Below are 72,089 nucleotides of genomic sequence, written 5' to 3'. Positions count from 1 at the left end.
AAATTGTTCTATTGCATTTTAAATATGGGTTGACACAGGGAGAAAGTTAGTTAAAGAGCAGATTTACCATGTGTGAATGGACAATTTTTAAAACAAGTTTCATAGCTTGTATTGTAATAAAAAAGATAAAGAATAATAATGTCTTCTCATTTAGATTCTAAAGTAACTGAACCAGCCTCTCTGAACTTTTGGCATAAGATAATTATTTAAAACTCTGGATACAAATGTGGTAACCCACTTGGTAATGTAAGTTAATTTATCACACTTTGTATTGCAATAACAGAGTAGAGAAGAATAACATGTTTTGTCAAAGGGTGTTGTAAAGTAGGTTAACCTGCCTGTGTGGACATTGATGAAAAAGAGATTGTTATTTGAAGCTCTTGATATAACAGTGATAATTTATAGTGTGACACCTACTGTAAAGAATCTGGCCCTAACATTCTAACATTTCTAAGAACAGATTTTGATAGCTGAAGCAGTTTTCTTGATAAACAGATTGAGTTATTTCTATGAAAGTTAAGAAATGGTGTGTTTTGGAATCAATGCAATCATTTTTGGAGTATCTTCTCATAAGAAGTTCAATAACAAATACATATTAAACCTTACTACAGATACTTTTAATAAATTCATGTTTATACAAACTAAAATGTTCTGATCTATATGTATGGCAAGTTATATGATAATGCTTTGTGACTAATTTGTTTCAGATGCTCAGAATGATAATTCTTCACATAAACCACATATTTTCTCTTTAAAGTTCATATCTTTTACAATTATTTTATTTCATAGCTGAGAAATGTCTTTGCAGAACATAGGAACTTTTGAAGCACCTTTCAAACATACAGGAAGTTGGGATATTTTTGCAAACTAATCAGAGCTTTATTTTTGATATATATAATTCTCTTTCCTTGAAAGCACTTTTTCTAATGAAAAAAAAATTAGCATGCCTTTCTACAAAAGATCAAGAATTCATGTATTCTCACCACAAATAATATATCATGTAAAACTATCACAACAGTAACAATCTAATACACAATACAATAAACAGATAATTTTTTGTCACATATAACCATGTAGTTGGGTTAAATTAACATTTCATAATGTGTTGTAAAACACTGACTACAATTAGATGTGTGTGCCCTTGTCTCCAAGTTAAAAGCAAGGCTTTGCACAAGTTCATGTATGTACATTTTATATGTATTAATCATGCATGTACCCTTTCTTACAAATTGTTTTCTTATGTGTCTTTATTGACTAACATTCAATGAATATTATTCAAATTTAGTACTTTTGTTATAAAGTAAAATAATCATTATAATGTGTTGTTCTCAATTCAAATTATAATTACTACAAACAGTTTTGAAAACTTGATGGTATCCACACAAATATTTTTTTATTTCATATGCTCTAATAAATTATTGCATTATTTATAATAGACCAAAAGTACATGAAAATTATACTCTGCCCATAAACTCATATATACATATTCATTTAGATGTATAAAAGGTTCATACCTTCAGTATTTCAAACTTGGGATCAGCCATCCAAATTCTAGAACATAAAAGCTTCTGCTCTGCTTGACTAAGAATCTTAAGGAAGACATAAAAAAAATTACCAAATAAATTTATACATTCCATGATTAAAGGAACATTATACTATTCAACTGGAAAGTACTACTAACTGCCCAGCTCTATTTCTGACTCAGATTTTGAATAAAATATGGAGAACATTTCAAATACTGTCATAAAATAATCATTAGTTCATTCTAACATTTATACATTAAAATAAATATTAATTTAAAACACTAAATGATATCAGTTACACTATAATTAACATTTCAATTTGTTAATAAGAATGTGGAAGCTTGTAAAGAATATATACAGTACAAATGTATGTAGGTACTGTAACAGTTGTAACATGATAAGACTGAGCTTATCTATTTGCCAAAAATTCTATATATTACTTTAACTCAAGAACAATTCAATGTGCTATTAAACTGATACATTATGTAGATCTATTTGGCAATTATTGTAACAAAAAAAAATACCTCCATCACTCCAGTTAAGTGGGAACCAGCCTCATTGACATTCATAAGCTTCTTTATTTCATCATAGTCCTGACTACAATTCTGGCTGCAAAACAAACTGTCTTTCAGTTTGTTAATTACATATAGATTTCAAATCAATATATAATTTGCAGGAACACTTTTTCACTTTAGAACAATGTATTATTTTATTGTACTGCCCTCAAGGAACTTCCTTTTTAAAACAAATTTACTTTTAGAAACATGTTTAAAGTTGTTTTGAGAATTTAATGGCAAATAACAGTGAAGATAAATTAGTTACAAGCATAGTGTTAAATTGATAAAGCAAATTATAGTTCATCACTATGTAGATATAAGCAAATATTTTAATATTTGTAACTGCCTGATTGTTAAATCAGTTTATATATAAAATCTCTTTGTGGGCACTAGAGGAACAGGGGTGGTGTGCATATAAAAAAAAACAGGGAACTTAAAATTAATTAATGGTTTTTATACTAAGAGTTAGTTTTTATTGATAGGATACTTTTTCTTGTAATTAATTTTTTTCTCTAGATTGGAAAGTTGTTTATGCAACTCCTGTTTCTAAAGGAGGTGACAAAGAGTTGCCCTGATATGATTCCCATTGTACCTTTCCTTCATGGTCTGTTAGATTCTTAACTGGGCAATACTGTTGAAATAACCTGCTAAATTCTGCAACTTGACAAGGTACTGATACAGCTGGAGTGAGTCCAAGAAGGTTTGTAGTCACAGATGGCACACCAGTAGTGGTTAAAGATGTAGAACAAATTCATTTGCACATCTCCAACAGCTTCTTTAATCTTGTCTTCAACCACATTAAAAATTGTTTCTGCATTCTCCTTTGAATCTTACATTTCTAGCCTTTAACTTGTTTCTTAAATTTCTATACCTTTCTTTATGTTCTTTTAAATTTCCACAGATTTCTTCTTGATCTTGGAATTTGTTGTCTTGTTCTTCTACTTTTGTCTTTTTCTTTCTTGTCTTCTTTTTATTCCTTTAACCATTGTTTTGTCTTTTCTAACAAATATATTTTAACTCACTTCAAGCACTTCTTGTCATCTTGAAGCTTAGTCTACATTCTATTTTATTTTCACCAAAATAATCTCACTATTAACACTAACATTGTAACAATTTCAATGTTGTAACGGTTTCTGCAGTGAGAACATTTTTCTACTGTATGGTAAAAATAATGCAAAGGCCACTTTACTTATCAAGAATTAGACCTAGCTAGATTTACTCTGTGGATCCAGATGTATTTCTGTCAGTGTATCATTTAAATATTATGCTATGCTTAAAATATCTTCCACACACCTAATACAATAAATTTATATCCTTAAAGTTCTGAAGCAGATATTTTTAACTGTTGATAATACTCTTCATCTGTTATATCTATTATAAGCAGCTTCAACAAGAACTACAAAAAGAACATCTTTCCTAATCCATGCTATTATGCAATGAATTGATCATCTCTACAATATTACAAACTTTAGCTTCCAGTATATGAATGTTAATTCACAATTTCATGTCTAATCCACAATCCAAATAATTTTTGTTGTACTTAGAGAATCTCCTCCTATAAAAAACCTTACGTTTCCTTTCTTCTTAAATCCCAATAACTTCCTTGGATTCAAATATGCTTGAAACAGCGTATTCTATTTTGAAACAGCATTTCTAATTTGCCTCACACTTTTTTTCTAATTTAGAAATTTTCTTCAAAGCTAACTTGTTTTTCCTCCAAAAAGCAAGCTTTTTGAATAAATAATATGAAGTTATTTTGAGTATCTACAAAACTAAAGCTTAACTCCCTCTATTCAAGGTTGTCAATCTAGTTTTATATCATATTTTAATATATACATCAATGATACAAATGTATCTAGCATGGTTTGAGGAAGCAATTTTGGATTGGTTAGGTGCTCTGAAAGTAAATTTTGTGGTAATTTTACTATCATTTATTGAAAGTATTAATAATTTACAAGAATTTCTTTATGATACACAAAAATAGGTAATCATTGGTACTTATATTCACCGTAGCTATAAGTAAGCACAAGCATGTATGCATGTAATTTATTATGCATTGTTATACTGAGTCATATACATTACTGTAAGTCTAACTACTTACCTAGAAAAAATTTTGAAGTGCAAGTTAAAGTTTAAAAAGACCTACATTTACTGTGGGAAAATGTTTGTCTGGCACACACATATATACAACCTGAAGCTTGACTTAGCCCCAACCAATAAAGACAGGGCTGATTAATGTTGTCTAATACCACCCTAGTGAAATAATCTCACTAACTTCAGAGGAGAAAATAAGACAATTGGGCCATTTTCAATGGTATAACCCCTTGGTACAAACAATTAAAAAAAATTGTCTTAACCAAAATTAAATATGGCTTTTTAAGTCCATATACCTATTCAACACAATTTTAAAATGGTTCATACAACACACTGCTTATCATCGATAAAACTAATCTATAAGTTTCTACGTCAGAGTGAATCTACATCTAGTCTTTCAAAGCTTAAAACTACTAAATCCATTACAAATCTTTACCCTCCTTCAAAGCCCCTGGGAAAATATATCATCCAGCCCAGGAGCATTATTGTTCTTTAAACTTCTTAAATTTGTCTTAAACAGCTCACAATTAATGCAATCAACTTTTTTGAACTGGTTTGCATCTATCAACTGTTCATGATGTGGAATACTGCTCAAATCTTCATTAGTAAAAACAAAATAAGAAGTCAAATGCATTAAACCAGCCATTTCATAATCATAAGATAAGTGCTTTCTTTCCTTTATCATCCCATGATGGTCCTTCCCCTATCTTAGTATTTTGTTTACCCTTAATACATTTAAAGAAATCCTTACTATTTCTTCTTACATTTTTAGCCAACCTTTTCTTATACACCTTTTTAATGTCTTAACTTCCTGTTTCACCAACTTTCTTGATCTTCTAAATTTCCTGTCATACCAGTGAATTTAAATTTCTTAAATTTGTGATGCTTTTCTTCAATTTTATCTCAAACTCTTTTTCTCTCCACAAGCAATATGTTTACCTTGAATATTTAAAAACATTATCTTTAAAAATTTTCCATATGTGATCAGTCTCTAAATGACTCAGCTATCAAATTTACAATAGATAATTTTTGTCACATCCCTTCAAAACTTGCCTTTTTGAAAATTGTAATAATATTATTCATTTTCTTCATATGCACCAAAACACTGAATGTAACAGAGCAATGACTACTTGCACTGAGATGTTTTCCAATTTCCACCCTCTCAATCATCTCTATATAAAAGTTAATAAATATAAAATAACATTGCCTCTAGATGGTTCCTTGGCTACCTGGTGAAGAAATCTATCTTAAACAGTTTCAAATAACATTTCTTCCTTTTGTTTTGACTCTAGTATTTCGCAATTTATATGCCCGAAATTAAAATCATCCGTAAGTATGACCTCATTGACAGATGAAATCTTAACTCCATTGTAAAGTTTCTCACTGATTTCATCAATGTCATTTGGCTGTCTGTATCAAATTTCCACTAAAAGCCTTTTCCCTTTACATCCACTAATAGAAACCCAAATTGATTAAATTTCCTTGGTATTATTTTTGATATCCTCAACTTCAATAGGATGTAACTCACATTTTACATGTAAAGGCACTACTACTACTTCTTTACTATTCTGTCTCTGTAAAAAGTCTATATTTCAAAGAAATTTCTGTTATCAAAATCATCTTTGTTTAATTACATTTCAGTTATTCCCATTATATCAAAATCATTCATTTCTACCAGTGCTCTAAAGTCATCCATTTTATTTCTTGTACTTCTAACAATACAATAGTAACAATTTAAACTACCTTATTAATAGTTACTACTTCTTCTATACTTATTTCCTATGCTGAACTTTTCTCTGCCTCTTTTTTTTTTTTTATTTAGTTTATGATGGCCCTCACCACTGTCTAGTCCTAGTTTCTCACTTTCCTCACAGCAGAATTTATGGTAGTAGCAAACAAGCCAGCCACCATCCATTCTGTTAAGTTTAAGAAAAGGCAATTTTAAGTAACTTATTCTCATTATGCAATTTGTAAAAATCTGCAGAAAAGTCATGTGGTGAACAATAAAAATGTACACAGTCATTTCATTAAAGCAAAATTAAACTTAACTTAGTTATTAATAAGTAGTTTTTATCTTTAGAGTCTACATTCATCACAGTTTTTAACCATTATGTTAGAGTAAATAATTGACATCAAATTTAATCTACATATGTAAATGTAGTTTACTTAAGTTCAGACTCTCGAGTTTAATTAAGTAGTTAAACTTACAAACAAGTAAATGAATGCAACCACTCAGTGAAATAGTTGACGACAGATTAAGTTCACTGATTTTATACTGCATTACTGTCTTCTTAACTTCAAAATTCTACTGTACTTGTATAAACTTTTATGTTTAACTTACTATTATATTAATAATAAAACTAAATTAATAGTAATACCATATCTTTGTACAAATTATTAAAATTAGATGAGTGTTAGGTTCAACCTTAAGATACTAGTTACAATTAGATACATCAATACAACTTGCATGGCACAAACAGACTTATGAAGTTTATTTGTAGTTACTTCAAGTAATATTAGTAATAGGTTAACGTTAACATGATTATTTCCACAAATTCTAATTACTCTTCATAATACTAACAGTACTACTAATATTAACGGGTCCCACTGTACTAATTATTACAGTTTGTTTTATGGCAAAATAACAAAAATAACTACATAAGACACAACACAAATATATTAATGGTGCAAATAATTTAAATACACTTTATTGCTTTGTTGTAAAGTGCTTTACAAATTACAATAAGAAAACTTTTCAAATGAAAATACGAAAATGCACTTTGGGCTTTAATAGTAATACACACACACACAACACAGGTAATGGTAATAAACATAATCATAAACTTATTGAATACCAAAATATTAGCAAAAGATATTGTGACAAGACAGCTTAATTTTTGTTGTCAATGTATTTTAACGGTGTAAGCAAGTAAAACTACAATATATTTGTGGCTAAGAATATTTGACCTTACTCAAATTACTGCACATGTAATTAGCATGGCCACTATACGTTATTAGTATTACTGGTGCACTGTTTATGCTTAATTAATATGTTGTGCTTTTAACAAATAATAATCATACATATCAGAGTGCAATTGATTCAACCTGAGGTACCACTCATACCAAACTTCGTTTTGGTCCATAACAAAGTCTAGCAACTTAAATAAATACGGTTTTTAAAAATAACCAAAACATCCACGTACTCTTTACTATTTAGCGTGCAAAATAATTATTATTGTACAAAGCTAAATATTGGTCGTAACTACAAGATAAAAGTCACATTCGTCCTCAGAACGTTCGTTAATCTAGTGGCTATATATAAAGTTCATTTTCCATTGCATGCGCTGGCTAAATAGATGAATTGATGATAATAAAAAAAATAATAATATAATTTTCGATAACAGAACCCAAGATAGATTTTTAACAAATTCAGAAAATTATAAAAATCACATGAAAAACAATTTATCATGACTTATTTTCATTTACCATAGTAAACAGAATATGAACTTAATTCTATTTTTGTTGCTTGTTATTAAGCACTAAGCTACCCAAAGGACTTTCTGTTCTCCTCTCACCTTTTTTGTCGAAACTCTATTTTTAACAGTAAAAATCTTCGTACATATTTCTGTGAGGCAACCTAATTATATCTCTCTCTCGGTGTTTGGGTATATGTTCATACCCTGGAGGATCAGGTTCTCCTTGACCTCTTCCTCCTCCCCGTACTTATGTGGTCTTGCTTGTTTTGTTTGTTTGTTTTTGAATTTCGCACAAAGCTACTCGAGGGATATCTGTGCTAGCCGTCCCTAATTTAGCAGTGTAAGACTAGAGGGAAGGCAGCTAGTCATCACCACCCATCGCCAACTCTTGGGCTACTCTTTTACCAACGAATAGTGGGATTGATCGTCACATTATACGCCCCCACGGCTGGGAGGGCGAGCATGTTTAGAGCGACGCGGGCGCGAACCCGCGATCCTCGGATTACGAGTCGCACGCCTTACGCGCTTGGCCATGCCAGGCCGTGGTGTTGCAGTATTGAAATTTGTAATTATTTCATTTTTAGGTCAAAGTGAACTGAATATTATTCTGATCCTTTTCAGGACAATGTCCATGTATTGTGGTACATATATGGTTGTTATTTTGCTCTATCACCAGAATGTCAAGTTTGTTGGTGGTACTTTTTTTTCAATTTAATTTTTATTATTTTTATTTATTTATTTATTTATTGTTTAAAATATAAATTGACTGTGGAGAGATGTTTAGGACTAACTTCATCATGTATGAGGTACCTATATAGTTCGCATAGTAATTCATTTTTCATCTAATTTTTATCGAAGTACATTATTGTACTATGTAGGACTCTATCTGGTATGGTTGGCATGTTCGAATATTTGTGTATGAATTGAGATGATGTACGGTCATGTGAAAAAGTTAGGACACCCTATGAAAACCTGTGTAATTTGTAACATTTTTGGATATATAGATATTTAATCTCAATTTTAACAATACTAAACCTCTCGGTGTGGATTCCTGTACGTGGTGAGGGGACCTCCCAGGTAAGGTTCTGTTCTATCTGGTTACCTTCTCTGGGATCTAAACATCCACCCACGTGTTTGCCGTGCGTGGCGACCCGTGAAGGGGAGGAGAGGATCCTGGTGATTGAGGGGTCCAACCCTAACACACCACTTTGGCCTCGAATTCCTGTAGACGGGCGGCCTTTGGGTGGCCCCCCTTGGTTCAATCGGCTGGTCCACTTGGGCTAGAGTCAACCAAGTACCAGTGTTGGAAGTTCTCAACGGGTGTCGTAGACATTGTGTCTGATGCTGGTGTTTGGGTATAGTGCTCACGAAACACTGGCGTTGCTGCATTGTCCTTGCGTGACTTTGTAGTGCGTCCCCTTGTAGGGCTCCATGGTGGGTGGGGTCAGTGGGTACCGAAATTTTTTCTTTTTCCTATGGATCCTCTAAAAGATTTAAATAAAATTGTAAAAAAACGGTCAATGGGTAAGCGACCACGTCTTGAATACTCAGAACGGCAATCTTCAACATCAGTAACACACGTACCTCATTTTCTTATATTACATTCTCTTTCGGAAAAACCTTTAGGGCAAATGTCCCCTTTTTTATTCAAAAGGGACTACAGGGACTTGCTGGCTCTCCAAAGTCAGTAAAGAAACTTCGATCTGGTGACATATTGATTGAAACATCCACATCCCAACACAGTGAACTCCTCTTGAATTCAAAGGCAATTGGGGATATACCTATTAAGGTTACACCCCATGCTATCTTGAATTCTTCACGAGGAGTTATTGTTGAAAGGGATTTGAAGAACGTTCCTGAGTCAGAGATTCTCGCTGGTCTCTCCACTCAAGGAGTTTCTGCAGTGAGGCACATCTCCACTCGCAAAGATGGAGTTACACTGCCAACAAATACCCTCGTTTTAACATTTACTTCACCACATGCACCTGCCACCATCAAGGCAGGTTATCTCATTTGCAGGGTTCGGCCATACATACCAAACCCTCTTCGATGTTTCCAATGTCAGAGATTCGGCCACTCAAAGACATCTTGTCGTGGTTCCCTGACATGTGCTCGTTGTGGAGGCAAGGACCACGATGCCTATCACTGTGACATGAACCCACATTGCGTAAACTGCAATGGTTCTCACCCCTCTTACTTTAATTCTTGCCCAAAATGGTTGGAGGAAAAAGAGGTGCAGCGTTTGAAAACGACACATAACATTAGTTATCCTGAGGCTCGGAAATTGCTGTCCACAACTCCATCTCGGACATATGCTGCTGCACTTTATTCCACAACTACAGTGGGAGTGCAAACAGATCTCTCTGTGCCTCCAAGAGAATCGTTTTCAAAACAAATGAAAAGCCTTTTCACCTCCGTGGTTAAAAAGGTTGATGAATCCACTTCCACACCCATCTCTGTTCCTCCCATACCTTCTAACAAACCTCAAGATCCACGTCCTTCAGTTTCAAATACAGGCATTTCTTCTGATACATCTTTTTTCTCCCACCACAAGAGACAAAATAAATATTCGTTTGCGTCCTCAGTCACTGGATTTCCCTTCCAATAACAAAAACCTGCCCACCCGACCCAGAGCAGGATCCATGGAGGTTGATAGACCTCCTCCGACTAAAGACAGTAAAGAAAAAAGACGTGGTCGTAAACCGAAGGGTTCTCCAGCCACTTCACCTACCCGTTCTTAAAAATGGCCACCTTGATACAATGGAACTGTCGAGGTTTACGTTCTAATCTGGATGATATCAAAACGCTGATTGCTTCCTACCATCCTGTTTGTCTTTCTTTACAAGAAACATTTCTCAAAACTGCTGATACTGTCTCCATTCGGCAGTTTTCTCTGTAGAGAAATGACAGGTTGTGTGATGGTCGAATACGTGGAGGGGTGGCACTGTTGGTTGATCAACTCGTGCCCACCCTGTCATTGTCACTCAACACACCCTTGGAGGCTGTAGCCATCCGTGTTTCCTTGGGTCATACCATCACTGTTTGTTCTCTGTACCTGTCCCCTGGAGAGACATATGATCAATCAGATCTTGATGCTCTCGTTGAACAATTGCCATCTCCATTTCTAATCCTAGGGGATTTTAATGGACATCATCCCCTCTGGGGAAGTGCTATTATTGATGGGAGGGGCCGATCTGTAGAGCGGATGCTCTCTGATCACAATCTTTCTCTTTTCAATACTGGTTCTTCCACTTACTTTCATGCACCTAGTCAGTCCTTTACCGCTATTGATCTCTCAGTTTGCTCTTCTTCATCATTCATCCATTTTTCATGGAGGGTTGACAGTAATCCACTAGGCAGTGATCATTTTCCGTTCCTTTTGAGAGAGACTGGCCGTGGTCGATGTCACCCTACCCGCATGCCCCGGTGGAAGCTGGATCAGGCAGACTGGTCCACTTTCACTGCTCTCGCAGAACTTGATCCTGCCATCGTAAATCAGCCATCAATAGACGACTGTGTAGCAGCGGTAACTGACTGTATTACACATGCAACTGCTTAGTGTATTCCTAAATCCTCGACACGTTTTCCACGATATCCTCGTCCGTGGTGGAATCCTGCTTGCCACTTAGCACGGAAGGCTCAAAACCGGGCCTGGGATACTTTTCGTAAATATCCCACACTTTCAAACCGGGTTGCTTTCCAACGGGGCCGTGCACATGCTAGGTGGGTAAGACGTCAAAGCCAGAAGGAATCTTGGATTAAGTTCACAACCAGCATATCTTCTACCACCAGTTTCAAAATCATATGGGACAGGATTCGAAAGGTTAATGGGAACTACAATTCTGTCCCCCTCTCGATCTTACTCTCTGATGGTCAGGAGGTGACTGATGTTCGGAACATCGCTAACACTCTAGGTGAAAGCTTTTGCCGGGTATCTAGCACATCTGCTTGTTCCTCCACCTTCCTGGCCATCAAGACTCGGGCAGAGCGATCACCTCTTTCCTTTCGAACTGACTGTTTCTTTGACTATAATTGTCCCTTTACCCTGGTGGAACTAAAAATGGCCCTTCATCGGTCTGCCAGTACGTCTGTTGGACCTGATGATATTCATTATGACATGCTGCACCATCTATCTTCTGCTTCTCTTGATGTCCTTCTGATTGTTTTCAACCGGATCTGGCAGGAGAATGTTTTTCTTGATGCCTGGCGCCAGGCTATTATTTTACCTTTCTCTAAGCCAGGGAAAGATCCCAAGATTCCTTCAAACTACCGTCCAATTGCTTTGACGAGCTGTCTCTGTAAGACATTAGAAAGGATGGTTAATGCTCGTCTTGTTTGGTTCCTTGAATCAAACAACCTCCTCTCGCCCACCCAGTGTGGGTTCCGTCGACAGCACTCCACCACAGACCACCTAATTCGTCTTGAAACATCTATCAGAGAAGCCTTTCTCAACCGCCAACATCTTGTATCAATATTCTTTGACATAGAGAAGGCTTACGACACAACATAGAGGTATGGCGTTTTGCGAGACCTTCATACATATGGGTTACGTGGCCATCTACCCATGTTTAATAAACATTTTTTAATGGACAGGAGATTCCAAGTTCGTGTGGGTTCGACACTTTCCCGTTCTTTTGTATAGGAACTTGGAGTCCATCAAGGCTGTGTATTGAGTGTTACACTCTTCAGTATAAAGATAAATGCCATCACTGAACAACTCCCTCTCACTGTTGCGAATGGGCTGTATGCCGACGACTTTCACATCTCTCGCCAGTCGTCAAACATGAGATATATTGAGCGGCAACTACAAACCGCCCTCAATTGTGTACGGAAGTGGACTCTGGCGAACGGCTTTAATTTCTCTCTCTCCAAAACTGTATGCATGCACTTTTGTCGTCGACGGGGTATTCACCCTGATCCTGAACTTCATATCGGTAAAGTTTTGCTGCCAGTGGTTCCGCAGACCAAGTTCTTGGGGCTTATCTTTGATCGTAAACTGACCTTTATACCACACTTAAAGCAGCTTCGGGTCAAATGCACAAGAGCACTGAACATCCTCTGTGTTCTCTCTTCTACCAGTTGGGGGGCAGATCGCTGTTCAATGTTAAAGGTATATCGTGCTCTTATTAGATCGAAACTCGATTATGGATCAATGGTCTATGGCTCTGCCAGACTCTCGGCCTTAAAGATGCTGGACCCCATTCATCACCAAGGACTTCGACTCTGCACTGGGGCTTTCCGTACCTCTCCAGTTCAAAGTATATACATTGAATCTCATGAACCTTCTCTACACCTTCGCCGTTTGCAACTATCTTTACAATATACTTCGAAACTTCATTCCTTACCAAAGCATCCCACCTAGAAATGTGTTTTCCTTCCTCGGTGGGCAGTACTTTTCAGGATAGACGATCTGTCATTGCTCCGTTTGGCCTTCGCATCCGGGCGCAATTGGATGAATTGGGTCTGTCCTTGGATAACATTACAGATTCCACAGGTCGGCCCATCCCACCATGGCTTATTACAGCCCCCAAATGTGACCTTTCTTTCAGTCACCTAAAAAAGGCAGATACTCCAGATTGGAAGTACCGTCTTTTATTCAATGAATATCTTTCAAACAATCATTCAGTTCCCATTTATACAGATGGTTCCAAATCAGGTAATTCAGTGGGCTCTGCTATGGTTTGCTATGGGTTAGTAGTTGCGCGCAGAATCCCTTCTACAGCTTCTGTGTTCACTGCTGAACTGTATGCCATATCTCTTGCCCTGGATCATATTGCAGCTGAGCAGTACTCCAACTGCACTATTTATACTGATTCACTTAGTTCTGTACTTGCCTTGGAATCGCTACACGTTAGCTCACATCCTATTCTCGCTGATATTCGAAACCGACTGGCCCATTTCTCATTAGCAGCTACTTCAATCCAGTTTTCTGGATACCAGGCCATGTTGGTATTCGCGGGAACGAGCTTGCAGACATGGCAGCTAAATATGTCTGCTTCAGCACCATCACTCCTATGCCTATTCCGTACATGGACTATGGTGTTGTCTTCAAGGCTCGGCTCCGTGCCAGCTGGCAGTCCACTTGGAGTGAGCAACGTGACAATAAACATTTTCAAATCAAACCCAAAATTGGACTTTGGCCATCTAGCTTCCGTAAAGTTCGGAAGGAGGAAGTTGTTCTCACTAGGCTACGCATTGGTCACAGTTTTTTAACTCATCATTTTCTTTTATCTGGAACTGATGCACCAATGTGTAGTTTGTGTAACACTCAAATCGCTATCAGCCACGTTTTACTTTCTTGCCATCGTTACAATTCTCAACGACGGCAATATTTTAAACATATTTTTTTCCCAGGGTCAGTCTGTAACATTGGACAGAGTTATTGGTGATGGTGACTCTGTCCACCTTGATAATGTTTTTAATTTTTTAATGGTCATTAATCTTTTTAATCTCATTTAAGTGTTGGATATTTATTCATTACACCTTTTTAATTGTGGTTCCTTTTTTACAGTTTTAATCTCTCTCCTTCAATTTGACATTGGACAATGGCCAGAACATTAAATAACTCGACACCAGGACTGGAAAGGCCAACTTCAGGTGACTAACGCTACTGTTTGAACTATCCGTTTGAACTACTCGTTAGTCGTCCTGGCGAGTTGTTATTATACTTTTGCTGCATATCATTTCACACTTTTACTACTTAATGTTTTAGTACCGGCCATATTGACTCATAACCCGGAACCAGGACTGGAAAGGCCAACTTCAGGTGATTGACGGTGGTTCTTGAACTTACCTGTTAGTCTTCCTGGCGGGTTATGATCATTACCATTTTGCTAGAGTAAATATTTTACAACTTTGAAGACTGGATGTCACCATTGGTTTTTACACCATTTTTTGTTTTAATTGCTGTTTTGTTTTTACCTTCATTTACTTTTACAAATTTTACTCCATTTACTTGACTTTATCTTGTTACTGGACATTTGGCGACTCATTGTTACAATTTTGCTATGCATCTTTTAAAACTTCTATTCTTTTACATTTTGATACTGGTTGCTATGACACAACCCGGAACCAGGACTGGAAAGACCAACTTCAGGTGACTGACGGTGGTTCTTGAACTTACCTATTAGTCTTCCTGGCGGGTTATGATCATTACCTTTTTGCTAGAGTAAATTCCTTACAACTTCTTATACTCTGCCTTCTATCTTAACATTGTAGACTAGGTGTCAACATTGGTTTTATACTTTTTTGTTTTACCTTCATTTTCATTTATGTCTGTTACTACATTTATTTATTTATTTTTTTACATTTTTACCGAATGTCTGGCGCAGATAGCCTCGCTGCTTTGTGCCATAAAACACTAAATCAATAAATCAATCAACAATACTAAGAGATTATAGGAATATAACTAAACAATTAAAACTGAAGAAAAGACTTTTCAAGATCTTCTGTAAATGTAATTCTACAAAAATGCATATTCTAACTGAGGAAAAAGTTAGGACACCCTATCCTCTAATAGCTATTATTACACCTTTTGGCTGAAATAACTGCAGTGAGACGCTTCTTGTAGCCATCTACCAGTCTCTGACATTGGTCTGAAAAAAGTTTGCTCCACTCCTCAATGCACAATTCTTTCAGCTGTGAGATGTTTGAGGGGTTTCTTGCATGTACAGCCCATTTCAAGTCACTCCGCTGCATCTCAATGGGATTAAGATCTGGGCTATGACTCGGCCATTCCAGGACTCTTCATTTCTTAGTTTTCAGCCAGTCCTTGGTGGATTTGCTTGTATGTTTTGAGTCATTGTTGGGTTGCAGGGTCCAGTTCCGCTTCAGCTTTAATTTTCATATGGATGATCTCACATGATCCTCAAGCACCCTCTGATACACAGTAGAATTCATGATGGATTCTATGATTGTGAGCTGTCCAGATCCTGCTGCAGCAAAGCAGCCCCAAACCATGACACTTCCACCTCCATGCTTCACAGTTGGTATGAGGTTCTTTTCCTGGAATGCTGTATTTGGTTTATGCCAAACATGTCCTCTGTTTTGTGTCCAAATAATTCAATTTTGGACTCGTCTGTCCAAATAACATTATTCCAGATGTCCTGGTCTTTGTCTACATTCTCTCTGGCAAACTTCAGTCTGGCATTGATGTTTCTCTTAGAGAGCAAAGGTTTCCTCCTTGCACACTTCCCATGCAAGTTACACTTCTGCAGTCTCTTTCTGATTGTAGAGGCATGCACTTTCACATCAACAGTAGCCAGAGCCTGCTGTAGGTCCCGTGATGACATTTTAGGGTCTTTGGAGACCTCTTTTAGCATCTTGCGGTCTGCTCTCGGGGTGAACTTGCTTGGACGACCAGATCTGGACATGTTAGCAGTTGTTTTGAAAGCCCTCCACTTGTTGACTATTTTCCGGACAGTGGAATGGCTGATTTCAAAATCTTTTGGGCATTTTTAAATCCCTTACCAGACTCATAAGCTACTACAATTTTCTTTCTGAAGGCCTCAGACAGCTCTTTTGCTCTCACCATGGTGTTCACTCTCACTTCAACAGTCAGGAGCACATCAAACTAAATGTCTGAGGATTAAATAGGACAAGCCTCATTCAAAACGCTGAGAAACGACCTTCTAATCATGTGCACCTGGTGTGATACACCTATGTCTGAGTTGAGCCATTTAAAGTGGGAATAAATGTAGGGGTGTCCTAACTTTTTCCTCAGTTAGAATGTGCATTTTTGTAGATTTACATTTACAGAAGATCTTGAAAAAGTCTTTTCTTCAGTTTTAATTGTTTAGTTACATTACTATAATCTCTCAGTATTTGTTAAAATTGAGATTAAATATCTATATATCCAAAAATATTACAAAAATACACAGCCTTTCATAGGGTGTCCTAACTTTTCACATGACTGTATATGTATATATTATTTTAGCTTACACACCCAACACTGTTTAGTTGGGAATAATCTTGCACTGGCTTTGAATATAACTAAATTGTTTACGAACACAGGATGGCCAAGTGGTTAGGGCGTTCTACTCGTAATCTGAAGGTCGTGAGTTCGACTCCCTGTCACTCCAAACATGTTCGTCCTTTCACCCACGTGGGCGTTATAAAGTAACGATCTATCCCACTATTCGATGGAAAAAGAGTAGCCAAAAAGTATGATGACTAGCTGCCTTTTCTCTAGTCATACACTGCTAAATTAGGGAAGGCTAGCGCAGATAGCTCTCATGTAACTTTGCTCAAAATTTTGAAAAACTACAACAACAAAGAACAAATTCTTTTTCATGTTTATTAATTCCTAAATGATAATTGGGTAAAGTTCTTGTAAAATATTAAGCTATCTGCATTATCCATGCTAAATCTTCATCCACGTTTAATAAACTTTTGCTTTTTTACTTTACCTTCTTGTTTCTATAGCTTTTGTTGTCCGCTTTAAGTTTAGGGAACAGATCTGATTTTAATAGGTGTACCAAGAAGAAAAGTTCCGAGAAAACGTACACTTGTTTTCTGGCAATGTTTCATAGCTAACTACTTTTGCTCATTTAAGCCTTGGATGACATGGCATGGAATTTATAAGATATTATTTGTTTGTTTGTTTGAAGTTAAGCGCAAAGCTACACAGTGAGCCATCGATGCTCTGTTCACTACGGGTATCAAAAGCCAGTTTCTAGCATTGTAGGTCTGCAGACATACTGCTGTGCCACTAGGGGGCTATAAGAGATTAAACAGGAAAATTCTTTATTATTTTGTCCATGAATATCGCACTAGATTCTTTCCATAAATTTAATTTTCGGTGATTATTTAAGCATCCATTGATGCTTCTTTTCACAATCCATTGCCAATTCTTAAATCAAACATAATTTAAATAAATTTGTTTGTTCGTAATTAAGCACAAAGCTTCACAATAGGTTATCTGTGCTCTGTCCACCACTAGTATTGAAACCCGGATCTGAGCGTTGTAAGTCGCAGACATACCACCGTGCCACTGAGAGGCTTTAACAAATTAAATAAAGTAACGAAACTGTTGTGATTAGAGACGTGCGTTTTCTTTTATTATCATAAAAGCGGACGCATCATGTGGTTGATTAATGACAGCGCACTTGAAAGTTAGGCCAGTTGGAGATAAACTTGTCAGTGGTACTGTTTTTTTTTTAAATTTCGCGCAAAGCTACTCGAAGGCTATCTGTGCTAGCTGTCCCTAATTTAGCAGTGTAAGACTAGAGGGAAGGCAGCTAGTCATCACCACCCACCGCCAACTCTTGAGCTACTCTTTTACCAACGAATAGTGGGATTGACCGTAACATTATAACGTCCCCACGCCTGAAAGGGCGAGCATGTTTGGCGCGACGGGGATGCGAACCCGCGACCCTCAGATTACAAGTCGCACGCCTTAACACGCTTGGCCATGCCGGGCCCTTAGGTATAAGTTATAAGCTGTTTGGAATGTAAGATCTCAATAGTCACCTCTGTTTATAAGTGTCATTTTTGTGGTGTATGTGTATATGAATAGTAGGAAAACACTATCTTAATGTACCTAATTTAGAATTTTGATATTTTAGATATTTCAATACAGTAATATTGTTATTAGTACCAGAATTGATTATAGATTTACAAAATGGTTTAAGATTGACTATTAAACGTCACATCATAAGGTATACCAATTCATATTTAAGATTATTAATACCGTGTTTACAAGAGAATTTGTACCCAATCCTTATAAAATTATTAATCCAACGTTTCCTACAACGCTGTATTCGAAGATTTTCAAATCATAGTAACAAAATATACAAATTTGGAATCCTGGACTCTTTGGTCTACAGCCCAACATAAATAATCAATAGGTCACACCTGACAACTGCTTTTCACGAACCCTTTTTTTATCGTTCTTGTCAGTTTTGTTTGCCATCTCCCCGCCTCCCAAAAAAGCAAAACAACCTCAAGACGAAGTACATCTTCACAAAAGTAGGAGAATCAAAATATTTAAATACAAACATTCGTATTACAGATAAACATTTCTAAAATAATGGTACTTCTATGTTCCAGTGAATCAACGGCTTTCTTTTATTAATTAAAAACAATAATAATATCAAAATGCTACTGCTTTAAGCTTAAAATTGCAGTAGACCTCAAAAGAAAACTAGATAATTTTTATAGTAATTTTCACACATCTGATGTTTGTTTTATTGTAAGATACATTGAGCCATTTGGTGTTTTCACCACGGGGAATCGACTTCAAGATTTTAGCATCGTAAGTTTGTAAACTTACCGCTGTCCCATCGGGGAACATCTCATAAAGATTATATTTCTGTAAAACCACGTAGCAAAAATATCGATTTAAGTGTTTGTATCTGCCACATTTATACTTTTTATTTATTGTCAGCTTTCATTTTGTAGAGCAGAGCTTTCAAAAGGGCAAATGTACATTAAACCAATTCAGACTGAAATTAGGGGAAAACGCCCCCCAGTGGCTCAGCGGTATGTCTGCGGACTTACAACGCTAAAAACCGGTTTTCGAAACCCAAGGTGGCCAGAGCACAGATAACCCATTGTATAACCTTGTGCTTCATTCAAAACAACAACGAGGGGAAAATTTATGGGGCTGCAATATGGTTTCAGGAGCCATAATTCACAAAACAATACTTGATCTCAAATTGTTATGACATCTTCCTTAGTGTATTTTCTTTCATTATTAGAAAACTTGTTTTAAATGAGCACTAATTGTTTCATTTCTTTGGATAAACTAAATGAGACTCTTCAGTTCAAAATGTCAAACGTCATCGAGGAGAAGCTTCGGTAACAAAAACTTAGGAACTTCTGCACTAGACAAACTTAGTTGGCCATTTATAATTAGTGTAAAGCGGTTGTGATGTATACAATTTATATACGATTCATGAAAATATTAAATTTCTATATTTTAGAACATTTTCTAAAGAAATATCTGTATTCTAGGTTCTCAGATGTATTGTTTTGTTTTATGTATTAATAAATGGAAACGTCGAAAACACTTTTTTTCTTGGCATAATTTCTGAACAGATTGGTTTCCACTATTTCACGGTAATATTATAAAAATGTTAAAACTCAAGTCTGAGTGTTTATCAGTTGTTAGTATAGTTGCCTGCGTATCGGAAAATCCAAAGTTCGAGCTACAGTAGGTCACTGAATATATGTTTTTGTTTAAATGTGACATTTAACATCGTTATTCAGTTTAAAGTAACTCTGTAGTAGGATTGGGTGGGCTATGTTTAAACCTCATGAGGTATTTCACCTGGCCGCTTAGTCCATCTGTAGCTCAATATGTCGTTAAAGTTGAAATTACCAAGTGTTCTACGGCCCGACATGGCACAAAACAAAGATTTAGGCAAGTCCATGATTACTACTAACTTTTCTTTTTTTAGGAGTTGACTAGATATAGCACACTTGCATGAAAATGTAGAAAAAATAACTGAATAAAGATATAGTTTATTGGAATTGTGGAATATTAAGATTGAACAGTGAACTGTCACGCTCTTCTAAAACGGTTTGCAGACAATAGTGTTCGAGTAATTAAGTTTTGTTTGTTTGTTTTTGAATTTCGCACAAAGCTACTCGAGGGCTATCTGTGCTAACCGTCCCTAATTTAGCAGTGTAAGACTAGAGGAAAGGCAGCTAGTCATCACCACCCACCGCCAACTCACACAAAAGGTTTAGGTGGAATGTACCAATTTGTTTTTGTTGCATTTTCTTGAAAGTATAACGTGGCTGCTACTTTGTACATTTTTATATGTGTACAACCTCAGCAGTCAATAATATTGAGGGTTTTAAAATGTTGTTTAAACTTAATCTTTACTGTTTAAGGTGCTTTTTGCTCGAACATTCTCTTTGGGGTTTTGTGCAATTCTTTGCAAACCCTCTTATGAACTACTATTTTGGTTCATGATATTTCTTCTTGCAAGTTGATATGGTGAATCATTCTGAAAAATAATAGCATAGTTTAACTTGAGTACACGTCGGATTAGGTGATTTATATTAAAATGTAATGTTTAAGTTTAACATGAACTTTTAGAATTTTTTCTTGTGTCAAGACTTAACACATCAATTTGATGATGTATCAGATCATTTAAGATAATTTTACCTTTACCATTAAAACGTATTCTCCTCGACTAATCATTCTTATTTAAAATCAAGTAACTTACGGTTAGTAAAAGTAAGGTTACGTTTCGATTCATTTTTTTAATTACTAAGCATTAAGTGTCGTCTTAGTAAAAATTCCCAATCATTCTCACAATTATATCAGGAGCTGCTCTCATCACCGTCGCATAAATAATGTAAAAATTTTCTTGTATAATCTTAGACTAATTATAAAAGTCTTAAATTGTTTTAATTGTAAATACTTGTAATATGATTGACTTATGATAATTACAACGAAATTGCAATTTTAATTTTGACTTTAGATAAAAGTGGTTCAGCGTGTTCACCTTACTAAAATGTACAGTACCACACCTTTAATAAAAAACATTTATTTCAAACTATAATTTACATAATAAATATACGAGAGTCAAATGTAATCCGAGAAGTTTGTTTCATGTTTATGTTTTTAAGCTTAAGTTTGCTCATCACCAAAAAGATACACTAGTTTTATACAGTAAAATTCCTCAGTTTTATAGAATATATACAGTGCGATATTAAAACTGTTTTTTAGCCTTCAATAATAGCACCCTACTAGCAACAATATCTAAAGAATATAATTTTGGTAAACAACAGCAGCAGTCCGAATTGCTCTGGATAAATATACAACTCTTTATGTACATGTAAATACAAACTAATAAGATAATTAGGACTTTTTAAAGTGTGTATGGTGCTTGTCAATATTAAAACTTGTGCTCATGCAACTCATTTCAAAAACCATATCACATATAAATTTAGTTTCGTTTCACAAACATGCTGTGGATATCTTTCACGATAAGGAATATAGCATGCAAAAATTAATATATCCATATCCATATATATGTACACGGGTAATTACATTTGTAACATACAGGGTTCACTTGCTAATTTAGATACGCAAGTTCTTATGGAATACGCTTCAATTTTTGAACAATAATTTACAATTCCTTGAGCTGTTATTAAATTATTCCACCTTTTTTAGAAGAAGATTGGACAATGTCTTTGGAGAATTCGTGTCATTTTGCGCTCTTCGTTCATCTCCTTCTAACAAATACAAACTGAGCAACTTTTTCTTTCTTGTCTTTTCTCTTGACCTGTACTTTTACATTCTCAGTAAAGCAGTTTTGATAGCTTTTCTAAACAGTGCTTTCAATGTTGCACTTCTGTAAAATACCAGTTTTCTCTTCAGTTGCATCTGAAGGTTGAAATGACAAATTTACACTCTCTCTCTACTTGGCCTAGTCATCTGATTTCCATCAAGCTGGATACTACTTGACGAGTTAAGCGGTAGTTAAATTACTTTTAAAGAACCAAACCAGGTTTTAATACTTTTTACCGATGATCTTCGTGTAAATCCAAACGTTGGGTCATCGTTCTTAGCCAAACTATATTGCTTGTCAATACGCGTAGTGCTGTTTAAATCTTTCTCGATTGACTGACCCAGATGCGCTAAACTTGTGAAGTTGTAGTCCACCTAGTTATCATTTAAATTTATACAGGACTTTGGTTGATCCTGAACATCCGAAATTCGTTTTCCATCCATCTTCCTCATGAGTACCTTTGTAATTTTTGGCCAGAAAATACTTTCATTCGACTGACACGTTGTACTTACAAGCTGAAAATTTGTAGTGACTTGGGATACACGTTGAATGCTCGAACATTTTTCGTTGAAGAAATATCTTGAAATCTTTGTTGAATGATGTGGTATGTTCTAACGTTTTCATCTGAAGAGATGACAGTTTATGGGATTTTATGGTTTCTATACTGTCTGCTTGTGGTATTCGATTGGTACAACTAATTGTGATATCTGTAATTGGGACTGTAATAGAAGATTCAAATATACTGTCTACTTGACTGGTAATTAGAGAAATTTGTTTTTCCGTTTCTGCCTTGGGTGTTCCAAGAGTCTCAACTGGTGAAGTATGAGCAAAATTATCATTTTTTTGTGTTTTCATTTTTGCCATCTATTGTATCCAAGGTTGTTAGCTAGCGAAGTCTTACATTTAGAGCGGAAGTGTCGCGAGTTAGATATTGTAAACGTACCATAGTTTATGGACCACGTTTATGAACTTAACTGAAGTCACAAGGCATTGCTGTAGGTAATTCATCTGAATAATCTTTCGAATTTGGTAGTTCTTTCTTAAAACCTTTAAAACTTCGTAGGAGTCTATCCAATGATTGAGATAAGTGAACTCTGCATTGTAAATTCCAAGAAAATTCTCATGCACCATCTGGTCTTTAAAAGTAGAATCTTGCCATGCAACAATTGCTGACCAAAACCATCAGGGAATGATATAGACGACTATTGCATGGCAAGATTTTTCTTTTAAAGACCACTGTTCATGAGTGTTCTTGAAATTTACACACTTGTTTGTTTAAAGATTCCTGCTCTTCCATTTTAGTAATGTTATAGGGACCTACAATTTCTGTTAAACTACCCTTAGTAATTATTCAACCATCTGACCACTGTCTTGCAATTTATCCTACCATCAGGATCAAAAGCAAAAGCAGTTGCTTCTGACACATCATATGGAAACTCCAAATGAAAAAAAAAGCCACATCATTAATAGATTATAGGTAATCATCTTGTGGCTTAAAATATAACACGTTTTGAAGTAGAATCGTACATTAAATCGGAGATTTTCACTGCTTGTACCTGTAGTTTGTCAAAATCTTCGGAGACAACTGTTACAGTATCATTGAATTTTAACCTATGATTTTGGTTTTTTATCATCAAGCAAAAATCTTTCTTTAAAACAGATTTAAGTTATGTCTTTGCATACTGAATCTGATATTTATGGAGTTCTCTGCATCTAATAGTCCTAGTATATTACTGTTTCCACTCATTCACAAAATCTCTTTCATTTCCACAGTAAGAGTAACTTTCATAGCAACTTCTTGTTGCTCCCAATTATCCTCCATCAGTTGAAGAAACAAAGCCTGCTATTCTAAATCAGTACCGACAACATCACCAACTCCACTTCGAGCGAATGGATAGCTGTAAAACACAAATCCATTACCATTGCTATTCAAACACAAGTCTTCACCACTCTGAAGATGAGCACTTATAAAATTCAAAGAAAGATCTTCAAGTGGTAATTTCTGAGCTTATCATTAGCAGCACACATGATTATGATCATTATATAAATGCGGTCACAACTCTCTTTATTCATGATCAAAGAGTTATGTTTAGAACAGGTGTCTTGAGCGTGGGAGTTGGGATGATCATGATAAATTGGGTTAACTCTGGGACACAGAATTGCAATTTGTGACATCTTCCTATACGTAGACATTATTAAACAAAGTATAATATGGAAAAGAAATAATAATGAAGGCTTCTGTTTTTTCCGGAATACTATGTTTATAAACAATGTCGGCCTTGGTCTTTTTTGCTTATCATTACAGTTTCACCTTGATAGCTGGCCATTGATGAATTCACCTGTCTGGTTGCTCAAGCTTTTAGCAGGCTTATGCATGAACATTAATCTCAAAGCAATGCGATCCGTATGGTGTAATATGAGAAAATACAGGCTAAGCTCTTTCAACTATTCACAGTCGTTGCGCTACCAGGCTTCAAGCAATAATTATTATTAGTAGTGAAATTACAGAGTCAGATCTTCACTTTTCTTCCGAGATATGTTTAAATTTTGTTTCAAGCTCTACTGTAATACTTTTAATCTTGAAGTATTCTGCAACATAAAAACAGTGATATGCTTATGCATATATATCACAAGAACTTGTGTCACAGCGAACTGAAACTATACGATTTCTTACTTCTTCGGCCCAGCATGGCCAGGAGGTTAAAGCACTTGACTAGTAATCGAGGGTCGCGGGTTCGAATCCCCATCACACCAACCATGCTCAGTCTTTCAACCATGGGGCCATTATAATGTTACGGTCAATCTCACTATTCGTTGGTAAAAATGTAGCCCAAGATTTGGCAGAGGGTCGTGATGACTAGCTGTCTTCCCTCTAGTCTTACACTGTTAAATTAGAGATAGCTATCAGAGACAGCCGTCTTGTAGCTTTGCGCGAAATTCCAAACAAACCAAACCTTACTTCTTCCTCTCCATTATACAGTTTTTCAATTACGCACATTTTCTTCTCGTATGCTTTCTCGCACCTTGTCACATGCATTGAAAACTTTTGTCACAGAAACAAACTAGTAGTGACGCTTGCAGCTCAAGCTAGCTTCATCTTTTGTTCACACGCATCACAAAGGATAATTCTCATGAGTAGCTATACACAGTGGTTGTCATTGCAACATTGGGATATAAGCCAGAATATGACAAGCAGTCCTTACAGTAAACTGTAGTTAAAGGAACGATCAATTGCAACCTCTCTGAGGAAAATTAACAGTAATTAAAAATACATGCTCACTTTCACCACTGGTATAGCTTCTATTTTTAGTAAAAGAAAAACTTGTAAGTGGTGCAAAAGCTAATGTGTTTACATGAATATTTGTGGTACATGTGGGTTACCAAAATGTCTCGGCAATGTCTTTACGTTTTATCTTTCCAATAAGCAACAGACGTTAAAATCTTAACTTTCACACAAAAGTATTCCTTCCCGCAATGTATAAACATTGACGTTGAGAGGAGTTCGCCTATAAATTATTCTATTTTCTTCCACTGGAAAATATATCATATACACACCTACAAGCTTATCTGCACTACAAAATACTAACACATGAAACTTGTTTTTAAAACACAAACAACCTGGATATTTTGCATTAAGTTGCAAATGATTACTTGAATTGAGGGAATGAGTAGTCCAGATTTCTGTTCAACTGAAATGACCAACAATAAATTTTTTAAACATCGGCAAAATGGTGTAATTCCTAAATTTTGGTTTGGTTTAAAAGTTTGTGAAAATAATTTTAAAATTGGTTTAATATGGGAATTGACAATTCAGAAGTTTAACATAGCATGTCCCCATTCTCTTACAGCTAGGGGCTGACTAGCTCATTCCAACTTATCCTATGAAAGTTGGAAGTTTTGTATGTTTCTTATAAGTAAAGTTACCCATTTGGCTCAAACAATTCTGTCAGTTTCTTAACCTGGTCAACCAACCTTGTATCATTTAAAGGTGCTTATTTCATGCTGGCTTCCAGTTTACTTTCTCTAAACATTATATCAACTTATAAATTATTCAGTTTAATTTTCCTGAAGGTCTCACTTCCCACAGGTGTGTTCATATCTAAATGTCTTTATGTGCTCTAAGAGGAGTGTTTAAATCTGCATTTCCTTTTGTGACGTTTCTCACAGACGTGTTTATACCCATACGTGGTTTTTCTCACAGATCTGCATACATTTGAAAACTTGTACATGGACATTCTCAAAGAAATATTTACAGATTAATTTCTTTGTACGACCTTTTTTACAAATATGCTAATACTTGAATTCCTGTATATAACCTGTCTCAGATGTGCTTACATTTGAATTCTTGTACATGGCCTTTTTCACAGATGAGTTGATATCTGAAGTTATGATATTTTGGAAGATACGTTTATTAACTACAAAAAACTTAACAATCATAACTACAAGTGGTAAATCAGTTAAGTCACAGCCATAAATTCTACCTAATTTCAAGATTTCTAGCAACTACAAAACTTTTTTAAGCCAAGGGCTAGTGTTTGTTTTTTCCCAAAATAAGCTATAATATATATTACTTTTTATTATTACTTTCATGAACAGTATTAGTTAAAATGTTGAATAAGTAGTTTTATTAATTTTTATTAAAATATTTTATATACATTGTCAGCTTAACATATATCTACATATGAATAACCTAATTTCCTAAGCTGGCTTAATCTCATGAGATATTACTGAGTTTACAGCCAAACACAGTAACAGTAAGAATACCTAACTGATATATACATTTTTAATCTTTATAAATACATTACTTTGGGAACATATAAACTTTTAAAAAACATACATAGATACAAGATATTCAACACTGACAAGATACAACTATTTTCTTGAAGAATTTGAACAAAAAATCTTTTTCAAATGACTGTAATATTAACAATACTTGTGAGAAGCTGGTTCACATTCAAACTACAGCATCTAATGATTTTTGTTTCTTTTTTTGTGCTGTCTTCCTTACAATAAATTTTAAAGGTATACCTGATTTATAAAATAATGTTCTGAGCTGTTCTAAAAAGTTGCTGTAATCTGCTATCAGTTTTCACTTTTCTAAATAACTAGATAATCAAACATCCAGACACCCCTCTCTACATTCCTACACTTAATTGCACAACCCCCTTCAAACATGTGGTCAGCTATCAGTCAGTTACCTCTTTCTTTCTTTGTGAACCTGACGATGACTGAAGAAGGTCGAAACATTGTTCGCTCCTCTACATAAAAAATTTCTCAACCCATACCAGCCGTTTTTACACATAAGTGAAAATTATTCAAATGCTTAAGATAATTCAGTAAAAAAACTTGTAAGTAACAAAATAATGTAATAATAAAAACTATAATATAATGCAAACAAACAACAGCCTTAACCTATTCAATATAAAATTTGTATTGTAAACCATTTTTATATCATTACATAAACAGTAATATGAAGAAAATAAACATATCTTGTGTATACTTTTTAATAGTAAAGCTGCACAATAAGTTATCTGTACTGTGTCCTTCAAGCTCACTGTCAAGGCACTGGAGGGTTACAATATGTCTTTAATATAGTGAGATTCATTAGCATTCATAGTTGTCAATCAACTTATTGGACTAACATAAACACTACAAAAATTAAGCTTTTATAATTTATAAAACATAACAGATTACAGAAAATAAAGAAAAGGAACTAAAAATGCCAATACAAAAACTCACTCTATTTTAATATGAGGGATTTTGAATATAAAGTTTAAATGAAATTACTAACACAGCATTTCACCATATGTCTCCACATACACTCCATAACTATTCATACAGCATTTCTCATGTTCAATTCACCTGGTACCTAGTTGTGAACATAATTTTTAATTTTGACAAAGAAACTTTTGTATTGAATACAATATAAAAACCTACTGGAGTGTAGTATTGATCTACAGTGACACTAGTTTATAGCTGGTTAGAATAAAGCAAACAGTACTGAAAACAATCAATCAATTTAACAAGTGTCAACATATTTTATAATTCTTCCATGTGGAAATTAATCATTTTCTACTCATAGTAACTAGAGTAAATAAATGAAATTTGAGATAGAAAGCTTGTGGTAAGAAGCTCCATGTGGCTGTTTAAACTACACAAAAAAAACATCCTTATTTCAACTCAGTCTGCCACATATATATACTACTTGTTCAGACTAGTTTTGATACTGAATATTGTGGATTTCTCAAAATATTACATGATAAAGCAGAGTTATAAAACAAAGAACTGTATGCAATAACTACAGCTTAAGATTAACACTCCTATGAAAAGACGTTTCTAGTCCTGATTTCTCCAAGCCCTTTCCCCTGGCTGTGGTTTCGCTAGATAGTAGATAGGAACAGTGAGAATCTCGTTAATCCATTCATTAATGGATTTAAATGGCAATTTCATTTAAATACAAAATTATTAGCCTAATATTAATAACCTTTCAAGTTGCTCTGGGGTCTATTAGGCCCCACTTTTCGTAGGAGTGTTAAATAAGTGATCTAAATAGACTTTTTAGATTTTGATGGTTAGTTTGATGCATACTTTGACTTTTTCAAAGATTTTCAGTAACAACCTATTTAAGTTTATAAACTGCAAACTTTCTTTTCACTTTTTAGATATAAGCTATTACTATCTCTATAATTTCCATAAGAACATACTATAATATTGTAAATACAATTCAAATTGAAAGCCTTACATGTTCTTTCAAAATTTCATGACAGAAAAAACATGGATATATAAAAAGTCAATTTTTTACATTTTTTATAATTTCATAATGACTATGTACTTAAATTTTCAACTGTATTCTGCAATGGTCTTTAGGTTTTCTTCTTTCTAGTGAATTTGGTTCAACACTAGCATCTTACAATAATTTAAATATTATTCACTTACTTTATAATGCAGGGCTACCTTTTCTAGATAAATACACATTGTACCAAATATAAAAAGATATCTGCAGATGAAGACAAGTTTAAGTTAATCATGTCATGTGGCAAAATGGGTTTATAAAAGTATGAGAATATTGTATTACTGGGTATAATATATTCAAAATATTAATTATCAGGAACTTCTTAAACTCTGTTTATATTTTAAACCTTTTTATTTGTAACTCTCTTTTGATGACAGATGTAGTAAATAAACATACCACAAATACCAGGACATTTTTCCAAACCCTTTTTGAAGCTACACATCTAAACAAAATATATATAAACTAAGAACTTTGTGAAAACATGTAAATGCTGAAGACAAAAAATGTAATAGCATCCTGAAAGTTTAAGTTGTACTTTACGATAAAAATTATTATTTAGAGAGAAGATCTGATGTTTATAATATTAATTTACTGTATCTGCCATCAAATGGGAATTATAGATAAAAAGTTTTGAAAAAAAATAAGAAAAGTATTTTGGTGAATTGAAATTTGCAAAATCCTTTAATAAAGCAAGATAAAACAAATATTTCTCAGAATGTCAAGCTTGTGTTTTGTAATTCAACTTTAATATATTATATTTATGGCATTAAAACCATATGCTGTCTTTGAAATACCTATAGATATGGATGTCTTCATGGTTCACCTCAATTTCTACAGAAAATGCTAAATCTAGAATAAAATATTAAATGCTCACACACAGTATCAAACATTGGCAAAGTTACATTAATCATTCAAAACTGCAAACAACAAATATATTACACAAATTAAAACACAAAATTTTACATGAGATTTCTAATGTAGTTAAGTATTTTATATTGTGATGTTTACCTTAGGCTGAATTTTGTTAAACAAAACCTGCCCATTAGAGTAGGATGGAGGCAAAAGCACACTTCCTATAGAGTGTACAACTCCATTACTCACTGCTGCATCAGACAAACCAATCGTGGCATCATTGACCTTGACCCCTTGAGCTACCAAAAAAATAATCCAAGTATTACATTAAGATAACAATTAAAGAACTAACACTCGTACTTTCATATTCATTTAATGTCTATTACTTAGCAAAATAAGAAATCTTATACATAACTGATAAAATTATATATTTTAAGATAGAAAAAGGGTACCCATTTGTATTCATAACACAATAACTAATTTTACCAGATTTTGCTGTTAAGTTAAATCAATAATAGAAAAACCATTATTTCCTTCCAATAACAGTTCAAAAATATGTACATTACAATGATGTAAATGACAGTTTTCAAATTTTGGAATGGTAAGTACATAGTGCTAAAAAAAAAAAAAGGAAACATTAATATTTGAGAAGAAGATAAGAAACATTCCAATTGATTCACGACCAAATTTAAATCTAATAATTAAAAGACTTTCATGAATTTGTAATTGTATTTCATCTTCTTGTACTTTTAATACAAAACTGTCAGTTTCTACAAAAAAAAGTTTTAAAAAATATTCTCAAAAATATTTTCACAACAAATAGTAGCATTTATTGTAAAGTTGGGCAACTAGTGGTATTAGCCAATTTGTTTAATGACAGCTACATTCAAGTAATTAATTAAACCATAGCCCTATAGCATTTCACTTGTATGAGCACAGGACGAAAAGTGTGTAACCTGCATTCCTAGCTTTTCACCCACTGCATCATATTAATATTCCTATTTTCAGTAAGTTTGTTTTTGTTTCTTTAAAGTGATTTTTCAAATTATACTTGATTTCATATTGTAGATCTGTTCCTAGATTTGCCATTTGTGTATTTTGCATAAATCTAATTTTTTGTCTAAAATAATGTTTCACTGGAGTTTTTAAAAAATAATTTTGATGTTTTCTATTTAGTAAATTAATTAACAATGCTGACTAAATACCAGCTCATAGTTGTCATTATGTTTGCTTTTTAAATGTGTAGTAATCCCATACTGATTTTGCATAAATCTAATATATAAATAAGTAATGAAAGCATATTTTACTTTCACTCATGTTTTTATTCACAAAATATATAATGATTGAAGTTAGAAATAACTAAGCAGCCTGTTAACCAACTTGTTTATGTATGTTATTTGAATAGGATGAATGTAAGAATAATATTCTGTAAAACTCTTACGCGATCAGAAGATTGTGTAGTTGCCTACCAACTTTATATGGTTTGATGACATTTTACAAGATGAACATAAAAATATACATGAAAGTTACAAACACTACAGCAAAATAGAGAACCAAATATCAATGATATGGATATATTAAACCTTAAGCAATCTTCAGTCATGTGACTTTTGTCTGACATAGGTATTAAAAATACAATAAAATGACTTTTTCAAGAACATTTATTTAAAAATTCAATTTTCACAACATTTTAAATTTTAGCTGAAACTTTGATTTTCAAATCAAAAAATTACACAACCTAAATTAAAGCTTTTTGATGTACTAAATTGGGTGTTGTTCTTTCTTCTGACAATATGAGTAGGTTTTGATAAGATTCAAACCTTGAACATCCTATGTGGATTTGACTTTGTGAAAAACAAGGCTACTTTAGGAAGAATCCAGCAACCTTTAATCTTTGATTAGTTTGGTTTGTTTTGAATTTTGCACAAAGCTTCACAAGGGCTATATGGGCTAGCCATCTTTAATTTAGCAGTGTAAGACTAGAGAGAAGGCAGCTAGTCATCATTACCCACTGCCAACTCTTGGGCTACTCTTTTTACTGACGAATACTAGGATTGACCATAACATTATAATGCCCTCATGGTTGAAAGAGTGAGCATGTTTGGTGTGACTGGGATTCAAACCCATGACCCTTGGATTACGAGTTGAGCCCCTTAACCACTTGGCCATGCCGGGCCTTTAATCTTTGACCTTGTGCCTTATTGATTAACATTACAAAATAAATTGTAAATTCAAAAGGATAGTCATATGGAAGCAAAGGGACTATTGGAATGATGATATCTTCACTTTTAGCATGACCAGTTGCTTCAATAACATGTAGCAGTAAGATCTTAACAATCTTGACAACTAAACTTTCAACTTTGTACAATTTTGGAGGATCAAGATTTATCAATATCATTGGCAAAACAACCTTTAATTCCATAATGTGACCTGGCATCCCTGATGATTCAACAGAACTTAGGAATTCAGTTGGGTAGTTTACAACATTAACACTAACTGGAACTCTGACAAATAAGCTACAGATTAATTCCTATCCAGGAACCTTTTACAATAATTGATCATTTATGCTACGAACATTATAATTTCGAGGTGCAAGAACTGCTCTTTTATACAACCAATAATTCTGACAAATATTAGGAAACACCTTTTCTTTTAATCTTCTGAATTTTTAAGAAAGTTACCACATTTGTCTGATATAACACACGACATGAATACAAACTGTGATACAAGCTACATATTAGTTTTTGTGGGAATTTTGTCCACTCATGTTGCTCATAGAGATCACAGCATTCACCATGCAAAGTCTGGTGATTGATCAAATAGTGTGGAAGGACTTAATGGACAGAAACATACAATTTTGCTAAAATATGATATTAAGAATAATTAATTAATAGTAGCATTTGGTGTTTGTTTTCAGAATTTCTTAAGTTACTACACAGCCATACTTCTTTCATTTTCACTTATTTTAGAAATGAACAAGAAAAGCATATTTTACAAGAATTATAACTTCTACATACTGAAAAATAAATTCTGTAACAAGTGTACATAAGAGCTGCTGCTTTCCTAAACAATGCTAACTTCATATATATAATTACTCAGATGAAAACAAACCTCTAGACATAAGACACACTAGCAGAGTTTCAGGAAAAACAGACAAGTGTTAACCATGGCAGCATTTAATTGATGTCAATACTACTATATTAACCTAGAAATAAACTGTTACTGGTTGAGGTCTTATCTGGATTACTGTAGATTAATTGCACTAATTTCAGAAAACTTCAAAAGCTTTCATAGTTATTGATACCCCAATAAAAAAAACTCAAATTTAAGGTTTCTTTCTGATACTACTTGTTAGTATATGAATATCTGGCCATTTTGTGAAAACTAATTAAAATAATTTCTGAAAGATAAGAGTAATTCAGGTGTACCTATTTACTCAAAATTAAATAATTCAATTAATTCCTGAAAAGTGGATGGAGTTTGGCCCTCCTGAAATTCTCCTCTAGACCCATGGCTGCTTATAAAATACTAAACAATCATCACCTGTGGCAAAAATGAGTTCCAAACCACATTACCCTTTCAAGCAATCTATACCTGCTTATACAACATTAAATAACACAGTTATTAATTTCAGAAAAAACAAGATGGTTGAAAGGAAATTGATACCTTAAATCTGCATCTTTTTTAAACACGAAACAATACACTTATTTCCTGAAGAAATGTTGGGGAGTGGTTCATACCCCTATATCTGTTCAACAACAAAGAATACAGTTTTTAATTTGTGGAAAACATTTATGAGGGGGGGGGATCCAGACTCCTTAGACTCCTCTCACAGATCTACTCCTGCTCATACAACATTAAAAAATACAGTTCCCACTAGATAATTAGATACATAACACAATGTAAAGGCACAGTAAATGTACACTTTATTTTACACTTAAACAGAAAGTTAGTGTTGGGTGCTGCCAATGAGTTGCCTTCCCTTTAGTCTGTAGTTCAAAATTAATGATAGGAGATAGTCTAGACAGACAAAGCAAGGAAGTTTAGTGGCAATAGGAATTAAACCTGTGATCCTCACATCATGAGACACACACTTCCTCTCAAATTATATAGCTTTGTGCTGAACAACAAATAAATATAATGGCAATATTTTGATCATGTAAATAGTATAAATAATCAAAAACAGTATGTAATCAGAAACCCTAATTTTGGTTAGTTTATTATTAACATGCTTTATTTATTTGTTTTTAAGTACAAACAACATAATGGACTATTTGTGCTCTGTCCATCAAGGGTATCAAAACCTGGTTTCTCGCAGTATAAGTTCACAGACATGCTGCTGTCTCACCGGAAAGTATTAACCTGTTCAGTGCCGTGAACGAGATAACTCGTCCAAGCCGATCGGTAACACAGTGCCACTGACGAGTTCACTCGTTCTCAATAATAAATAACTTCAACGCTAGATGTCAGCATCATACATGCATTTGACCTACTTCCAAATTGTTTCACTTTCAATCCAAAATGGTGTCACAAAAAAGTTACAAAATGAAGAAACATGAGAGTTTTGTTGCAGCAGCTGAAATACTTGGCAGTCAACAGGTTAATATAACAATCAATTTAATTTAAATTAATTAACTGTTGGTATAATCAAAAACACTAATTCCAGTCAGCTGATTATTTTCATGACATTAATCAAGTAATCATAATTTTGATTAATCAATTAATTTACAATACAATAACCAATGCAATCATTTCTCACATTCACTTGATTATAGATTGATTAATCTACCCACCTGTAACTTATTGCTTTTCTTAGTTACTTTATCTTTAGCTATCTTATGATGAATCCTGCAATGCATTAATAACAAATTTATAACCAAAAATGAGTACTTGTTAATAACAAAATTGCTTATATTTATGGTCTAGTAAACTTAATAACAAATCAAGTTATACTCATGGACAACTGAAACTGTTAATGATTAGTTACATATAAGGACAAGTAAACTTGATAATAACTGATAAACTCATACTGTAGAATGAGTAAACTAGCTGATAACACTAACATGTACACAAGGACAAATGAACTTAATATATTAACTTATACCCAAGAATAGCAGAACTTACTAATATCTCAATTTTACACAAAGATGGGCAGGCTTGTTGATACAATATCAACTTACATTAAGATATGGGCAAATCTGTTAATAACAATTTAACTTACACCAAATGGCAAGAGAACTAATTCATAAAATATCAATTTATACCCATGGATAAGTGAACTTGTGAACAACAAAAGATCATGTCTGAAGACAGATAAACTTGCTAGTAGCAAATCAACACATTCTAGGACACACACACACACACACACACACACACACACACACAACATTATTGGCAGAACAACTTTTCATTCATACACACCCTGATACAACTTGTACTCATGGACAACTGAACCTGTTACTGACACGACAAATAAGGACAAGTGAACTTAATTAATGAACGTAAACCATTAATAATTAAAGTGATTTGTAGAAGATTGTCAAGTGTAAGAATTAACAATACATGTTTTACATTGTTGCCAACTAAAATTTCTAGAACCTCACCTTAATTTTTATAAACTGACATGTGGAAAGAGAGTTGTATATTGTTGGTTTGCTACAGTTAGTATGCTATAAACTTTGGTAATTATAAATGCTTATTAATCTGAAAACTACAGATATCTGACCAGGAACATTTATAGATTTTGAACATTACAAACTGTTTAACTCTATACATTAGCATTTCTGTGAACATTAGATATTTTCATCTGAAAAAGCTAGCTGGCTTGTCTATCAAGTGAAGTGTTTCTGCATATTAACACACAATTAGTTTGCTCATCATGAGCCATCAATAAAATATTCAGTACCAGACCAGGTAGAAGAATCAATATTGATTGTAAGTTTGTTAAACTTTTGAAATAAAAATCATTGTTTGTAATAACTTTGTGAAAACATCATTATAAATTGTATTGTTGTTTGTATATTAAAGCATATTTGTGTTAAGAAAGAAAATTGTGTGCATAAATCTAGTTAGCAAATATCATAACTTTGATACGTATTGACATTCAAATAAGTTCTAAATTATAATTAAAAGTTCAGGCTATTTGAAATAACATGTAACATAATAAATCAGACTTGTCCAAGATGGATTATAATATGTAACATAGGTAAAAAGCCTTCAAAAACAAGCAATGCTACATGATAATATCTAAAAGACAATTTTGAATAATACTAATTTTCTGTTTATTTAATATCTGGATATTTACTATCTAAATACTGTATAATTTAAATGTTTCTGTGACTGAATAAATAAATGTCACTTATGTGATGATTCGCTATATTTAATCTATTTCACTATACAGGTTGTACCAGGCCTCAACAAATCCTGGGTGCCAGGTTGGCATGGTAATTAACATTTTTACTGTAGAAATTAGTATTTTCTTACAATTCAATAAAACTTGAATCTAGAACAGTTATGGTTTCTTGAAAGTCCAGAGCTATTTTTTTGTTCTTTTAACCCTAAATCGAACTTTGTTTCTAAAATTTTATGGTGAATTCAGCACTTCATGTTTTTTCAGGAATGAAGTGCTTTAGTTGCACAGCACATTACTAATTTCATGCCATTTTGCCTTTCTTTTTTCTCTCAATTCAACTATTCAGTATGTGTGTTTGGACTTGTACAGGACCAAAATCAGTTAGTTCAGGCAACACCATCAAGTGGTTGTTGATATCATATGATCGTTAGCATACAGTCACTGCTATGAAAGTAAATAAATATATGTAGCCACCACCATTTTGCAGTACAAACAGTATTAAAGTAAGGTAGGCACATCTGGCTACTGACTTTTGGAGCTGGCTCCTACATCTGAAAATATTTGTCAAGGCTTGTTTTATACTGATGATACAGGTACAATATAATAACAAATGTACAAATATTTATGTTTTAAATATATAGTCATTTTCAAAAACTTTTATACAATTACCTGATACAGCAATTTTAAGTTTAGTTCCCTGAGAAGTCTTTAGTAGTTGTCCACCTTCTAGTCCAGCTACATACCAAACCTCAGGAACAACATGATACAGCAAGACATCTGATACAAGAGCAAGAACATTTAAATTCAACAGAACATTAATTAACACAAGAAAAGTATTTTAAATTTAAGGTTTTTTCAGATACATTTTAATTTTAACACCTTAGATAACTTAAAAGTATATGATATACAGTGATACAAACAAGTAACAAGCTATTTAAAAGTACAAATACTTTTTACGTTTATTTTGTAATGTTTCAGTCGGATTTCTTGGAGATAGGATACATTAAGAAGAGTTATTAAAAGTAAACTATATATACTTAAAAAGTAACATTAATGAAACTACATCAAAAAAAGATTATCTAGCACAACTGTTACTGTTAATATTGTACATAAATACACACAAAAAATAAAATCTATAATGAATCATCATGAATCAAGTGTGTTCTCTTGTAGCAAAACCACATCAGGCTATCTGCTGAGCACATTGAGGGGAATGGCACTCCTGATTTTAGCATGGTAAATCTGTAGACTTACCTCTGTACTAGCAGGGAGTCATTATGAATCATCAGTTGGGTGACTTAAATGTTAATAATGTTCCTAGCCATGATCCCAGTAATAACTCTCAAAGTTTCACCACTTTAGCAAAAATACTGTTACCATCATATTACTAATAAGTAGTTATATACTTGCAATTGTGCATATTAACGTCAAATATCAAACAAAATTACAAACCAGACTAAAAGTGATAAACAAAAGAGCAACAGCTGATTAAATGGAGAATAATGCCAATGTTCTGCCATTGATTTTCTAGTGGCAGAATCTTACAAAACAATAATGAACAACCAAAGGAAAACTGATTATGTGACCAAAACTGTAACTTTAATTAGTTTAAGATAAAAAAAAAAATAACTTACAAGTTATTATTTAAGTAGTCAGTAACAAAACAATTGATAACAAAGCAAAAAAAATGTTTAAGTATATTTATACAATAACACAAAACTAATTAAAAAATGATTTTTGACATCCAGAGTAGTGGAAAAAACACAAGTTTACAATGAACAGCACATATGAACAAGTTACTAGATGCCATACTTCCCACAGACAAGTGAAGGGGCTGGAAGTTAAACCATAAGAACTAAAATATTGAAGTGAAGCTGTGCTATATAATGAGATTTTATATTAATCACAATATACTAAAACTGTTTACTGTTCCATATGAAATTAAAAATTGAAAGTGTAGTCACAATAATTTTATAAATGTCACAGTATTCTGTAAAATATTTAATCCAACAAGAAACATTGAATTGATGAATTTCAATAACAATAATATCTGGTAGAATAGAGTAATTAGAAAAAACAAACAGTCTTCTTGTAAAACATTTACCTAATTCATAGAAGTTGGATACAAAATTATTTAATCCTGCAAACTTCACATTCCCCTTTTAAGTATTACTAACATGTTACAAATACCTATTGTGCTGTTCTCTAGGATTTGAAGCATAAAAAAGACAAGATCAGCTGTAATTCATGGTTTTTTACTGCAAAAACAAGGTTATTACAAGGAAATGAAAAAAAAAAAATTACTACAATATTAATTTAATAGTTCTGTTGTCTTCCTACATAGTTTTCCACAAGTCATGTCTATAATGTAATATTACTTTTAATAATCTTTTATTATATATTTCCTTTAATGGTTTCAAAGAACAAAAAGACAGGAAGTTATTAAACCAAAGACAGTTGTATCAAACCATGATTAATTTTTGTATTATGTTTCAGAAAAACAAATAGAGAGAGTTCCATAAATTTCTTCAAAGAACTACTTTCCTCATGCTTTTTCTATTTCACATTAGATTCAATTATTTCAGAATTTCATTATTCTTGAATTATTACCTTCAAGCTGTATTATTAACCCTTTTAATTTTTCCTTGCAATCTTGTTACTTATTGTTTGTTTGAAACTTATTCTGAGAGAATCTAACCTGAGTATTTTTAACCCCATCCTTATGTGTTCTACATCCTAACTTGCTGGCTAATAAACAAATGATTTATAAAAAAAACATTTCAGCCTGGAGATGAAAGGCAGGAGACTTTTGAAATGTTGTCTTCTACACTTGTCTCCACAACAGGCAATTACTGTCCATTCTACAACATTTCAACTAGACTTTTGTATGTTGCAACCCAGGTAGATTGATAAGTTCAGGTATTAACTGAAGGGCCTTTTTGGCAGTTATGTAGATCAGCTAAGATAAATTTGAAACCCTCTTATATACTGTATACTTTTTTACTGCAAACCATTACAAGATCAGTGAAGGGTGATGAGATTTAAATTACATATCAGTAATATTTCAGGTAATGTTTTTGTTAACACCAACCCTAATGAAATTGGAGTATATTCAAACTTAAAAAATTACAAAAGTAACAACACTTAGATTTTTGTTGTTCAAATTATCCATTAAATCTTTTTAATGTATATGCATCAAACATTTTCTGAAGTTGGATATAAATTATTTCACTTTTATCAAATCATTTCCATAATATAGTATCTACTAGCAGAGACCCATAAAATATTCTTGGTCAAGCTAGTATTTTAATTGCAATAGTACTTTAAATGCAGGATATCTAGAATAATAGAAATAAATTCTGATCAGAGGCACCAAAATCTACAAGTATTCATCTGAGACCTTATAGATATTAAGTTATTAACTACATCCTACATTCAATAAAAGGATAGACTAATACTGTGACTTGTGTACATTTTTCATTTAAGTTTAGTTAGAACTAAACTTCACTGCACTTATTACTATCAATAAATAAACTTACAATGTTATTCTTTGACCAAACATTAGACCCTTTTAAAAATTTTGAAAAGTTTTAACATGTTCACTCTCAAGTTTATTCTGCAGATATTTTCCAGGATCCCACTAGTCATTTTACAATTACTTCTTTTAAGAAAATTAAAATATTTATATCATGCTGGTGCGAGTCAAGGACATTGTAAAGTAATTTTTGACCCACAAACCATGGGCGAGTTACGTGGAACCTAAGAATGCATTAGTCTTACCATCTTACAGGACCAACCAGCAAGTCATGCTAGAATTTCAGAAACAAGATATTTGGCATACAAATCTATGTATAATAATTTTTTTTTTCTCTTATTCAGATACTTTTTTTGTATTGTTTCTGTAAAATATGTTGAAATATGACTTCCAACCAATCTGATGTGCCAGAAACTATTTTTTATGCTTCTAAAAAAAGAAAAATGAAGATCAAATTCTTCAGAAATTGAAGAAAATTCAGATACTGAAAATAGAAATTATGTAGGTACAGATTATGAACCTTCTAGTTCTCAGAAGATGAGAAGCCCTCACACCTGAAGATTTGGAAAATACAGTCTGAAACTGAAACTAATGGTAAGGCCCACCAGCACACTCCATTCATAAGCTCAAATGATGCAATTTATTATCTTATAGTCAACAAATTAATCTCAATTATGATCAAACTAAGGCAGATGGTAACACAAAGGTAAGCATGTGGGAAGACACTAACTGTGATGAAATAAAGAAGCTTTTTTGGAATTATTATGTACGTGGGACTTATGAGATACCCAAAGATCGCCTACTACTGGCAGAAAAATCTCTTCTACAGGAATTCTTACACATCACAAATGTCAAGAAATAGGTTTCAAACACTCCTATGTTTTGGTAATTTTGTAGATACTCAAACAAAATGGAGAGATCATTTAGAAAATAATTAGAAGGTTACTAGAGATTCTCTAAAAATTTTTTTTTACAAGAGTTAATATTCCAGGTGAATGCATTGCAGTAGATCAAACAATGGTGCAATAACAACATTGTCTAGTGTTTCATCAAAATAATTCTAAAAAGGCACATAAATATAGTTTGAAAGCATATAAAACTATGCGATCCCCAAGGTTGCACCTATACCAACATTGTTTTTGCTGGAAAAGGTGATACACAGCAACAGGAGGATGTCTCTTAGATGGATTCACCCATGCAACTCAAATAGTCCTTGATCTTGCTAAAGACTATCTAGATGCATGGAGAACAAACACTACGGATAATTTCTATACATCAATCGATTTAGCAAAGGAGTTGCTGAAGCATCAAACTCACCTTGTGGGAACATTGCAAGTAAACAGAAAGGGTAGCCCCAATGATGTTACAACTACAAAACTGAAGAAGGTAGAACTTATAGGTTGCCAGCAAATATGATGGAATTGTGATTGCAAAATGCAAGGACAAATTTGAAGTTCTTATGTTGTCAATGAAACATGCTGAGCTTCAAGGAAACTGGATTAAGAATCAATGATGTGGATGTTAAAAAAACCAGAAATGGTTCACATTTACCATACCATAAAACAAGAAACAAACATATCCAATCAAATGTCCAGTTATTTCTCACCAATTAGGAAGGCTATTAGATGATATCATAAGATTGGCTTTGAGGTTTTGCTAAACACAACAGTGGTAAATGCTTTGGTATTATTCAGTAAAGCATACCAAAAGAAAAATAAACTACAAATGTATGAGTTTTGAAAATCAATCATTGAATTAGTGTGTCAAGTAAATGTTCAAATAGCAGTAACACAAAAAATAACAGCAGGAAGAGACAACATACAGCAAATTATGAAGACTTACAATGAAAGACAAGTCCAGCAGAATAATTTGTAAAAGATGCATTGGCTGCTACAGTAAAATAAGAAAGACAATGACTACAACAGAAGCAGACAGAAAGACCAAAAAAGTTCACACATACTGTGGTGAATGTTAAGGCAGCCCTGCTCTATGCATTACTTGTTTCAATAAAAGATATTAACTCATATAACTTAAAATGATACTCATAATAATGACTATCACTCTGTACTGCTTTCTTACTATTCATTATTTTTATTTTCATGATGAAATGATGTTTGTTTTCTAAAACTCTTTTGGAAACAGTATGTTGGAAAATTCACATGTTACTTAAAAAATTCTTTATGCTTTTTTTATATTCACTATCTCAAAATGTTTTTTTTTTTTTTAATACAAAATTCATTTTATTTTTCTTGCATTAAATTTATGTCTAAGTAAAGTTATCTGCTTAGTCTATTTTTATATACTATTTACATCTTTCAGGTTTATAAAACATAAAAAAACTTAAGTAAAATAGTTGGACTTATAAAGGAAAGGATGTCCTGATGTCCAATTCTCATCCATATATGTAGCCATTGCATCCCAGCCAATAAGTGGCTCTTTATAAAAGAAAATGGAGCATGACTCACTGTTGGGTTGTGTAGGAGCAAACGTATAAGTTGTATAAAATATGTATTAAAGTATATGTACTTCTGTATTTTGTTTACATCTTTGAAATGAAGTGTTGGAAAATGTAAGATGTGTATGCATTTTAAGAACAGATAAAAACTGAGCATTACTGTGGTAGATATTGACACAAAAACTGGAAATATTTTATACACTATATGCAATGTTCTACATAATGAAGGATTTAATCATATACACAACAAGCAACAGTTGCATTACTGCTGTTTATGAACATATACCAACTTCCAAAATTCTTCCAACACAGTGGAAGAAAAACTCAAAGTAACCAGAAGATTTATTAAATTATTACAATATATAGAGAATCAGTTTGAAATATCTGGACTAATCCATCTGCTTTGAAGATTTTATACAAACACATTTTGTTTTTCATAATTCTAATACATATCAGAGTAAAAGTTTGAAAACATGGTAATGTAATGGAAAGGTGCCATGATGTGCTTCAGCAAAAATATAAATTAGCCTGAAACTGAATTTCCTGTTAACTAATATTTTATTCCTACTTAGTACAACAAACTGTAAATAAAGAGTAACTCCATGTGAATTATATTTGAAAGAACAGGTTTACCTTTAAGTGCTGTGGCATTTTTCAAGAGATAGTTTAAAGTTTCAGGAGGCAGCTTATTAAAGGCTTCATCAGTAGGGGCAAATACTGTGAATGGTCCAAAACCTGAAGAAGTAAGACTTCTATAAATTTAACTAAAGTTCATATGGATGTACATTTAAACACACATAAAAACAACTAAAATTTGCAGTTAAAGCAACATATAACATCTATATCCATTAACCAAGTACAAAGTAAGACAGAGACAGTATTACATTTTATTATAGCATACACAACCAATTTGGAGAATAATTCAACAACAATGGAATGTCTGCTTGTTTGTTAAATTTTGCACAAAGATGCTTATGGACTACCTGCATTAGCTGTCCTCAATTTTGAAGAGAAAAGACAGATAGATTAGAGAAATGGCAGATAGTCAACATCATAAATTCCTGGGCTAGTCTTTACCACTAAATATTGTAACTGACCATCACATCAGAACCTCCACAGCTAAAAGGGCAAATATCTCTAGAAACAGGTTTCAACCTCACAACTTTCAGATTACAAACCCCACAACGAAATGTATAAAAAAACCTCTGGGTAAAGTAAAGTGAGCTGAATTTCACATTTTTATGGGTTTTTTTTTTTTTTTTGCACAAAGCTACATGAGGGTTATCTGCACTAGCCATCCCTAATTTAGCAGTGTAACACTGGAGGAAAGGCAGCTAGTCATCACCACCCATTGCCAACTCATGGGCTACTTGTTTTCCAATGAATAGTTAGATTGACTGTCACATTATAATGCCCCCATGGCTGAGAGGATGAGCACATTTGGTAAGACAGATTTGAACCCATGACTCTTGGATTATGGGCAGAGTGCCTTGACCACTTGGCCATGCCAGGCCACATTTTTATGGACTAGATCTGCTTGGAATGTGCAAAAAAGATGTTTTGTTCTCTGTCAAGGTCACTCTTACTTTAGACAGTTCATAAACTTCAAATCCAGTTAAATGTATTTCTAGAGAAAATAGGCTGTAAAACTGTACAAATTAATGCAGTATACAAAATTAACATCTTGAGAGCAAAACATTTTCTCTAGATATATTAGTCTAGGGATAACAATTACACCAAGTCGACTAAAAGATTATATAATACCTTAGCCTATTCTGAAAACAGAAATAACATTATTCATTTTATTTCATTATAATCATAACCTTCCTTATCTTTACATCATAAGAATATCATAAAGATACAGTGATAAAAAATTTAGTTAGTAATACATTACCTGATAATACTGGATTTGCATTAGCAGTAAATATCCATGTAAAATGTAGCTATACAAGAGTTGGTTCTTAATTACCCTAGCAAATAATAAAAAATCCCTTTATGAAACACTATCAATAAGAACTATAAAGAGTTAGTTATATGTTATGTTTAAATATATTAATATATTTAAACATCAACATATAACTATTTTCAAGACTGCACATTCCTCGTTTCACTGTATTTTGAGAATGATGTTGTGAATCAATTTTTCAACACAAGCTTGCAAAGAATTAAGTGCAAATCAGCAAATGCATTTTCTTATGAGCTTTAAGAGACTTGAACACTTCAAGAGAAACCTTGTGTGTAACTCATGGACCAATCAATTAAGACTTGACAACTGCAAGTCAAAGGTTTCAAATATAGTAACTAATAACATTGATTTCCTAAATAAATAAAAAGGGAGATGTATTACAGTGTTCTTCATCTGAAAGACATTACCAATTTCAAACATTGAAAATTTATTTCTGATAGACACCCACCAAATGCTCGCATACAAGTTTTTTTTTTACTCATCACTAGTCAAGACTCCATTTAAACCCACATTTCCATATGGTATTGTTGACTCCCTCCATACTGATTATTCAGTCATCACTTCAAAATTAAGCAAGAAATGAAGCACCAGAAATTGGGGGTAGGAAAGTGAGATGAGGGAAATATCTTTTGGAAATGCATTTTCAGTATTGAAAATGATAACTTCCAATACAATGTCTTACACCTTAAGCAGTGAAAGAATTGGTGTAAAAGTTACCCAGGTGAGTATTATTCAGAAAGAATCTGAAGATAGCTGTGGAATGTCACACCTTATACCATTAAAGCATAGAATCACATCCATGGGAAACCAAACCACTTCTTACCATAGTGAAGATATGTATTGCCAATTTGAGAAGGAAAAAGCAAGACCAAAAACAGTTTGACAAATGGATGTGCTTTAAGGTGTAGTGTAGCTAGAACACAAACTGTATATGGCAGGTCAACTCCAAAACCAAGCACTACTGGGCTTTTTTCATCTTATCTGTGGGAGGAAGAGGGTTCTAGAAAGGAAGAGGAACTGCTATTCCTCTATACTAAGTAGTGCTCATGCATACTGATCCTGTTCACATCAACATCAGGCCACAATGGATTTGAAAAAGCAAATATGATGGATCAACTCAAGTCTAAAACCAGACAGTACTGGTAATTTTTCATCATATCCACTGTAGAAGGGCCCCTAACAACCACATAAGCAAGGACTAATGTTGACTGATATTGCAATAATTTCCAACAGCAGACCACATGGGAACCAACATCCAGGCAAAATGCAACCACTCAGATGTGCAAGTTGCATTTGGTGGTTCATCTCCAGTACAAAATAGTGCAGCATCAGGAATTTTTCATCTGTTCCACAGCAGAAGGAGAGTTCACATCACCTACACCAATACAACACCACTGGCCTATTCTTAGTTCAGTGGAATTATTACAACTTGGGAGGAAGCCTCCATTATCCATCATCCCAGTGGCTAGAAACTGGTTAGTGGCAAGGTCTCCCATGCTTTACTCAGAGAAGGGGAATAAAAGTACACTTGATAGTCTAGAGCAATGGTTCCCAACCAGGGGTGCAAGATAACATTTGTTTTGGCTGCCTTCACCTTTATTCTTAAATTATTTCTGTGAGGGGTGTGAGAACATGTTAAAATGTTTCAGGAGTGCTGGGCATAAAAAAGGTTGGGAACCACTGGTCTAGAGGAATGTAACATTTTAAAATTGTGTAATGAGTGACCACAAAACCCAATTTTTAAAGAGGCCAGTCCCTGTTCATTCAATGAGCACCAGAAGAATAAGCAGCTATCCTTACACTGCTATACTCAGGATAGTCCATTAGTAGGTACAAACTGAATCAGACATATTTTAGCAAACAACAATCCATCAGGAGATCTCTAATAGTGTTGTGGAACATCCAATATCAGTATCATCAGTGAGCATTACAAACCTAGTTGGCTACACAATGTAGTCTGAAAAATAAGTATACCCTGGTAGGCACCACATGCCACTCAGAGAGTTTGTCTGTTATTAAGCTCAAAGCTCAGCCCACCACAGGTATTGAAACTGTTTCTAGCAGTATAATTCTGTAGAGATGCTGCCATACCACTGAGGGAGGAGGCACTCAGAGGGATTTTGAGACAAAAAATATAGCCAGTAAAGGAAACAGATAAATAATTTAGTCAGTCAGAGCTAGAAGGGAATATGTAGAAGGACAATGGGAGAAATTCGCTATGCCATAGAAGAAGAGGTGGCCAAACAATCATAACATACAATGAAAATATGAGGGGCAGTCCACATGCCAGCCCATATAACTTTCTCCAATAGATGATGGAAGTCCATGATGACGAGAAGACCTACATGTAGAGAAAATTATATATGTAAAAAATGGCTGGTGTGGGTAGGGAAAGCACTATGTAGAGGAGTGAACAATGTTTCGACCTTCTTCAGTCATCGTCAGGTTCACAAAGAAAGAGTTAACTGACCAATAGCTGACCACATGTTTGAAGGTGGTTGTGTAATTGAATGTAGGAATGTAGAGAGCATGCTTAGATGTTGGATTATATTTATTAATGTAGGTATAAAGGTGTTCCTTTATATTGGTTTATTTTGGGCTTGAGTTGTATAAGTAAGGCTTCTTTAATTTTGCATTTGTTTGTTTCTTTATTTAGTATTTGGATAAGGACTCGCATCAAATTCCACCCAAATACTAATGAAAGAAACAAACAAATGCAAAATTAAAGAAGCCTTACTTAAATAACTCAAGCCCAAAATTAACCAAAGAATACCTTTATACCTATATTAATAAATATAATCAAACATCTAAGCATGCCCTCCACATTCTTACACTCAATTACACAACCACCTTCCAATGTGGTCAGTTATAAATCAGTTACCTCTTTCTTTGTAAACCTGACGATGACAGAAGGCCGAAATGTTGTTCGCTACTCTCCATAGTGCTTTCTCTACCTATACCAGCCAGTTGTTTACATATATAAGATAGTAGAAATGATAATACAATGTCAGATTTTGTGAGAGGAGACCCAAAATATTTGATGCAAGTCTTCAGCCAAAGAAATATATGCTAGACAAACAAGCTGCCAAAGCTAACACATAAAAGTAATGGAAGCAGGAACCATAAAAAAAAGGCATTGTGAGTCAAATAACAGCAAACCACGTAGAGACTGAATGCCCTTCTGGCAATTAATAGAGGAGACAGCTGTAGAGTTGACTGTCCATAAACCATCATAAAAAATTATCCAGGACTCAACATACCACCAAGTTCTAAGAGTTGAGAAATGCCTCCCCATCTTCTTAAGGAAGCATCTGGAAATACCTTATTTGGCATGAAGATTTGTTGGGCTTATGGTGTTTTTGCATTTATTTACCACTCCTTTGCCCCATGTATATGGATCTTCACCAAACTTAACATGAAGGTTCAATGGTTCTATAGGGAAATACATGCAAATTCCCAATTTTGCATTTAATGGTATTCATGGGTATTTTTTTACCATTACCTTAACCCTTGTGGATGAATCTTCACTAAATTCAGTGTATGGATTCATTAAGTTTATGGGGAGATATGCATGCTTTCAATTTTGCAGTTCTTTATAGACATTTTCCATCACTACTTCACACCTGTTGATGGACCTTCACCACATTTGACATGAAGGTTTACCAGGTCCATGGGGATATACATACAAATTTTTCATTTTGTTTTAGTTTTTATGAGCATTTTCCCATTTTTTGCAGTTACACACCAGGAAAGCAGCTACATGTCCCAACATAACCTTTTATTTCATAAATTTACAAAATACCCATCCAGGAGAGAGATACACCAGCTAGCTTATAGAAATATAATTGTCATGTCTATTATCATCTGTCCATGTAATTACTTTGAAGGATGTGGATGAAGCTGTACCAAAATTGATAAGGAGACCCAGGTGAGAATAAGAAAGATGAACACCTGTTATGGTATGACTTCATCAAGATATCAGGTTATGTCATTGAGTAAAGCAGAAGAACGGTGGAGGACAAGGGACCTACTAATCATGCAATCCGCTGTATACACTGCAAAAGAACATTATCAAAATGGCTAAAGGATTCAATAATGACAGAACCTCACACACAATATAGATGGAAAGAATAGGGCATAAAAACTAACTGCTTCATGTCCTTAAAAGAAGGAAAGAAGAGTGGGCCCTCTGGAAATGTGAAGTGTAAAACACCTAAATAAATGAGAAACAAAGTGGGTGTGAGACAAAACTTCTCCAGGTTGATCAAGCATTTCAGATGTACTGCCCCCTAAAGTAGGAGAAGAGGATGGCTGATGGAGACTTGTTGGGATAGAATCAAAAGAGAAAATGACTGAAATGTCTGCCAGTCATTCCAGACTTGGAGCAAAAAATTACCACAGAGTGGGAAAGGTCCCTACAGTAAATCAAGGAACGTTGAAATATTGACTGAAAAATGAAATATCTAAGACCAAATGCCTGAAAAGATAAAACTAAATTTTTGGAAATGGATGAGAAATCTGATAGTCTCTTTAGTGATTAAATACAATCCTGCCATAAACAAACACTGGCAAGAAAAAAGAATGGAAGAGGAATGGAAACAGAAAATGGTAAAATCCTTTGTTAGAACTTCCAGTACATAATAATCTGCCACAAATATAGGGCAAAGGTCCATAAATTTAACTAAACAGGACTTACCGACTCCAAGCTTATAGAAAGTATACAAGCAATGGCAGAATTGATAGGAACAGAGAAATGAGAAGTAGTGACAGTTAAAGAAGAGGAAGCAGGAAATAGATAAAGGCAAAGAAAGAACAGAGGAGAGACAGTAAACCAGGAAAGTAACAATGTAGCCATGACATTTGACTCCAGTAAAATCACACAGGCAGATGAGAATTGTCAAAAGATAACAAGATAAAGGGGTGTGGGGGGAAAAACACTAAAGTAACAGAAGCACATCACACTCCAACAAACTCTAGTAATAAGTCAACTAAATAAGAAGAAAGATAGTCAAAGAAAATGTAAACATGACTGTAGATAAACTTTATGAAGGAGCATGTACCAAAAACCCCCTCAGGGGAATGGTTGATTAGTACTGAAAGTTGAATGAAGGAAAAATAATGGAAAAGGGTAGTGTGTATAAAACAAAAGAGGGAAAACTTTTTTCTGAGAAAGACAAGCAAAAGATAGAAAATCTGATCTACAAATATGATGAAAAAGTTTAGAGTTTAGGAAACAAAGAAAGGTAATATGGAATGAAGTCAAGTCCTATGAAGTAATAAAGGAAGGAGGATGAAACATGCATACACCTAAGTAGTGGTAAAAGTAACTGAATAATAACTTTGGTATCTGGAATGAAAGTAAAAAAAAAAAGCATAGAATGAATTACAAAATGAAGAGAAACATACCTGAAAAATCCAGTCCAAAAATTATGAAAATTGCTTAAACAGATTCAAGAAAGGATGGGTATAAGATTAGGCAAAGGTGGGGAGAAAAATAGTAGAATGAATGAGAAACAGGCTGAGGTACAAAAGAAGGTCTTGGCTGACGTGAAAGGCTCCACCACGCACCACACAAAAGCCATCTCTTTTCCTCAACAGACAAAGGTAAATCCAATGCTAATGCAACTGTTATTTCACATTAAATTAAAAGGTAGTTACTGACACTTATGGAACAATAATGTGGAAATACAAAGCTGCTGTTGGAAAGTGAAAATCCAACAATAAATATTTCAAAACACAATAATGCATTTGTAAATGCTTTCATTAAAAAAAAAAATCTGGAAAATTCACAAACAAATAAATAAATCATTATATGAAAGCCAAATTAACAATCAGTATAGAGGGAGTCTGCTGCACAAAGAATGAAAATGTGTGGTGCACACCTACTGGTGGAGGGTTGTTGCATGTTACAACATAATATCATATGGAAACATAAGTTTAGGTGAAGCCTCAAGAGTAGTGATGAGTGAAAAGTTATAATTTTCTTGTATTGAAAATATATTTTCAATAGTTACTTACACTCACTCACATAAATAGTTATTATTTTTCAATGCTACCCTTTATTATTTAAAAAAAATATTTTGCATGCCACAAGCCTTAAGCTCCCACATACCCTACAATCAAAATGGTTTCACTGCATCTCATATATTTATCATCAAATAACAGCCCATCACCAACAGGAGTTGACACAACCTCCTAATATAAATCTCTCCATTCAATTTTACCAAACTATTACTTTGAGTTTTCATAGCAAATAGAAGCATCAGTTTTCAGTGACAAGGAAAGTCAGTATTATAGAAGGTAAGTGCCTATTAGAAACACAATTTCAGTATAAAAAATTATAAATTCCAAAGAAAACCCTAAAATGGGGGATCTTCACAGTAGAGGACAATATATGGGAAACTACACCACTTCTATACCAAGTATATTTCCTACCCCTGGAAAGAGGTGATGCAGACCTGTGTTGAATAGGAATCAAAACCACCTGATACCTGAACTGCAATCCCTTAAATGACAGTAACATTGGTGAGAGTAAAAAGGATATGCCCCAATGTGTAAAGTGGCTAGGGTGCAACAGACCACAAATGGCAAGTCAACCACATATAAAAACCCAACCAAAAGAAACTTGGCATCCATGCAGGGATAGAATGAGGATCATACCAGTCAGTCAGTCAACTACAATCCAAAATTCAGCTACCAGAAGTATGTGGGGGTAGAAAAGAGGATCATACCATCTGTAAACTGACTACAATTCAAAACCCAGCCACTAGGAGCCCACATCTATGTGGGGGTAGAAAAGAGAATCGTGCTGGTAGTAGGTTAACTACAATTCATAACTTGCCTATATGGTAAGGATAGAAAAGAGGATTATACCATCTTCACCTCAGTTGCAGCAGACTGGAGGACTATATCATACCCACTAATATGTGAACATGGAACATGATATGAAAATGAGCAAATTTTTTACCAATCTGGGAATCCAACATCTGAATGATTGGAATAATTTATAATGTATTGTGAAAAAGCCCACTAAAAACTAATCACACAGAAACCATGCCCAGTGCAGTAACATCCTCAGTGTAGTAAAATCTCCAAGTGATAGTGGAAGAAAAAGAACCATAGTAATTCTTGAAAGTTTATTCACTGCAATCCACAACACAGCAGCAGTGAACATAAATCCAACTGAGTGAGGAAACATACACATGCAATACATGTGTAAGGCTTATGCTGATTGGTCCAACTGTGAACCCAATACTTAGCTACTGGGAACTAACATCCATGTAGGATCCCAATCAAGTGGATAATTTGCAAATTTGATGGCTCACTCCAAAGTTACAATATTCCTTTGAATAGATCTGTTCAGAGGTGGAGCACCATGCTTTAAATCTGTAAGACATATCACCTACACCAATAAAACACTGCCACCCTTCTCTCAACTGAATGTATTCACAACGGCTCGTACTGTATATCACTATCACACTCAGGATGATGCACTTGCAGTACTCCACCCCAGCAGCTTGGAGTTAGAAAATGCAAGGATTCCCATACTTCACTGGAAAAAAAAGGTGAGAAAAAATGTGGTAGAAAGTCCAGACGAACATCAACACAAGAGACAATGCAAGAGAGGACCATGTAAAGTCTATTTTGAAAAGCAAACTACTCTTGATTTATTCAGTCTGAGGAATTACAGGGATTGGCAGTTATTCTCTTTGGCTTTACCCATTAGGTCGACAGGTGACTATGATCCCGAACTGGCATATTAATAAAGCAAACATACACTGTTGGTCAAAATCTTAAGGCCAAGGAACATAAAGAAAAAAGATATGCATTTTGCATTGTTAGACTCAACCACTTATTTGAGTAGAGCTTCGAAAGATGAAAATAAGAAAAGGGAAAATAAAAATAAACTTTTCAGCATTTAATAGGGAAAATGCGAACACTATGACACTAGCCTAAATACTAGCTGGTCAAAAGTTTAAGACCATACTGAAATGAAGCGTTAATCGGTAAGCACGTAACTAAATTTAGTCATTTGTGTTCAAGCATTAGTGTTGTCAACATCTCCCAATGATATCTCCTGTGTTACATTGGGTAAAAATATGGCAAAGGCTAAAAAGCTGACAGAGTTTGAACATGGCAGAATTGTCGAGCTGCAAAAGCAAGGTCTCTCTCAACATGCCATCACTGGTGAGATTGGGCATAGTAAAACTGCTGTTGCAAATCTCTTAAAAGACGCTGAGGGCTACAGAACGAGAATTTCAAGTGGTTGGTCCAAGAAAAGTTTGCCAGCATTGAGCAAGAGGATTCGATGGGTTGTCTAGCAAGACACCAGCCAATCGTCAAACCAAATTAAGGCCCTTACGGACGCAGAATGCAACTCAAGAACAATAAGATGACATCTACAAGACAAAGGCTTTAAAAATCATAAACGTCTTCAAAGGCCATGCTTCCTTCCACACCACAAAACAGCTCAGTTAGACTTTGCTGAGAAGCACCAAACATGGAACGTGGAAAAGTGGAGGAAGGTTTTGTTCTCTGATGAGAAAAAATTAAACCTGGATGGTCCAGATGGCTTCCAACGTTGCTGGTACGATAAGGATATCCACTGGAGACATTTTCTACACGTTACAGTGGAGGAGGTTACATCATGATCTGGGGTGCTTTTTCTTTCCATGGAACAATGGAGCTTCAGGTTATACAGGGGCATCAAACAGCAGCTGGCTACACTGGCATGTTGGAGAGAGCATCTTTATTGACTGAAGGCTCTTGCTTGTGTGGAAATGACTGGATCTTTCAGCAGAACAACACTACAATTCGCAATGCCTGCAGAACAAAGGACTTTTTCATGGTGAATAACGAGATTCTTTTGGACCATCCAGCGTGTTCGTCTGAACTGAACCCCATTGAATATGTTTGGGGGTGGATGTCAATTCCAAACAGTGCATGATCTTCTTGAAGCCAGCCTTCTGCAAATGCTTATATTGACCATGCCAAAGAGAATGTTTGCAGTTATTTGCAATGATGGCTGTGCAACTCACTACTGAGACCTCTTGTTGGACATTTCCTACCCTGTTTAGGACTTCTTATTGATATGGTCTTAAACTTTTGACCAGCTAGTATTTAGGCTAATTGCATAGTGTTCACATTTTCCCTATTAAATGCTAAATTTTTTTCCCCCTTTTCTTATTTTCATCTTTTGAAGCTCTGCTCAAATAAGTAGCTGTATCTAACAATGTAAAATGCATATTTTTTCTTTATGTTTATTAGCCTCAAGATTTTGGCCAGCAGTGTATATCATAAGAAAAACAAAATAATGAAGACTTTAAGGAGCCCTCCACCTCAAAAGTGTGCATTTAGTGGCAATGAAAATTATAAATGTTATATCATTGTAGCCTGATAGCATAGACTTAAATATACCTGGAGAGGCACCACTTGCCACAGAATGGTGGATGGAAACTGACAAGGAAGAAACAGTGATATGATTCAGATAGTGCGAAATAAACGTGGTGTGGTCTACATGTCCAACTGAATAAGTTCCTCCAAAGGATGAAGAAATGAGATAAAGGAAAATATAAAGTACTTGATCTTGAGAGAAAAGACCTGGAACAAGTTAAGGCAACAGTTGCCATAGTATAAAGAGGCAGGAATGGGCACTATGAAAGGAAGCCATGCAGGCAATATAACAACACAAGAACACATATGGGACATCATAGTCTATCTGGATCAGACCTGGAATATAAGTGGGAAGGAAGTAAAATTGCAGAGGAGTAATTACCTTCACAAGCTGCTAAGTTTAGAAATGAAAGATCAATCCTGATAAAGGAGAATATATGTGAAATGATATAGGTTATGTAAAACATTAATGTCTGACCGACAACATCCACAGGCCAAGAGGAGAAAGAAATAAGTCTTAAGGAATATGTGAAGTCAACAAGTACAGAGATTCAAATGGAGTTAAAGCAAGGTAGTGAAAAACCACATTGACATCCCAATCAGGAAGAACAGCATGCAAAGGAGGATGACAAATCTGGAAGAAATGCAACATTAATAAGAAAGTAAGATAGGTAAAAACTGTTTTAATGGTAACAGGAAAATCAAAAGGTGTGGGATAATAACTCATAATAGAGGAGACTGAAGTCACCTGATCAAATAGTCAAGTGAGGAAATCTGTATGAAATGGAACAGTGGGTCGAGCAGGAAGAAAACCTTCAAACCAAAACCAACAGCAAAAAACATTCCTCTTACACTGATAAATACCCAGTGATGAATGTAGATGGAACAATCTGGACTTACTAAGGACCAGATAAAAAATCAGGCTTGAAGACAGAGGGTATTAAGAGCTGGATGAAATGAAGGTGACGAAAGTTGATGTACAAGGGCTAGAGTAAAATTGAGAGATAATTAATAGTAGGGTAGATTGGACCTGTAGCAGATGTATAAATCACAATCATGCCAGCCAATTAAAAGCAATCAGAAGCACATGATACAGAGAGTCATGGATGATTAAAATTACCTTGGGAAAAAGATGGATGACAAGATATGAATAAATGTATTTGTTGGTTCAATCCTGTCTGAACACACCACAGTCAATACAAGTAAATGAGGAACTAGAGTCCAAAATAGATGCAACTTAGTACTGAATGATGCAGCAAACACAACCAGGTTAGGAGTACCGAAACAAAGGTACAATCCCAGAAGACAAGAAGAACTCCCTGAGGTAGGTACAGTAAAGGTCGAGAAGTAGCAAAAGAAGAAACAATAATAAGGAATTGACTAGGGTCTGACTGAGACAATCAACTGTTGTCTCATCGATTTTACATAGGATTCCAAAGTCTCAGGAATATTTCTGAAAACAGACCATTGGAAAAGAAGTAGATAGTGGCCAAACACCACAGGAGAGCTTATATGGTAAGACAAAGGTGAATAAAAACTGGGTATGGATATGGGATGAACAGACAAAATCAATTTTAACTGTTGAGAATAAATAAATGGAAATTCATTCTGATGGTTAGTTAAATGAAACTGATCTGAAGCTTGTGAAAAGCAAGACATTTTAGTACTCTCATGCATATGTAATACAAAATGCTCAGCATGAACCTTAATATCCAGGGAATGGGTAAACAAAATACTGATGGGGGGTGAAGAGATAATGTAATGAGGAAGGAAGGGGATTATAAGAAATTAGGGAAATAGATAAAACATAATATACCTGAGCAGTCATGTCCAAATTGTTGTATTAGGCCTATCATAGAAAGACATGACAAAATCAGGTGGAGGAAAAGGTGGTCAAATTCAGCATGTTCAGAAGGAAGATGAGCAATACTGGGAGAAATAAATTAATACATATAAAACAATCAATCTCTCATGATGGATGGGAGCCGATAATTCCATAACTGAGTTAACCCCAACAAAGATTCCAAATACCCTCTGTAAGCAAGGTGCCCTTGATATCAAAAATCATAATAATTCACTTTGTTTATTTTACTTTCAACAACTGAAACAGAAACCCACAGGAAATAAAGCGACATAACCACTATTTGTCCTTAGACTGTGATACCATAATATGATATTCCTGAGAGCAACAAAGCACATACACAGAAATAAGCCAACTTAACCCATTTCTTTTGGCTATAATGTGGAATTTATCAGTTTATGTATTCTACAGTTTACAACAAAACTTTCCCACAGTAATAAAATTGCACTTTTAACCTGTGAGAATGTTTATAACAGTATATGGTTTGGAGTTAATTCAATAAACCCTGCAGGTATTTGGATACGAGTCATCCTTCTGAAATGTTTGGAATTTAGTGGTACACTGTACAGACACAAAATATTTGTGTACATAACTATAAAATCATACTTCACTTTCAGCAAACTTGTTTGTGTACCAATAAATACTAGTTATTCACAAAGGCTTACATTTTAGTAATTTTCATAAAAAACACAGAAGAATAAAAAAATAAAAACAATGAAAAATGTTAAGTACTTGCAGTATTATAAGTAATGGTAAATTTATTTCATAACATTTTGGAAATAACTCAAACTTCATGACATACACAGCTTAATCAGCTTGCAGCAAAATGGTTAACTTTCCACTTTATTAAGTATCCATATAGAGAATAAAGAGAATGCCTTTAATAAAGAATTATGAAGTGTTCTTTATTGCAATATTTATTTTATTAGAAATTGTAGAAAAAAAGAGACTGAAAAGGTCTTTCCCTAATGGAACATAACCCATTTTTCAAGATAATTATTAATTGATGTTCTACAGTACTTGTAATAACTAGAGATGGTTTTGGTAAAACAATTTAAGCTCTACAGAAGTAACTAAGTACCTCACGTTGCATTCTCCATAAGATAAGAAATGGTCCAGTACTGATCTTGTCTATCATTATGTTGAATACAATAAGATACACGTTGGCATGAAGTGGTCTAAATGGATTACTACTGAGAAAATGAAATCAACTAAGAGGTTGCAACAAGCATCAAACCACAGACAGTAAAGTGAGCAAACATGGAAATGAGTGATCTTTAAAGATAAACAAGTTAATTATTTAGAAATAACCAATAATTTGTTCACACACTAAGCACCAAATAATCATTTTATATAATTTCAAACTCAAGTTTGGAGCAATACTGTGTAATATAATAGAGATTTTAAGAAAAAAAAAAGAGTTATGAATAGTTTGTATATAAATAAATATGTTACCTACCATCCAAGATGGAATATAAGCCACTCACATTTATGGCCTTACTTAAGATGGAGTAAGATGGACACCTGTTAATCTCCAGTACAGCACTTCCAATGTACACAGAACAAATGACATCTTTGATAACATGGAGAGCTCCATTTGAAGCCATGTTGTTTGGTTTTATGATACGTCTGCCAGAAGCAGTAAGTACCTGTTAGAAGGTGCAACAGAAATATTCTTAACACCATGCAATATTAACTCAAACTGAATTTTAATAAAATATCAATTATTATACATACCTGATGTTTGAAAAACAAGTAACTGAAGAACTAACCATTTTAACTTTACAGAGTTAATTGTTAAGTTACTTTTTCATATCTTCTTTCTTTTCAAATCAGTTTTGCTATAGATGTATTGTTATAAACTGAAGACAAAAATAGATGGAGCAAAATACCTTGGTCCATGATGTACTGAACAGGCATAAAGATATTGTGTAACCAGTATACTGTTGTTTCATTTAAAAAATAGTTTAATTTCTAATTATTTTCTGAAACAAATAATTAAATTTGTTTTCAATTGTCTTCACAATATTTTATTTGGTATTAACAGTTTAATACCAACACTTACACTAACCACACAGTGCAAACTTTACATTAATGCTTACCCCCACCTTGTAAATTTAAAACTTGTATGTTTCATTGAAAGGTATATGTGTAAAACTATCAGTCTCCTTGTAGAAAATATTTTGAAATGAATTAGATAGAGAGAGATGCAAAAAATATCAAAAGACTATATTTTTTACTTATTTTACATTACTTATGAAAAAAACAGTAATGACTAGTGATGTTTTTCTTAAAAGATGAAAACAAGGATTTGACATATGTTGCAAAACTGAAGTCAGCTTTTGAACAGTTAGCAGAATGTTTAACAAACCATAAGATAAATTTAAAACAAAAATTCAATATCTAATAAATAAAATGCATCCAAAGAATTTTCTATGAAAACATCACGTGAGAACTTTGCAGAAATAAAAGAAATTGCAAAGGGTTAGAAAATAATTAAATACATGTATAATAATCCCACTATAACTGTATTGTAAGACTCATACTGATATTTATACATTTTGTTTTAGTATAAAAATATTTGGAGAAATTTTATTATTTTCATTTCCAGTTATTGTTAGTATACTATAATAGAAATTCCATTATAAATGTGTTTATCAACATCCTATCCTGTAATACAACAGTAGTATGGTTGTAATATCACAAAATGCACATACTTTTAATTCTGCTCTATTTATACTGTGGAATCAATATGTATAAGAATCACCTGAAGTGCATACATCTTCATTACAAAATCAGTTCAGTATAAGAAGCCACAACACAATCGCATCAAATAACCTAAGACTTAAAAAAGCAAAAACATTTACAACATCACTGACCAAAGTGGACTCCAAAAGTATATGTACAAAACTTGGTAATGCCAAACTACCTACAATAACTCATGCAAGAGAAGATCATACAATAACATGGTATAATACTCAAATAATATCATGCAAATCACATGCACATGGAGAAAAAATACATAAGAAGTCTTTAACATCCATTGAACTGATGACCCCTCACTTAATCTACCACAGAAGCCAGCAAAACTTAACATTCTAGAAACATTCAAATATCTACTTGATTTAAGTTCTAAGAATATGGCAAATTAACAACTGAAACAAAGATAAAATCTTAATCAGTATCTAATTAAACCCAATTAATAAATAAAAAATTTGTTAATAGTACGTAATTAAACTTGTATGATCCTACAAGCTAATACCAATGACACTTATATAAGTTTGCCACAGTCTTACTGCAATTGCTTTACAATAGCTATTTCATAACCTATGCAGAGAATGGTAAATGGTTTAAAATTTGCAAAGCTTGATACTAATAGTTTACTATCAAAATTGCTTTGGAGATTCATTTTTACAAGGTTTAATTCCATACACTCAGTTTCTGGATGTTGTAAAATTTGGCTCACATAACTGATACACTGCAGAAAGTTAAGGTCAGTACTAAAAGTGACATTTTGTGGATGACACAAGATTTATTAATCAGATACACAAATCAATCTGCAATAAATAATTAAGAAAAAGAAGCAAATATTTGTGTTCTTGACAGAAAGAAATAAAAAAGGAAGAGTGTTCTATACCTTGTGAATCAGACCACCAATCAGTGAAACAAATCACCATTAATCTTGCACTCGTCATATATGTAAACCTATGTGAACAGGACAATACAGTCATTATAACTAAAATAAGATACAAAATAATGATTTTTTTTCTACCAAAAACATTGACGTTTTCCATAATATCCTCATCTGTGGTGGAATCCTGCCTGCCGCATGGCACAGAAAGCTCAAAAATGGGCCTGAAATACTTTATGTAGGTATCCCACACTCTCACTGGCAGTCAACTTCAAGTGAGCAATATGAAGAAAAGCTTTTCCAAATAAAACCCTATATTGGACTTGGCTATCTTGCTCCAGTAAGGATTGGAAAGAGGAAGTCATTCTAACTAGACTACGCATTGGTCACAGTTTTTAACTCATCGTTCTCTTTTATCTGGGACTGATGTACCAATTTTACTTTCTTGCCGTCGTTATGACTCTCAACAACGGCACCATTTCAAACATGTTCTGTTCCAAGGTTTATCCATAACGTTAGAAAATGTTATTACTGATGGTGAGACTGTCCACCTTGGAAACATGTTTAGTTTTTTAAAGGCCATTAATCTTTTTAATGCCATTTCAGTTTTTAATTTATACATTAGACCTTTTCTAATGTGATTCCCTTTTAAAAATCAAAGTCCATCTAGTTTGATTTGAAATTATAACATGGCCGTAACATCCAATAACTCAAAATCAGGAATGGAGGCCAACTTCAGGTGATTAACACTGCTGTTTAAACTACCCGTTAAATATTCTGGTGAGTCATAATTAAACATTTACTTCAAGTTTTTAAAAACTTATTACTTTACTTTCTGAAAATAGCCATAGTCAAATAACTCAGAACAGGGACTGAAAGGCCAACTTCAGGTGACTGATGATGATTTGTAAACCCAGCTATTAGTCTTCCCAATTGATTTGATTGATTGATTTAGTGTTTTATGGCACAAAGCAGCGAGGCTATCTGCACCAGACATTCGGTAAAAATGTAAAAAAAACAAAAATAAATATATGTAGTAATAGACATAAATGGAAATGAAGGTAAAACAAAAAAGTATAAAATCAATGTTGACACCTAGTCTACAATGTTAAGATAGAAGGCAGAGTATAAGAAGTTGTAAGGTATTTGCAAGGTATTTAAGGTATGTATCTCTAGCAAAAAGGTAATGATCATAACCCGCCAGGAAGACTAACAGGTAAGTTCAAGAACCACTGTCAATCACCTGAAGTTGGTCTTTCCAGTCCTGGTTCCGGGTTATGTGTCATAGCAACCAGTATCAAAATGTAAAAGAATAGAAGTTTTAAAAGATACATAGCAAAATTGTAACAATGAGTAGCCAAATGTCCAGTAACAAGATATAGTCAAGTAAATGGAGTAGAATTTGTAAAAGTAAATGAAGGTAAAAACAAAACAGCAATTAAAACAGAAAATGGTGTAAAAACCAATGTTGATATCCAGTCAACAAAGTTGTAAAATAACTACCTCTAGCAGAATGGTAATGATCATAACCCGCCAGGAAGACTAACAGGTAAGTATGAAAACCACCGTCAGTCACCTGAAGTTGGTCTTTCCAGCCCTGGTTCCGGATTATGAGTCAATATGGCCAGTACTAAAACATTAAGTAGTAGAGTGTGAAATGATATGCAGCAAAAGTATAATAACAACTCGCCAGGATAGTTCAAACAGTAGCGTTAGTCACCTGAAGTTGGCCTTTCCAGTCCTGGTGTCGAGTTATTTAATGTTCTGGCCATTGTCCAATGTCAAATTGAAGGAGAGATTAAAACTGTAAAAAGGAACCACAATTAAAAGGTGTAATGAATAAATATCCAACACTTAAATGAGATTAAAAAGGTTAATGGCCATTAAAAAATTAAAAATATTATCAAGGTGGACAGAGTCACCATCACCAATAACTCTGTCCAATGTTACAGACTGACCCTGGCAAAAAATATGTTTAAAATATTGCCGTCGTTGAGAATTGTAACGATGGCAAGAAAGTAAAACGTGGCTGATAGTGATTTGAGTGTTACACAAACTACACATTGGTGCATCAGTTCCAGATAAAAGAAAATGATGAGTTAAAAAACTGTGACCAATGCGTAGCCTAGTGAGAACAACTTCCTCCTTCTGAACTTTACAGAAGCTAGTTGGCCAAAGTCCAATTTTGGGTTTGATTTGAAAATGTTTGTTGTCACGTTGCTCACTCCAAGTGGACTGCCAGCTGGCACAGAGCCGAGCCTTGAAGACAACACCTTAGTCCATGTATGGAATAGGCATAGGAGTGATGGTGCTGAAGCAGAGATATTTAGCTGCCATGTCTACAAGCTCGTTCCCGTGAATACCAACATGGCCTGGTATCCAGAAAAACTGGATTGAAGTAGCTGCTAATGAGAAATGGGCCAGTTGGTTTCAAATATCAGTGAGAATAGGATATGAGCTAACGTGTAGCAATTCCAAGGCAAGTATAGAACTAAGCGAATCAGCATAAATAGTGCAGTTGGATTACTGCTCAACTGCAATATGATACAGGGCAAGAGGTATGGCATACAGTTCAGCAGTGAACACAGAAACTGTAGAAGGGATTCTGCGCGCAACTACTGACCCATAGCAAACCATAGCAGAGCCCACTGAATTACCTGATTTGGGACCATCTGTATAAATGGGAACTGAATGATTGTTTGAAAGATATTCACTGAATAAAAAACGGTACTTCCAATCTGGAGTATCTGCCTTTTTTAGGTGACTGAAAGAAAGGTCACATTTGGGGGCTGTAATAAGCCATTGTGGGATGGGCCGACCTGTGTAATCTGTAATGTTATCCAAGGACAGACCCAATTCATCCAATTGTGCCCGGATGCGAAGGCCAAACGAAGCAATGACAGATCGTCTGTTCTGAAAAAGTACTGCCCACCAAGGAAGGAAAACGCATTTTCAGATGGGATGCTTTGGTAAGGAATGAAGTTTCGAAGTATATTGTAAAGATAGTTGCAAACGGCGAAGGTGTAGAGAAGGTTCATGAGATTCAATGTATAAACTTTGAACTGGAGAGGTACGGAAAGCCGGAGTGATGAATGGGGTCCAGCATCTTTAAGGCTGAGGGTCTGGCAGAGCCATAGACCATTGATCCATAATCGAGTTTCGATCTAATAAGAGCATGATATACCTTTAACATTGAACAGCAATCTGCCCCCCAACTGGTAGAAGAGAAAACACGGAGGATGTTCAGTGCTCTTGTGCATTTGACGAAGCTGCTTTAAGTGTGGTATAAAGGTCAGTTTACGATCAAAGATAAGCCCCAAGAACTTGGTCTGCGGGAAAACTGGCAGCAAAACTTCACCGATATGAAGTTCAGGATCAGGGTGAATACCCCATCGACGACAAAAGTGCATGCATACAGTTTTGGAGAGAGAGAAATTAAAGCCGTTCTCCAGAGTCCACTTCCATACACAATTGAGGGCGGTTTGTAGTTGCCGCTCAATATATCTCATGTTTGACGACTGGCATGAGATGTGAAAGTCGTCGACATACAGCCCATTCGCAACAGTGAGAGGGAGTTGTTCAGTGATGGCATTTATCTTTATACTGAAGAGTGTAACACTCAATACACAGCCTTGAGGGACCCAAACTTCCTATACAAAAGAATGGGAAAGTGTCGAACCCACACGAACTTGGAATCTCCTGTCCATTAAAAAATGTTTATTAAACATGGGTAGATGGCCACGTAACCCATATGTATGGAGGTCTCGCAAAACGCCATACCTCTATGTTGTGTCGTAAGCCTTCTCTATGTCAAAGAATATTGATACAAGATGTTGGCGGTTGAGAAAGGCTTCTCTGATAGATGTTTCAAGACGAATTAGGTGGTCTGTGGTGGAGTGCTGTTGACGGAACCCACACTGGGTGGGCGAGAGGAGGTTGTTTGATTCAAGGAACCAAACAAGACGAGCATTAACCATCCTTTCTAATGTCTTACAGAGACAGCTCATCAAAGCAACTGGATGGTGGTTTGAAGGAATCTTGGGATTCTTCCCAGACTTAGAGAAAGGTAGGACAACAGCTTGACACAAGGCATCAGGAAAAACGTTCTCCTGCCAGATTTGGTTTAAAACAATCAGAAGAATAGCAAGAGAGGCAGAAGATACATTGCGCAGCATTTCATAGTGTAGATCATTAGGTCCGACCATTGTACTCTCAAACCTATAAAGGGCCATTTTGAATTCCATCAGTATAAAGCAATGAACACAGTCATAGAGACAATCAGCTCAAAAGGTAATCGCTCTGCCCAACTCTTCATGGCTAAGAAGGTAGAAGAAGAAGCAGAAGGGCTAGATATCCAGCAAAAGCTTTCATCAAGAGGATCAGCGATGGTCTTGGTATAAGCTACTTTCTTGCAAGAGAGCAAGGTCGAGAGAGAGATGGAATTATATTGCCCACTGACTTTTCAAATTGATGAACTGCTAGAGTGTGAGACACCTACAAAAAGTATCCCAGGCCCATTTTTTATTTTTCTGTGTCACGTGGCAAGTATGATTCCGCCACAGACGAGGATATTGTGGAAAACATGTCAAGGTTTTAGGAATACATTGAGCAGCTGCCTGTATAACACAGTCATCTATTGATGGCTTAAAGACAATGGCAGGATCAAGTTCTGTGAGAGCAATGAAAGAAGACTAGTTTGCTTCATCCAGACTCTACCAAGGTATGCAGGTCAGGTGGCAATTGACCACAACCAGTCTGTCTCAAAATAATAGGAAAATTATCACTGCCTCATGATTATTATCAACCCTCCATGGAAAGTGTGAGAACAGTGAAGTGGAGCAAACTGAGAGATGAATAGCAGTAAAACATAGACTAGGTGCATGAAAATAAATACAAAAACCACTACTGCAAAGAGAATGGTTGTGATCAGAGAGCATACACTCTACAAAGCAACCCCTACCATCAATATCAGTACTTCCTCAGAGGGGATGATGTCCATTAATGTCTCCCAGAATTAAAATGGGAGATAGCAACTTTTCAATGAGAGCATCAAGGTCTGACTGATCATAGGACTTTCCAGGCAACAGGTAGAGAGAACAAACAGTGATGGTACGACCCAAGGAAGCACTGGTGGCTGTGGTCCCCAAGGGTGTGTTGAGTTGGCAAGTCAGGATGGGCACATGCTGATCAACCGGCAGTGCCACCCCTCCACATACTTGTCCATCACACAGCCTGTCATTTCCGTACAAAAACTGCTGAAAAATGACTGTATTGGCATGTTTCAGAAATGTTTCCTGTAAAGAAAGACATACAGGATGGTAGGAAGCAATCAGTGCTTTGATGTCATCCAGAATAGAATGTAAACCTCGACAGTTCCATTGTATCAAGATAGCTATTTTTATTTATGTGTAGGCAAATTGGGTGGAGAGCCATTCTGTTTACAACATCTTTTTTTCTTTATTGTCTTTATTTGAGGGAGGTCTGTTGACCTCCATGGATCCTGCCCTGGGTCAATTGGGCAGGTCTTTGCTGTTGGAAGAGGATTCCAGAGACTGAGGACGTGAATGAATAATCATTTTGCATCTTGGGGTGGGAGAAGATGTACCTGAGGAAATGCCTGTACCCAGAACCAAAGGAAGTGGATCTTGGGGTTTGCTGGAATGTATGTTAGGAACAGAGAGGGGTGTTGAAGTTGATTCATCAACATTTTACCAATGGAGGTCAAAAGATTTTTCATTTGTTTGGAGAAAGATTCTTTGGAAGGTACAGAGAGATCTGTCTGCACTCCGACTGTAATTATAGAACAAAGTGCAGCAGCATACATCCGAGATGAGGTGGTGGACAGCAATTTTCGAGCCTCAGGATAAGTAATGTTATCAATCATTTTCAAATGCTGCAGCTCTTTTTCTTCCAACCATTTAGGGCAAGAACGAAAGTAGGACGGGTGAAAGCCATTGTAATTGATGCAATGAGGGTCTGTTTCATACTTGTAGGCATCATGGTCCTTGCCACTGCAACGAGCACACTTCAAGGAACCACAACATGATGCCTTGGAGCGACCAAACCTCCGACACTGGAAACATCTGATAGGGTTTGGAATGTATGGCCATACTCTGCAATTAAGATAACCTGCCTTGACAGTAGCAGGTAGACAGTGATGTAAATGTTAGAATGAGGACATTGGTCAGCATCATAATTCCATCTCTGCGAGTGGATATACGCATCACTGCAGAAACTTCTTGGGTGAAGAAACCAGCAAGTATCTCTGACTCTGGGATGTTCTTCAAATCCCTCTCAACAATAACTCCTTGTGATGAATTCAAAGTAGCACGAGACATAACTTTAATACATATATCCCCAATTGCCTTTGAATGCAAGTGTTGAGATGATGTTTTCACCAATTTGTCACCAGAGCAAATGAAAAAAAGAGACACTACAATGCCAAACAAGGACACTGCAGCAACACCAGGGTTTTGTGAGCCCTATACCCAAATACCAGCATCAGGTGTAATGTCAACAATGCCTGTTGAGGACATCTAATACTGGTACTTGGTTGACCCTAGCCCAAGTGGAGCAGCCAACTGACAAGAAGGCCACCCGTCTACAGGAATTCAAGGCCAAAGTGGTGTGTTAGTGTTGGACCCCTCAAATACCAGGATCCTCTCCTCCCCTTCACGAGTCACCATGCACATCAAACATGTGGGTGGGTGTTTAGATCCCAGAGGAGGTAAAATGAAAGAACCTTCCCTGAGAGGTTCCTCACAACATACAAGAATCCACACCCAGGGGAAAATCAGGAGAAACTAGTTTGTATGAGTATTATCCAATAATTTTTCATTACTGTTATATGCCCATACAGGAGTATAAATTATATAAAAAACAAAAACAAAGTTACAGTTGAAATTTATATGCTCTGAGATGTGGAGAAAATAAACTGAAATGATTATTTAAGTGTTTGTATATAAAGTTTCCATGTAAAACATCTTGTAAACTTTAAAATTTTTCACTATACATTTTGGATCCTTTTTATAAACATAATAAATCTTTGGTTTTCTTAACCTTTGCTTGATAAATTAAAAATTTTTCAAAGTCACTGAATGAAGTCATTTGTGTCCCTGAATTATGCTGCACTTTATGAAGTCTGACTCGTATATATACTCTACAGGGTGGCCTGTAAGTCCCTACCCATCCATATGTTATTATGTTATATTCAATTATGCATGTATTATAAATCTGTTTCTTTTTTCCAAAGAAATATGGCCAATGTAAGCCCTTTTACACTTGAAGAGCGTATTGTGACAAGTACGTGGGTACACGAGTGCAAAAATGCTGGTGACACCACACATATACACTGGATAGATAAGATAAATAGATGGGTAGAGACTGACAAGCCACCCTGCACAAGCAATTTTACAATTTCTTAGTCAAATACTTTTTGAAAACTAAGTTGTTTAAAACAACATTGGTCCATGGAAATATTTCACAAATAATGTAAATAGAAAAGTACTTGTAACTATAAAATGCAAATTAGTTAGAAACAAAAGTACTTTAGAGTCACAAACCCTATCTTTGCATTTAAGAGTTTATACCAACTTTAAATCAGTTATTCCATTAAATATTTAACAAAAAAACTATATGTGCTTAAAAAACATGGAATGAAAGTTAATTAACTTTATATCCAAAATAACAATTTATGAAGTTACTATGGGCATAGAGTTCATAAAATAACAATGTTCAATGTGTAAGAATGCAAAATAATTGATTTTACAAATTAAAAGTAATATATAATTAAAAGTTACAGGTAATAAGCAAGGTTAATAAAAAACTTCTTTGCTGTAAGTTCTGTCACTCTAACCAAACATAGGCAAGGTTTTCATGAAAAATAGGCATTTTCTATTAATCTTTACTTGTAAATTAAAATTAATGAATATCATTAATGGCATTAAAGACAGACTTAAGGGATAAATGTGGGGTATATAAAATCACTTTCAGTTGTGGCTTGAATTATATCAGACAAACAAGCAGAAATCTGAAATTTTAAATTAATGACCACAAAATGCCTTTGATAAATGAAAATAATGGTTTTGTCTTGGTGGAACATGTGGCAAACTCTTCATATGCTATTGACTCAACTACATAAGTAGGTTAAACTAACAAATAAATTAAACATGAGGAAATCTCTTGAAATTATTGAGCATAAAATTATTTTGAATAGAGGTTTGGGCCAAGGTGCCATAAGAAGTAATTTTTTTTGTAAGTCTATTCTGTAGATGTATTATATAATATGAAAATTATGCACATGTACAATTATACACAAATTATATACATTTGTTTGCATAACAACAAAATTTCCTATGTTTCTTCTAATCTCCTGAAGATGGAACTTTTTCCACCTGAACATTTGTGTTTAATTGTACAGAGCTTTTAATTGCATATTTTATTTTTAGCTCCTACAATAAATTATTGTGCAATTTTATACATTAAATGTGCTTTCTTATTTTATAATAGTATATCTTTTAAACCACTCTAGTAAGTCCATGCAACTTATTTTTAGTTCTACTCATGTAATAAATGCTGCAGAGTCCATTAAAACCACGAGTGAATTGCATAACCTTGACCAAAGGTACCTAATAAGCTACTTGTACACTATTTATGTAAATAGCTGTAATCAAGAGTTTATACCAGCTTTAAATCAGTTATTCTGTCAATGAGAAAGCAACCAGCCAAACAGGTAGTCAATTTAACAAAATAATCACAGCAAAATGAAAACATTTAAAAGCTAACTAACCTTTCCATTTTTATATATGTTCATTCGTAGCTCTCGTTTTGACAACAGAGTCCACAAAAGCTCATTGTTCTTCAAATCCTTTGACAAATGAACCTTACGTGTTATATGATATTTTAACAGATCTTTAAGTGGAACATTATCACAGTAGCTTGGTCGGTTTGCAAATGCATCGTTAGTTGGAGCAAACAACGTGAAAGGTCCTGGAAAAATGTTAGATGAAAAAAAAGTACATTTTAATTATATTAGCACATCTGTAACGGTAACACCCCTTAGCAATATACAAAACAACTGGAGACAAACTATGACAGTTATTAACAAATCTGCCTTGTGTTTGTGTGTATATAAATAATTTTAAAGAATTAAACTGAGTGATTACAAAGACTACATTTTATCTTGAAAATGAAAACCTTGTCTTGCATTATTTTACATTTCTGTTCATGAGCTATGAAGATAAAATATTTAAATACTGGTTATTATTCTAATTTGTTGTTTTAATCATTACAACACACATTATTACAGCTTATAGACAAAGAATATTTTATCTCTGCCATGTTTTATAGCTCAAAGGCCTCTAATAGAAGAATGACAGTATTCAAAAATACTTACTGGCATATAACTTTCAATAAACACTTAGGTCTATTTATTAGATTCATAACACACAAATTACAATATTTTGACTAGTTACACAAATAACTATAACCAAAGACAAAACAATTCCATTATAAACTTTACTAAATTTATGAGTGTACACATACTTTTAATATCTAAGCATACATATAAGTTGTACATTATATATACATACAGTGAATTAGACTATAAACATACCAAAGAAATTTAAAAGCACACATATGAATGCAATGAATTAGATAATAAAAACATCAAACATATTTGTGCTAAAAAAATTAAGTATATAAATAGTCCAGTTACATCCTTTTTTGTTTATAACAAAGCTACCGAGGCCATCTGCTACTGTCCTAAATTTTGAACAGCTGTCAAGGGAAAAGCAACCAGCCAAAACCATTCACTACCAACCCTTGGGCTGTGCTTTTACTAACAAACAGTGGGATACACCATTACTTTCTAATGCTCCCACAGGTGGGAAGGTTACCATATTTCATGTTAAGTTATGGTTATGTTACCCACAGATAGTGAGGCCAGTGCCCTAAGCATCAGGAAATGATAAGACCAGATACATATATAAAAATAATTTATAAAAATAAAATATTTACAGATGAAAAAACAGCTACAGATACATGCATAGGAATACATTATGGAGATAATACCTACAAGTGAAATAAAAATATTTACCTGTAAATCATTTTAGTAGATTTATATGCAAGATATTAGTATATTTTAAGAGTTGAATGATATCACAATTACATAAGCTAAATCTTCATATCAAAATCCCCTTGGGTTCTGGTAGCCATGCATACATTTGAGCTACTGACCAGAAAGAAGGCAGCAAGTTAGTAGCAACCACTACCATACAGTTTTAAAACTGAATAATATGATTAATTATCACTTTTATAACACTTCCACAACTGAAAAGTTTTAATGTGTTCAACAGCATCAAAATAAAAACAACATGGCAAAATAGTCACTAGACCAGATTTAACCCTTCGCATGCAAAATTCATTTTGTGGCATTTATGAACAGCACATTTGTAATAATTAAAAAAGTTATAAAACCAGAGGCAGTGCTAAACAGAACCTATAATCTCACAAAAATTTGCTTTACCCACCCCAACCATTGCATCCAACATGTTAGCAACTCGTATATTTTAATGGCAAAGCCCTCTCCCCCAGTATCTGTATGATCCACCTCAGCCTCTTACCTGGAAAAGACTAGCACCAGACCTATACAGGACACATGTTTTTGCTAATAATACTACATGTAAACTTCAACTGTTTTAGAGTGAAGGTTCTATCCATGAGTATGGTAAAAAACAGAAAATAATTACACAATACATCTAATGATTAAAATAGTTAAATACAAAATTCATCATTCAGGATTTGGAACTCTAAACAGGAATGAGTGAAACATATACTTTGATGAAAAAACACTAAAAAATAAAAATACTCAAGACTCGCAACTTATAACTGTTCAGGCAAACTCAAACCAAGTAAAACCTAAGACATAGTTGTAACTGCATACATGATGAAAATATCAAAATTAAGTAACAGACTGAACAGCTAATAAGTTTTTTATATTTATATTTAAAGGATGATGTTTTGAGCTAATGCTTTTTGTCAGATGTGAAGCTTACAACCAGAAACAAAAAGTAGTCAAGACAAAACTAGAATTACCAGACTTGTCTCAGGTTTTAGTCATTAGTCAATTTGTTTGGAATTTAAAGTTCATTCTTTATTAACAACAGTGATAAAAACTCAGAGTTCTCAGTACTACATAGACGTTGTGAATCGATGACATCTTTGCACATGCTTTTTAGAATTATTTCATTCTCATTCATAAAAAGGGCTCATACTTTATCTGGTATTGCTGGCTTTGTTAAGACTTCTCTCTATTTTTGTTCTTTCTTACTAAGCAACTTGTATTATGTTTTACAGTCACTTAGTTCAATGAAATAAAAAAAACTTGACCACAAAATGGACATTTTTCAATGCTTGGTTGTAAGCTGCACAATTTGATGAACACTAGCCTAAAACATCATCATTCTTTAAATAAAAATATTTTTAAAAACTTAGTAATTGTTCAACCTATTATTTTAAAACCTATCTGAGAGCAACCACAACAAACTGTTTAGAATGGGAAGTATTTTAATCATGCATGAAACTGCATGAAAATCTGAGTTGAAGAAACCTGTGACTTTTTCTTGTGGAAAAGCAATTTTTGTAATTAGTAAATCTTTCAATTGATACAACAGTTCTATGTTCACTGTTATGACAATTTAATACTCTCTTAGATTTAATGATGATATATATATCCAATTTGTAGTTGCTAATAATCTTGTACAACTGAATGTAAATATGGGGTAAAGAGGGTAATCAAAATCTTACAAGTGGTAAAACAGCTAACATCAGGTAGTGTGTTAGGGAGTGTTTATCATAATTAGAATAAAGCATGATTTTTAATTCTCTGTACAGTGAGAAACTATGCTCTTGAAGCTACACAATTTCCTGATGAAATTAAAGAAATTTTCAGTATAAAAACTAGCAAAGATTAAGTATTAATCAATCAAAAATCAACAAGAGCTACTTTTCTCTCTTTTTTTCTGTTTGAGCATGATGAGACAGCTAATATGAATCTGATTATGAGCATGTCCTATATATCTGATAAAGTGCAATTTAACATCATCACAATGTTATTTAAGCTCTAACAAGATTAATACTAATAGTTTTGGCAATGCCAACAGTATGAAAACACTACTAAATATAATCACAAAACTGTACTGTTTAACACATCTTAAGTTCATTTGATTTAGCATTTTTGGTTTTAAATGTTTGTTTTCACATTAGGAATTTCCTGTTTGTACTTCTGTACACTTAGGTCAAAAGTTTCTGAATATTGGTTTAACCACAAGCTTGAAAAATTTGAAGCTTTGCTTCCTTGAAACAAGATTCTAATTAAGTGTAACACTTTTCATTTAATACTACTAATAATATTGCTTCAAATTTCAATGCTAAAAGTTAAAGGTAATTTTTTAAAATATTCATTTTATATCGCTTACACTCTTAGTCTATCAATATTAGTACTGTCTTTGCCTCTGTTGAAATAAATGAAATATTAATGAATAACAAACTGGTATCGTACCTTCGTGGTCCAAAGTGTTGTCTAATTTTGTCTTTTCAAGAAGATCCACCAGTACTGTTAAGTTTAGTTTTTTGGCAAGTTCTACCAAATTTGTTCGTTTGCCAAATCCTGTTGGAAGGTTACGTCTTGGGTTTGTAGCTTCATTTTTATTATCATAAAATATAGAATAATCTTGTTTTCCACCAGAGTTGAACTTGAAATAAGGAAGCCAATTTGATGATAATGTTCGTGCATTAGGCACAACATTCAACTTAAACGTGAATCTATTGTGAGTTGGAAAAGTAATCAAACAGCGGCCCGTAATCACAAAAAATACCACCAGGCCTAGGACCATACACAGGCTAGATAAATGATACATTAGAGGTTTGGTCATTATCCTGATAAAAACTTAGAGCACTTATAGATATGAAACAACAAAAAGTCGAGTTCAAACTATACTGCAAAATAATCAAAGTGCAAATTCAATTAAAAACCTAGATATTTTTTTAGTATTGGTAGTAAAATCTAACAATAACGCCTAAGCTTTCTAACACAACCTTCTTAAACATCTACTTCAGACTTTTTAAAGGCAGGAAACGTAACGTCAGGTTATGTTGTTTGTTTGACTTTCTCGTACGATTACGAAATATTGTTGTTTTTCCAATTCAAAATATCAAATAAATGGCAATGCCACAATTTAAAATACATCCCACTGAATTAGTGGTACTCTTACGATTTATCTATAAAAATAAATATTATAATACATAGTTATACAGTATTAATATATGTTCATATTATTAGCAAATAATGTTGT

The 72,089-nt window shown here is 34.1% G+C and overlaps 2 protein-coding genes across 7 annotated transcripts in view; both read right to left on the bottom strand.

Annotated features, from left to right (window-relative positions):
* Positions 1-7,526, bottom strand: part of LOC143256846 (uncharacterized) — a 14,423-nt gene extending 6,897 nt beyond the window's left edge. Inside the window, exons 1-3 of one of the 4 annotated variants that reach the window (XM_076514603.1) lie at positions 7,256-7,526; positions 2,048-2,132; positions 1,515-1,589 (exon numbers count right to left, since the gene is read on the bottom strand). In XM_076514603.1, coding sequence (XP_076370718.1) covers positions 1,515-1,589; positions 2,048-2,132; positions 7,256-7,317 — 222 coding nt within the window. In that variant the 5' untranslated portion in view covers positions 7,318-7,526. The other 3 variants (XM_076514619.1, XM_076514629.1, XM_076514609.1) reach the window with 3 other exon arrangements.
* Positions 7,527-26,520: 18,994 nt separating this feature from the next.
* Positions 26,521-71,888, bottom strand: LOC143256857 (transforming growth factor-beta-induced protein ig-h3-like). 3 transcript variants are annotated; one of them, XM_076514654.1, is made up of 7 exons: positions 71,297-71,888; positions 67,526-67,725; positions 56,566-56,755; positions 42,520-42,621; positions 36,566-36,673; positions 29,701-29,843; positions 26,521-29,541 (listed from the first exon to the last, which is right to left on the bottom strand). In XM_076514654.1, exons 1-7 carry the CDS (start codon positions 71,667-71,669, stop codon positions 29,536-29,538), a joined length of 1,122 nt encoding a protein of 373 aa, XP_076370769.1. In that variant the 5' UTR covers positions 71,670-71,888; the 3' UTR covers positions 26,521-29,535. The 3 variants fall into 3 exon arrangements, with proteins under 3 accessions (XP_076370769.1, XP_076370759.1, XP_076370773.1); XM_076514644.1 differs by having other exon boundaries at positions 29,510-29,843; XM_076514658.1 differs by lacking the exon at positions 42,520-42,621 and having other exon boundaries at positions 29,510-29,843.
* Between the last annotated feature and the right edge of the window lie 201 nt (positions 71,889-72,089).

Source organism: Tachypleus tridentatus, chromosome 1 (genome assembly GCF_004210375.1).
Source record: "Tachypleus tridentatus isolate NWPU-2018 chromosome 1, ASM421037v1, whole genome shotgun sequence".
Classification (NCBI taxonomy): Eukaryota; Metazoa; Arthropoda; class Merostomata; order Xiphosura; family Limulidae; genus Tachypleus; species Tachypleus tridentatus.
This window is presented reverse-complemented; position numbering and strand designations above follow the sequence as displayed.

Coding starts and splice junctions, on each gene's coding strand:
- LOC143256857 (XM_076514644.1), bottom strand. CDS start 71,669: ATGACCAAACCTCTAATGTATCATTTATCTAGCCTGTGTATGGTCCTA. Junction 56,756..67,525: donor ACATATATAAAAATGGAAAG/GTTAGTTAGCTT, acceptor ACCTTCTAACAG/GTACTTACTGCTTCTGGCAG. Junction 42,622..56,565: donor CTTATATTCCATCTTGGATG/GTAGGTAACATA, acceptor TTACTTCTTCAG/GTTTTGGACCATTCACAGTA.